The sequence below is a fragment of the Ambystoma mexicanum genome, chromosome 4q (assembly GCF_040938575.1).
Source record: "Ambystoma mexicanum isolate Mex_15411 chromosome 4q, UKY_AmexF1_1, whole genome shotgun sequence".
In the NCBI taxonomy this organism is placed as follows: Eukaryota; Metazoa; Chordata; class Amphibia; order Caudata; family Ambystomatidae; genus Ambystoma; species Ambystoma mexicanum.
This window is the reverse complement of record NC_090928.1, coordinates 498,693,959-498,766,047: the sequence shown is the minus strand read 5'-3', so window position 1 is coordinate 498,766,047 and position 72,089 is coordinate 498,693,959.

Below are 72,089 nucleotides of genomic sequence, written 5' to 3'. Positions count from 1 at the left end.
TGCACTGTAGTCTGCAGTTCTACAGTTGCACCAACCCTTTACATTGGAAATTTCTGGTGCTAGTTCTTATGACCTATTCAAACAGCAGGGTCCCACAGTCCCTTTTCAGTGTCAATTCTAACGTGGCATGCCACCTAGATATATCTTATATCTCCTTCAAATCAGTGTTTTCATTACTTCAAAATTACTTCAGGCATCTCACCTCTTAGTCTCTTGTCTTATGTTTCATACCTTTCAGCAATTGAATGTTTGGAAGCACTTGGAACTCCAGCATGCCACAGCATGTCACCCCTCTCGGGACTAGCTGATGTCAAATTTACTGTTTAAATGACTTTTAAGACATTAAACAAGTGAGTTAAAAGCCTGACAATCCTTTTGCGATGTTAATAAATCAAAAAAAAAAAAAATGAAAATTCTGACAGCTGCCTAGAACTTTCAACTTCATGCACTGTAGTCTGCAGTTCTACAGTTGCACCAACGCTTTACCTTGGAAATATCTGGTGCTAGTCTCTTGTTTTATGTTTCATACCTTTCAGCAATTGAATGTTTGGAAGCACTTGGAACTCCAGCATGCCACAGCATGTCACCCCTCTCGGGACTAGCTGATGTCAAGTTTACTGTTTAAATGACTTTTAAGACATTAAACAAGTGAGTTAAAAGCCTGACAATCCTTTTGCGATGTTAATAAATCAAAAAAAAAAAAAATGAAGATTCTGAGGGCTGCCTAGAACTTTCAACCTCATGCACTGTAGTCTGCAGTTGTACAGTTGCACCAACCCTTTACATTGGAAATTTCTGGTGCTAGTTCTTATGACCTATTCAAACAGCAGGGTCCCACAGTCCCTTTTCAGTGTCAATTCTAACGTGGCATGCCACCTAGATATATCTTATATCTCCTTCAAATCAGTGTTTTCATTACTTCAAAATTACTTCAGGCAACTCACCTCTTAGTCTCTTGTCTTATGTTTCATACCTTTCAGCAATTGAATGTTTGGAAGCACTTGGAACTCCAGCATGCCACAGCATGTCACCCCTCTCGGGACTAGCTGATGTCAAATTTACTGTTTAAATGACTTTTAAGACATTAAACAAGTGAGTTAAAAGCCTGACAATCCTTTTGCGATGTTAATAAATCAAAAAAAACAAAAATGAAGATTCTGACAGCTGCCTAGAACTTTCAACTTCATGCACTGTAGTCTGCAGTTCTACAGTTGCACCAACGCTTTACCTTGGAAATATCTGGTGCTAGTTCTTATGACCTATTCAAACAGCAGGGTCCCACAGTCCCTTTTTAGTGTCAATTCTAACATGGCATGCCACCTAGATATATCTTATATCTCCTTCAAATCAGTGTTTTCATTACTTCAAAATTACTTCAGGCATCTCACCTCTTAGTCTCTTGTCTTATGTTTCATATCTTTCAGCAATTGAATGTTTGGAAGCACTTGGAACGCCAGCATGCCACAGCATGTCACCCCTCTCGGGACTAGCTGATGTCAAATTTACTGTTTAAATGACTTTTAAAACATTAAACAAGTGAGTTAAAAGCCTGACAATCCTTTTGTGATGTTAATAAATCAAATTTAAAAAAAAAGAGGATAGGATTCTGACAGCTGCCTAGAACTTTCAACTTCATGCACTGTAGTCTGCAGTTCTACAGTTGCACCAACGCTTTACCTTGGAAATATCTGGTGCTAGTTCTTATGACCTATTCAAACAGCAGGGTCCCACAGTCCCTTTTTAGTGTCAATTCTAACATGGCATGCCACCTAGATATATCTTATATCTCCTTCAAATCAGTGTTTTCATTACTTCAAAATTACTTCAGGCATCTCACCTCTTAGTCTCTTGTCTTATGTTTCATATCTTTCAGCAATTGAATGTTTGGAAGCACTTGGAACGCCAGCATGCCACAGCATGTCACCCCTCTCGGGACTAGCTGATGTCAAATTTACTGTTTAAATGACTTTTAAAACATTAAACAAGTGAGTTAAAAGCCTGACAATCCTTTTGTGATGTTAATAAATCAAATTTAAAAAAAAAGAGGATAGGATTCTGACAGCTGCCTAGAACTTTCAACTTCATGCACTGTAGTCTGCAGTTCTACAGTTGCACCAACGCTTTACCTTGGAAATATCTGGTGCTAGTTCTTATGACCTATTCAAACAGCAGGGTCCCACAGTCCCTTTTTAGTGTCAATTCTAACATGGCATGCCACCTAGATATATCTTATATCTCCTTCAAATCAGTGTTTTCATTACTTCAAAATTACTTCAGGCATCTCACCTCTTAGTCTCTTGTCTTATGTTTCATATCTTTCAGCAATTGAATGTTTGGAAGCACTTGGAACGCCAGCATGCCACAGCATGTCACCCCTCTCGGGACTAGCTGATGTCAAATTTACTGTTTAAATGACTTTTAAAACATTAAACAAGTGAGTTAAAAGCCTGACAATCCTTTTGTGATGTTAATAAATCAAATTTAAAAAAAAAGAGGATAGGATTCTGACAGCTGCCTAGAACTTTCAACTTCATGCACTGTAGTCTGCAGTTCTACAGTTGCACCAACCCTTTACCTTGGAAATATCTGGTGCTAGTCCTTATGACCTATTCAAACAGCAGGGTCCCACAGTCCCTTTTTAGTGTCAATTCTAACATGGCATGCCACCTAGATATGCTTATATCTCCTTCAAATCAGTGTTTTCATTGCTTCAAAATTACTTCAGGCATCTCACCTCTTAGTCTCTTGTTTTATGTTTCATACCTTTCAGCAATTGAATGTTTGGAAGCACTTGGAACTCCAGCATGCCACAGCATGTCACCCCTCTCGGGACTAGCTGATGTCAAGTTTACTGTTTAAATGACTTTTAAGACATTAAACAAGTGAGTTAAAAGCCTGACAATCCTTTTGCGATGTTAATAAATCAAAAAAAAAAAAAATGAAGATTCTGAGGGCTGCCTAGAACTTTCAACCTCATGCACTGTAGTCTGCAGTTGTACAGTTGCACCAACCGTTTACATTGGAAATTTCTGGTGCTAGTTCTTATGACCTATTCAAACAGCAGGGTCCCACAGTCCCTTTTCAGTGTCAATTCTAACGTGGCATGCCACCTAGATATATCTTATATCTCCTTCAAATCAGTGTTTTCATTACTTCAAAATTACTTCAGGCATATCACCTCTTAGTCTCTTGTCTTATGTTTCATACCTTTCAGCAATTGAATGTTTGGAAGCACTTGGAACTCCAGCATGCCACAGCATGTCACCCCTCTCGGGACTAGCTGATGTCAAATTTACTGTTTAAATGACTTTTAAGACATTAAACAAGTGAGTTAAAAGCCTGACAATCCTTTTGCGATGTTAATAAATCAAAAAAAAAAAAAACTGAAGATTCTGACAGCTGCCTAGAACTTTCAACTTCATGCACTGTAGTCTGCAGTTCTACAGTTGCACCAACGCTTTACCTTGGAAATAACTGGTGCTAGTTCTTATGACCTATTCAAACAGCAGGGTCCCACAGTCCCTTTTTAGTGTCAATTCTAACATGGCATGCCACCTAGATATGCTTATATCTCCTTCAAATCAGTGTTTTCATTGCTTCAAAATTACTTCAGGCATCTCACCTCTTAGTCTCTTGTTTTATGTTTCATACCTTTCAGCAATTGAATGTTTGGAAGCACTTGGAACTCCAGCATGCCACAGCATGTCACCCCTCTCGGGACTAGCTGATGTCAAATTTACTGTTTAAATAACTTTTAAGACATTAAACAAGTGAGTTAAAAGCCTGACAATCCTTTTGTGATGTTAATAAATCAAATTAAAAAAAAAGAGGATAGGATTCTGACAGCTGCCTAGAACTTTCAACTTCATGCACTGTAGTCTGCAGTTCTACAGTTGCACCAATGCTTTACCTTGGAAATATCTGGTGCTAGTTCTTATGACCTATTCAAACAGCAGGGTCCCACAGTCCCTTTTTAGTGTCAATTCTAACGTGGCATGCCACCTAGATATGTCTTATATCTCCTTCAAATCAGTGTTTTCATTGCTTCAAAATTACTTCAGGCATCTCACCTCTTAGTCTCTTGTTTTATGTTTCATACCTTTCAGCAATTGAATGTTTGGAAGCACTTGGAACTCCAGCATGCCACAGCATGTCACCCCTCTCGGGACTAGCTGATGTCAAGTTTACTGTTTAAATGACTTTTAAGACATTAAACAAGTGAGTTAAAAGCCTGACAATCCTTTTGCGATGTTAATAAATCAAAAAAAAAAAAAAATGAAGATTCTGAGGGCTGCCTAGAACTTTCAACCTCATGCACTGTAGTCTGCAGTTGTACAGTTGCACCAACCCTTTACATTGGAAATTTCTGGTGCTAGTTCTTATGACCTATTCAAACAGCAGGGTCCCACAGTCCCTTTTCAGTGTCAATTCTAACGTGGCATGCCACCTAGATATATCTTATATCTCCTTCAAATCAGTGTTTTCATTACTTCAAAATTACTTCAGGCATCTCACCTCTTAGTCTCTTGTCTTATGTTTCATACCTTTCAGCAATTGAATGTTTGGAAGCACTTGGAACTCCAGCATGCCACAGCATGTCACCCCTCTCGGGACTAGCTGATGTCAAATTTACTGTTTAAATGACTTTTAAGACATTAAACAAGTGAGTTAAAAGCCTGACAATCCTTTTGCGATGTTAATAAATCAAAAAAAAAAAAAATGAAAATTCTGACAGCTGCCTAGAACTTTCAACTTCATGCACTGTAGTCTGCAGTTCTACAGTTGCACCAACGCTTTACCTTGGAAATATCTGGTGCTAGTCTCTTGTTTTATGTTTCATACCTTTCAGCAATTGAATGTTTGGAAGCACTTGGAACTCCAGCATGCCACAGCATGTCACCCCTCTCGGGACTAGCTGATGTCAAGTTTACTGTTTAAATGACTTTTAAGACATTAAACAAGTGAGTTAAAAGCCTGACAATCCTTTTGCGATGTTAATAAATCAAAAAAAAAAAAAAATGAAGATTCTGAGGGCTGCCTAGAACTTTCAACCTCATGCACTGTAGTCTGCAGTTGTACAGTTGCACCAACCCTTTACATTGGAAATTTCTGGTGCTAGTTCTCATGACCTATTCAAACAGCAGGGTCCCACAGTCCCTTTTCAGTGTCAATTCTAACGTGGCATGCCACCTAGATATATCTTATATCTCCTTCAAATCAGTGTTTTCATTACTTCAAAATTACTTCAGGCATCTCACCTCTTAGTCTCTTGTCTTATGTTTCATACCTTTCAGCAATTGAATGTTTGGAAGCACTTGGAACTCCAGCATGCCACAGCATGTCACCCCTCTCGGGACTAGCTGATGTCAAATTTACTGTTTAAATGACTTTTAAGACATTAAACAAGTGAGTTAAAAGCCTGACAATCCTTTTGCGATGTTAATAAATCAAAAAAAACAAAAATGAAGATTCTGACAGCTGCCTAGAACTTTCAACTTCATGCACTGTAGTCTGCAGTTCTACAGTTGCACCAACGCTTTACCTTGGAAATATCTGGTGCTTGTTCTTATGACCTATTCAAACAGCAGGGTCCCACAGTCCCTTTTTAGTGTCAATTCTAACTTGGCATGCCACCTAGATATGTCTTATATCTCCTTCAAATCAGTGTTTTCATTGCTTCAAAATTACTTCAGGCATCTCACCTCTTAGTCTCTTGTTTTATGTTTCATACCTTTCAGCAATTGAATGTTTGGAAGCACTTGGAACTCCAGCATGCCACAGCATGTCACCCCTCTCGGGACTAGCTGATGTCAAATTTACTGTTTAAATGACTTTTAAGACATTAAACAAGTGAGTTAAAAGCCTGACAATCCTTTTGCGATGTTAATAAATCAAAAAAAAAAAAAATGAAGATTCTGACAGCTGCCTAGAACTTTCAACTTCATGCACTGTAGTCTGCAGTTCTACAGTTGCACCAACGCTTTACCTTGGAAATGTCTGGTACCAGTCCTCATAACCTATTCAAACAGCAGGGTCCCACAGTCCCTTTTCAGTGTCAATTCTAACGTGGCATGCCACCTAGATATATCTTATATCTCCTTCAAATCAGTGTTTTCATTACTTCAAAATTACTTCAGGCATCTCACCTCTTAGTCTCTTGTTTTATGTTTCATACCTTTCAGCAATTGAATGTTTGGAAGCACTTGGAACTCCAGCATGCCACAGCATGTCACCCCTCTCGGGACTAGCTGATGTCAAATTTACTGTTTAAATAACTTTTAAGACATTAAACAAGTGAGTTAAAAGCCTGACAATCCTTTTGTGATGTTAATAAATCAAATTAAAAAAAAAGAGGATAGGATTCTGACAGCTGCCTAGAACTTTCAACTTCATGCACTGTAGTCTGCAGTTCTACAGTTGCACCAACGCTTTACCTTGGAAATTTCTGGTACCAGTCCTCATGACCTATTCAAACAGCAGGGTCCCACAGTCCCTTTTCAGTGTCAATTCTAACATGGCATGCCACCTAGATATATCTTATATCTCCTTCAAATCAGTGTTTTCATTACTTCAAAATTACTTCAGGCATCTCACCTCTTAGTCTCTTGTCTTATGTTTCATATCTTTCAGCAATTGAATGTTTGGAAGCACTTGGAACGCCAGCATGCCACAGCATGTCACCCCTCTCGGGACTAGCTGATGTCAAATTTACTGTTTAAATGACTTTTAAAACATTAAACAAGTGAGTTAAAAGCCTGACAATCCTTTTGTGATGTTAATAAATCAAATTTAAAAAAAAAGAGGATAGGATTCTGACAGCTGCCTAGAACTTTCAACTTCATGCACTGTAGTCTGCAGTTCTACAGTTGCACCAACGCTTTACCTTGGAAATATCTGGTGCTAGTCCTTATGACCTATTCAAACAGCAGGGTCCCACAGTCCCTTTTTAGTGTCAATTCTAACATGGCATGCCACCTAGATATGCTTATATCTCCTTCAAATCAGTGTTTTCATTGCTTCAAAATTACTTCAGGCATCTCACCTCTTAGTCTCTTGTTTTATGTTTCATACCTTTCAGCAATTGAATGTTTGGAAGCACTTGGAACTCCAGCATGCCACAGCATGTCACCCCTCTCGGGACTAGCTGATGTCAAGTTTACTGTTTAAATGACTTTTAAGACATTAAACAAGTGAGTTAAAAGCCTGACAATCCTTTTGCGATGTTAATAAATCAAAAAAAAAAAGAATGAAGATTCTGAGGGCTGCCTAGAACTTTCAACATCATGCACTGTAGTCTGCAGTTGTACAGTTGCACCAACCCTTTACATTGGAAATTTCTGGTGCTAGTTCTTATGACCTATTCAAACAGCAGGGTCCCACAGTCCCTTTTCAGTGTCAATTCTAACGTGGCATGCCACCTAGATATATCTTATATCTCCTTCAAATCAGTGTTTTCATTACTTCAAAATTACTTCAGGCATATCACCTCTTAGTCTCTTGTCTTATGTTTCATACCTTTCAGCAATTGAATGTTTGGAAGCACTTGGAACTCCAGCATGCCACAGCATGTCACCCCTCTCGGGACTAGCTGATGTCAAATTTACTGTTTAAATGACTTTTAAGACATTAAACAAGTGAGTTAAAAGCCTGACAATCCTTTTGCGATGTTAATAAATCAAAAAAAAAAAAAAATGAAGATTCTGACAGCTGCCTAGAACTTTCAACTTCATGCACTGTAGTCTGCAGTTCTACAGTTGCACCAACGCTGTACCTTGGAAATAACTGGTGCTAGTTCTTATGACCTATTCAAACAGCAGGGTCCCACAGTCCCTTTTTAGTGTCAATTCTAACATGGCATGCCACCTAGATATGCTTATATCTCCTTCAAATCAGTGTTTTCATTGCTTCAAAATTACTTCAGGCATCTCACCTCTTAGTCTCTTGTTTTATGTTTCATACCTTTCAGCAATTGAATGTTTGGAAGCACTTGGAACTCCAGCATGCCACAGCATGTCACCCCTCTCGGGACTAGCTGATGTCAAATTTACTGTTTAAATAACTTTTAAGACATTAAACAAGTGAGTTAAAAGCCTGACAATCCTTTTGTGATGTTAATAAATCAAATTAAAAAAAAGAGGATAGGATTCTGACAGCTGCCTAGAACTTTCAACTTCATGCACTGTAGTCTGCAGTTCTACAGTTGCACCAATGCTTTACCTTGGAAATATCTGGTGCTAGTTCTTATGACCTATTCAAACAGCAGGGTCCCACAGTCCCTTTTTAGTGTCAATTCTAACGTGGCATGCCACCTAGATATGTCTTATATCTCCTTCAAATCAGTGTTTTCATTGCTTCAAAATTACTTCAGGCATCTCACCTCTTAGTCTCTTGTTTTATGTTTCATACCTTTCAGCAATTGAATGTTTGGAAGCACTTGGAACTCCAGCATGCCACAGCATGTCACCCCTCTCGGGACTAGCTGATGTCAAGTTTACTGTTTAAATGACTTTTAAGACATTAAACAAGTGAGTTAAAAGCCTGACAATCCTTTTGCGATGTTAATAAATAAAATAAAAAAAAAATGAAGATTCTGAGGGCTGCCTAGAACTTTCAACCTCATGCACTGTAGTCTGCAGTTGTACAGTTGCACCAACCCTTTACATTGGAAATTTCTGGTGCTAGTTCTTATGACCTATTCAAACAGCAGGGTCCCACAGTCCCTTTTCAGTGTCAATTCTAACGTGGCATGCCACCTAGATATATCTTATATCTCCTTCAAATCAGTGTTTTCATTACTTCAAAATTACTTCAGGCATATCCCCTCTTAGTCTCTTGTCTTATGTTTCAAACCTTTCAGCAATTGAATGTTTGGAAGCACTTGGAACTCCAGCATGCCACAGCATGTCACCCCTCTCGGGACTAGCTGATGTCAAATTTACTGTTTAAATGACTTTTAAGACATTAAACAAGTGAGTTAAAAGCCTGACAATCCTTTTGCGATGTTAATAAATCAAAAAAAAAAAAAATGAAGATTCTGACAGCTGCCTAGAACTTTCAACTTCATGCACTGTAGTCTGCAGTTCTACAGTTGCACCAACACTTTACCTTGGAAATATCTGGTGCTAGTTCTTATGACCTATCCAAACAGCAGGGTCCCACAGTCCCTTTTTAGTGTCAATTCTAACGTGGCATGCCACCTAGATATGTCTTATATCTCCTTCAAATCAGTGTTTTCATTGCTTCAAAATTACTTCAGGCATCTCACCTCTTAGTCTCTTGTTTTATGTTTCATACCTTTCAGCAATTGAATGTTTGGAAGCACTTGGAACTCCAGCATGCCACAGCATGTCACCCCTCTCGGGACTAGCTGATGTCAAATTTACTGTTTAAATGACTTTTAAGACATTAAACAAGTGAGTTAAAAGCCTGACAATCCTTTTGCGATGTTAATAAATCAAAAAAAAAAAAAATGAAGATTCTGAGGGCTGCCTAGAACTTTCAACTTCATGCACTGTAGTCTGCAGTTCTACAGTTGCACCAACACTTTACCTTAGAAATTTCTGGTGCCAGTTCTCATGACCTATTCAAACAGCAGGGTCCCACAGTCCCTTTTTAGTGTCAATTCTAACGGGGCATGCCACCTAGATATGTCTTATATCTCCTTCAAATCAGTGTTTTCATTGCTTCAAAATTACTTCAGGCATCTCACCTCTTAGTCTCTTGTTTTATGTTTCATACCTTTCAGCAATTGAATGTTTGGAAGCACTTGGAACTCCAGCATGCCACAGCATGTCACCCCTCTCGGGACTAGCTGATGTCAAATTTACTGTTTAAATGACTTTTAAGACATTAAACAAGTGAGTTAAAAGCCTGACAATCCTTTTGCGATGTTAATAAATCAAAAAAAAAAAAAAATGAAGATTCTGAGGGCTGCCTAGAACTTTCAACTTCATGCATTGTAGTCTGCAGTTGTACAGTTTCACCAACACTTTACCTTGGAAATATATGGTGCTAGTTCTTATGACCTATTCAAATAGCAGGGTCCCACAGTCCCTTTTCCTTGGAAATATATGGTGCTAGTTCTTATGACCTATTCAAATAGCAGGGTCCCACAGTCCCTTTTCAGTGTCAATTCTAACGTGGCATGCCACCTAGATATGTCTTATATCTCCTTCAAATCAGTGTTTTCATTGCTTCAAAATTACTTCAGGCATCTCACCTCTTAGTCTCTTGTTTTATGTTTCATACCTTTCAGCAATTGAATGTTTGGAAGCACTTGGAACTCCAGCATGCCACAGCATGTCACCCCTCTCGGGACTAGCTGATGTCAAATTTACTGTTTAAATAACTTTTAAGACATTAAACAAGTGAGTTAAAAGCCTGACAATCCTTTTGTGATGTTAATAAATCAAATTAAAAAAAAAGAGGATAGGATTGTGACAGCTGCCTAAAACTTTCAACTTCATGCACTGTAGTCTGCAGTTCTACAGTTGCACAAACGCTTTACCTTGGAAATATCTGGTGCTAGTTCTTATGACCTATTCAAACAGCAGGGTCCCACAGTCCCTTTTTAGTGTCAATTCTAACGTGGCATGCCACCTAGATATGTCTTATATCTCCTTCAAATCAGTGTTTTCATTGCTTCAAAATTACTTCAGGCATCTCACCTCTTAGTCTCTTGTTTTATGTTTCATACCTTTCAGCAATTGAATGTTTGGAAGCACTTGGAACTCCAGCATGCCACAGCATGTCACCCCTCTCGGGACTAGCTGATGTCAAATTTACTGTTTAAATAACTTTTAAGACATTAAACAAGTGAGTTAAAAGCCTGACAATCCTTTTGTGATGTTAATAAATCAAATTAAAAAAAAAGAGGATAGGATTCTGACAGCTGCCTAGAACTTTCAACTTCATGCACTGTAGTCTGCAGTTCTACAGTTGCACCAACGCTTTCCCTTGGAAATATCTGGTGCTAGTTCCTATGACCTATTTAAACAGCAGGGTCCCACAGTCCCTTTTTAGTGTCAATTCTAACGTGGCATGCCACCTAGATATGTCTTATATCTCCTTCAAATCAGTGTTTTCATTGCTTCAAAATTACTTCAGGCATCTCACCTCTTAGTCTCTTGTTTTATGTTTCATACCTTTCAGCAATTGAATGTTTGGAAGCACTTGGAACTCCAGCATGCCACAGCATGTCACCCCTCTCGGGACTAGCTGATGTCAAATTTACTGTTTAAATGACTTTTAAGACATTAAACAAGTGAGTTAAAAGCCTGACAATCCTTTTGCGATGTTAATAAATCAAAAAAAAAAAAAATGAAGATTCTGAGGGCTGCCTAGAACTTTCAACTTCATGCACTGTAGTCTGCAGTTCTACAGTTGCACCAACACTTTACCTTAGAAATTTCTGGTGCCAGTTCTCATGACCTATTCAAACAGCAGGGTCCCACAGTCCCTTTTTAGTGTCAATTCTAACGTGGCATGCCACCTAGATATGTCTTATATCTCCTTCAAATCAGTGTTTTCATTGCGTCAAAATTACTTCAGGCATCTCACCTCTTAGTCTCTTGTTTTATGTTTCATACCTTTCAGCAATTGAATGTTTGGAAGCACTTGGAACTCCAGCATGCCACAGCATGTCACCCCTCTCGGGACTAGCTGATGTCAAATTTACTGTTTAAATGACTTTTAAGACATTAAACAAGTGAGTTAAAAGCCTGACAATCCTTTTGCGATGTTAATAAATCAAAAAAAAAAAAATGAAGATTCTGAGGGCTGCCTAGAACTTTCAACCTCATGCACTGTAGTCTGCGGTTCTACAGTTGCACCATAGCTTTACATTGGGAATATCTGGTGCTAGTTCTTATGACCTATTCAAACAGCAGGGTCCCATAGTCCCTTTTCAGTGTCAATTCTAATGTGGCATGCCACCTAGATATGTCTTATATCTCCTTCAAATCAGTGTTTTCATTGCTTCAAAATTACTTCAGGCATCTCACCTCTTAGTCTCTTGTTTTATGTTTCATACCTTTCAGCAATTGAATGTTTGGAAGCACTTGGAACTCCAGCATGCCACAGCATGTCACCCCTCTCGGGACTAGCTGATGTCAAATTTACTGTTTAAATGACTTTTAAGACATTAAACAAGTGAGTTAAAAGCCTGACAATCCTTTTGCGATGTTAATAAATCAAAAAAAAAAAATAAAGATTCTGACAGCTGCCTAGAACTTTCACCCTCATGCACTGTATTCTGCAGTTCTACAGTTGCACCAACGCTTTATACTTGAAATTTCTGGTACTAGGTCTTATGACCTATTCAAACAGCAGGGTCCCACAGTCCCTTTTCAGTGTCAATTCTAACGTGGCATGCCACCTAGATATATCTTATATCTCCTTCAAATCAGTGTTTTCATTACTTCAAAATTACTTCAGGCATCTCACCTCTTAGTCTCTTGTCTTATGTTTCATACCTTTCAGCAATTGAATGTTTGGAAGCACTTGGAACGCCAGCATGCCACAGCATGTCACCCCTCTCGGGACTAGCTGATGTCAAATTTACTGTTTAAATGACTTTTAAGACATTAAACAAGTGAGTTAAAAGCCTGACAATCCTTTTGCGATGTTAATAAATCAAAAAAAAAAAAAAATGAAGATTCTGAGGGCTGCCTAGAACTTTCAACCTCATGCACTGTAGTCTGCAGTCCTACAGTTGCACCAACGCTTTACATTGGAAATTTCTGGTGCTAGTCCTTACGACCTATTCAAACAGCAGGGTCCCACAGTCCCTTTTCAGTGTCAATTCTAACGTGGCATGCCACCTAGATATATCTTATATCTCCTTCAAATCAGTGTTTTCATTGCTTCAAAATTACTTCAGGCATCTCACCTCTTAGTCTCTTGTCTTATGTTTCATACCTTTCAGCAATTGAATGTTTGGAAGCACTTGAAACTCCAGCATGCCACAGCATGTCACCCCTCTCGGGACTAGCTGATGTCAAATTTACTGTTTAAATGACTTTTAAAACATTAAACAAGTGAGTTAAAAGCCTGACAATCCTTTTGTGATGTTAATAAATCAAATTAAAAAAAAGAGGATAGGATTCTGATAGCTGCCTAGAACTTTCAACTTCATGCACTGTAGTCTGCAGTTCTACAGTTGCACCAACGCTTTACCTTGGAAATATATGGTGCTAGTTCTCATGACCTATTCAAACAGCAGGGTCCCACAGTCCCTTTTTAGTGTCAATTCTAACGTGGCATGCCACCTAGATATGTCTTATATCTCCTTCAAATCAGTGTTTTCATTGCTTCAAAATTACTTCAGGCATCTCACCTCTTAGTCTCTTGTTTTATGTTTCATACCTTTCAGCAATTGAATGTTTGGAAGCACTTGGAACTCCAGCATGCCACAGCATGTCACCCCTCTCGGGACTAGCTGATGTCAAATTTACTGTTTAAATGACTTTTAAAACATTAAACAAGTGAGTTAAAAGCCTGACAATCCTTTTTCGATGTTAATAAATAAAAAAAAAAATAATGAAGATTCTGACAGCTGCCTAGAACTTTCAACCTCCTGCACTGTGGTCTGTAGTTCTACAGTTGCACCAACGCTCTATATTGAAAATTTCTCATACTAGTTCTTATGACCTATTCAAACAGTAGGGTCCCACAGTCCCTTTTCAGTGTCAATTCTAACGTGGCATGCCACCTAGATATATCTTATATCTCCTTCAAATCAGTGTTTTCATTGCTTCAAAATTACTTCAGGCATCTCACCTCTTAGTCTCTTGTTTTATGTTTCATACCTTTCAGCAATTGAATGTTTGGAAGCACTTGGAACTCCAGCATGCCACAGCATGTCACCCCTCTCGGGACTAGCTGATGTCAAATTTACTGTTTAAATGACTTTTAAGACATTAAACAAGTGAGTTAAAAGCCTGACAATCCTTTTGCGATGTTAATAAATCAAATTAAAAAAAATAAGGATTCTGACAGCTGTCTAGAACTTTCAACCACAAGCACTGTAGTCTGCAGTTCTACAGAGGCAGTTCTACAGAGGCAGTAATGCTTTACATTAGGAATATCTGGTGCTAGTTCTAATGACCTATTCAAACAGCAGGGTCCCATAGTCCCTTTTCAGTGTCAATTCTAACGTGGCATGCGACCTAGATATGTCTTATATCTCCTTCAAATCAGTGTTTTCATTGCTTCAAAATTACTTCAGGCATCTCACCTCTTAGTCTCTTGTTTTATGTTTCATACCTTTCAGCAATTGAATGTTTGGAAGCACTTGGAACTCCAGCATGCCACAGCATGTCACCCCTCTCGGGACTAGCTGATGTCAAATTTACTGTTTAAATGACTTTTAAGACATTAAACAAGTGAGTTAAAAGCCTGACAATCCTTTTGCGATGTTAATAAATCAAAAAAAAAAATGAAGATTCCGACAGCTGCCTAGAACTTTCACCCTCATGCACTGTATTCTGCAGTTTTACAGTTGCACCAACGCTTTAGACTGGAAATTCCTGGTACTAGTTCTTATGACCTATTCAAACAGCAGGGTCCCACAGTACCTTTTCAGTGTCAATTCTAACGTGGCATGCCACCTAGATATGTCTTATATCTCCTTCAAATCAGTGTTTTCATTACTTCAAAATTACTTCAGGCATCTCACCTCTTAGTCTCTTGTCTTATGTTTCATACCTTTCAGCAATTGAATGTTTGGAAGCACTTGGAACTCCAGCATGCCACAGCATGTCACCCCTCTCGGGACTAGCTGATGTCAAATTTACTGTTTAAATGACTTTTAAGACATTAAACAAGTGAGTTAAAAGCCTGACAATCCTTTTGCGATGTTAATAAATCAAAAAAAAAAAAATGAAGATTCTGACAGCTGCCTAGAACTTTCAACTTCATGCACTGTAGTCTGCAGTTCTACAGTTGCACCAACGCTTTACCCTGGAAATATCTGGTGCTAGTTCTTATGACCTATTCATACAGCAGGGTCCCACAGTCCCTTTTTAGTGTCAATTCTAACATGGCATGCCACCTAGATATGCTTATATCTCCTTCAAATCAGTGTTTTCATTGCTTCAAAATTACTTCAGGCATCTCACCTCTTAGTCTCTTGTTTTATGTTTCATACCTTTCAGCAATTGAATGTTTGGAAGCACTTGGAACTCCAGCATGCCACAGCATGTCACCCCTCTCGGGACTAGCTGATGTCAAATTTACTGTTTAAATAACTTTTAAGACATTAAACAAGTGAGTTAAAAGCCTGACAATCCTTTTGTGATGTTAATAAATCAAATTAAAAAAAAAGAGGATAGGATTCTGACAGCTGCCTAGAACTTTCAACTTCATGCACTGTAGTCTGCAGTTCTACAGTTGCACCAACCCTTTACATTGGAAATTTCTGGTGCTAGTTCTTATGACCTATCCAAACAGCAGGGTCCCCCAGTCCCTTTTCAGTGTCAATTCTAACGTGGCATGCCACCTAGATATATCTTATATCTCCTTCAAATCAGTGTTTTCATTACTTCAAAATTACTTCAGGCATATCACCTCTTAGTCTCTTGTCTTATGTTTCATACCTTTCAGCAATTGAATGTTTGGAAGCACTTGGAACTCCAGCATGCCACAGCATGTCACCCCTCTCGGGACTAGCTGATGTCAAATTTACTGTTTAAATGACTTTTAAGACATTAAACAAGTGAGTTAAAAGCCTGACAATCCTTTTGCAATGTTAATAAATCAAAAAAAAAAAAAATGAAGATTCTGACAGCTGCCTAGAACTTTCAACTTCATGCACTGTAGTCTGCAGTTCTACAGTTGCACCAATGCTTTACCTTGGAAATATCTGGTGCCAGTTCTTATGACCTATCCAAACAGCAGGGTCCCACAGTCCCTTTTTAGTGTCAATTCTAACGTGGCATGCCACCTAGATATGTCTTATATCTCCTTCAAATCAGTGTTTTCATTGCTTCAAAATTACTTCAGGCATCTCACCTCTTAGTCTCTTGTTTTATGTTTCATACCTTTCAGCAATTGAATGTTTGGAAGCACTTGGAACTCCAGCATGCCACAGCATGTCACCCCTCTCGGGACTAGCTGATGTCAAATTTACTGTTTAAATGACTTTTAAGACATTAAACAAGTGAGTTAAAAGCCTGACAATCCTTTTGCGATGTTAATAAATCAAAAAAAAAAAAAAGAGGATAGGATTCTGACAGCTGCCTAGAACTTTCAACTTCATGCACTGTAGTCTGCAGTTCTACAGTTGCACCAATGCTTTACCTTGGAAATATCTGGTGCTAGTTCTTATGACCTATTCAAACAGCAGGGTCCCACAGTCCCTTTTTAGTGTCAATTCTAACGTGGCATGCCACCTAGATATGTCTTATATCTCCTTCAAATCAGTGTTTTCATTGCTTCAAAATTACTTCAGGCATCTCACCTCTTAGTCTCTTGTTTTATGTTTCATACCTTTCAGCAATTGAATGTTTGGAAGCACTTGGAACTCCAGCATGCCACAGCATGTCACCCCTCTCGGGACTAGCTGATGTCAAATTTACTGTTTAAATGACTTTTAAGACATTAAACAAGTGAGTTAAAAGCCTGACAATCCTTTTGCGATGTTAATAAATCAAATTAAAAAAAATAAGGATTCTGACAGCTGTCTAGAACTTTCAACCACAAGCACTGTAGTCTGCAGTTCTACAGAGGCAGTTCTACAGAGGCAGCAACGCTTTACATTAGGAATATCTGGTGCTAGTTCTAATGACCTATTCAAACAGCAGGGTCCCATAGTCCCTTTTCAGTGTCAATTCTAACGTGGCATGCGACCTAGATATGTCTTATATCTCCTTCAAATCAGTGTTTTCATTGCTTCAAAATTACTTCAGGCATCTCACCTCTTAGTCTCTTGTTTTATGTTTCATACCTTTCAGCAATTGAATGTTTGGAAGCACTTGGAACTCCAGCATGCCACAGCATGTCACCCCTCTCGGGACTAGCTGATGTCAAATTTACTGTTTAAATGACTTTTAAGACATTAAACAAGTGAGTTAAAAGCCTGACAATCCTTTTGCGATGTTAATAAATCAAAAAAAAAAATGAAGATTCCGACAGCTGCCTAGAACTTTCACCCTCATGCACTGTATTCTGCAGTTTTACAGTTGCACCAACGCTTTATACTGGAAATTCCTGGTACTAGTTCTTATGACCTATTCAAACAGCAGGGTCCCACAGTACCTTTTCAGTGTCAATTCTAACGTGGCATGCCACCTAGATATGTCTTATATCTCCTTCAAATCAGTGTTTTCATTACTTCAAAATTACTTCAGGCATCTCACCTCTTAGTCTCTTGTCTTATGTTTCATACCTTTCAGCAATTGAATGTTTGGAAGCACTTGGAACGCCAGCATGCCACAGCATGTCACCCCTCTCGGGACTAGCTGATGTCAAATTTACTGTTTAAATGACTTTTAAGACATTAAACAAGTGAGTTAAAAGCCTGACAATCCTTTTGCGATGTTAATAAATCAAATAAAAAAAAATGAGGATTCTGACAGCTGCCTAGAAATTTCAACCTGATGCGCTGAGGTCTGCAGTTCTACAGTTGCACCAACGCTTTATGTTGTAAATTTCTGGTGCTAGTTCATATGACCTATTCAAACAGCAGGGCCCGACAGTCCCCTTTCAGTGTCAATTCTAACGTGGCATGCCACCTAGATATGTCTTATATCTCCTTCAAATCAGTGTTTTCATTGCTTCAAAATTACTTCAGGCATCTCACCTCTTAGTCTCTTGTTTTATGTTTCATACCTTTCAGCAATTGAATGTTTGGAAGCACTTGGAACTCCAGCATGCCACAGCATGTCACCCCTCTCGGGACTAGCTGATGTCAAATTTACTGTTTAAATGACTTTTAAGACATTAAACAAGTGAGTAAAAAGCCTCACAATCATTGGGAGATGTTACAAATGAAATTAAAATAAAAAAAATGAACTTGTAGTCTGAAGCTCTACCATTGCACAAATGCTTTAGATGGGAAATTTCTGGTGCTAGTTCTTATGACCTATTTAAACACCAGGGCCTGAAAGTTCCTTTTCAGTGTTAATTTTAAAGTGGCATGCCACCTAAATATTTCTTTATATCTGCTTCAAATCAGTTTTTTCATTGCTTCAAAATTACTTCAGGCATCTTACCTCTTAGCCTCTTGTGTTATATTTCATAACTTTCAGCCACTTGGAACTCCAGCATGCCACAGCATGTCATCAATCTCTGGACTAGCTGATGCAAACTGTACTGTTTAAATGACTTCAAAGACATTAAACAAGTGAAGAAATAGTCTCAAGACCATTGAGAGATGTTATAAATTAAATTTAATAATAAAAAGCCTGTACGTCACCTTGCGGCTACTAGCTGTCTGTCTCCTGTGCATTACACAATATGGCCTGGGTATAGGTAGAATCCTCTGACAGCGAGTAAAGCAGAGAAGGGCCTTCAAACATTCTGCAGGACCCCTCTCTGGGACAGCTGATGGACAAAGCAACATGGGCAGGCATAGGGCCGCTATCCCATAAGCTGGACTGTCTCCTGGGCTGGGTTGCCTTCTCGCAAGGGCCGACAGCTGTGAGGCCCAAAGCCTGCAAGAGACAATGGCAGGAGGAACATAAGGCCAGTGGCGAACCACTGTCCGAATCACGCAAAGGACACACAAAAGAGAGGCATGCTAAGGGAAAGGCGTGATGGAAGGGACAAGGTGACATACCCCTTAGCCCACAGGAAGACCAAGAGGGCACTGAATGGGATTCCAGCAGCACTGAGAGTTCTCACCTTTCTGTGAGCTTGGCCACTCCCCAGGAAGGAGAACCCTGCAAAAGGCACAATAAGAGCGTTTAGAAATGCAGAGATAGTTCCCTGGTCGACCCCTTTCATCCAGACCTGCTACTCCACCCCAGATCCTCGGAAGGGAAGCTCTCAGTTAAGGCCAATGGGTACTTGAGCAAGTGACTGCGCACGCCTTTAAATAAGGAGGTGAGAGGCTAATTGAAGGCACAATATTCCAGACCTTCTCTGCCGGATAAAGTAGCGGACACTCTGGAGGTGGACTCATTCATGGTGAAGCACACCAAGGACCTGAAAAGGGCATTGACCGCTCATGGATAGCATGCCAGGACACACTCCCAGATTCCATAGGTCCATTGGCCAAGATCATTAAAATGGTGGAAGAGAGACCAAAGAGGCCCTGCCTATGGATGTGCATATTCTGGCTAATTGGGCACAAAGAGCAGTTTGTTTAATAAGTAATACCAACTGTACAATAGCAGCGGAGTGCAGACGATCGATTGTAGTAAAGATCGACCTGAAACTCAGGGAGTTGGCATCCTCTGAGGCCACTGCAGCAGCTAAAGGGCTTTTGTTTAGAGAAGCATTTGTCAAAGACATGGCCAGATTTGTTAACACCTTTGCTGCTCTGGACAAAGGTCAGACATTGTTAAAAAAGAGTGTTTGTGCCCTGTGTATCTGCCAGGACCGCAGAAGCAGAGGCGTCTCCGCTAGCCACTGAGGAGGCCAGAGGCCCTATAGAGGAAACAATTAGTGACAGCAGGAAGACAGAAGGCTGAATCCTTCCTTCCCCTCCCGTGGAAGAGGCAGGGGTCGGGGTTGGCACTGCAGCAGCATGTGAAATGACAGTCGTATGCACACAGCACAGCAGCAAGCAATGATATGATATGATATGGCATTTGTGACGCGCCTATACACAAGTGTTTCAAGGCGCAATTCCTGCGATAGTTGGTAGGCTAGCGATGCACCTAAGCGCTTGGGAGGAGCTTACCGTGAACTCTTGGGTCGCAGAGACTGTGCAGGGGTGTTGTCTGTAATTTTTAAAGAGCACAAACTAAACTGCAGCACCCTTTCGCAATTTCAGAGTGTTAGGCAGAATCACATGCAGTACCCTTTGGGAACACTACATGCAATTAAGACTACAAGTGTCAGTACCATTTCACCTTTGGTACAAGCCTGTACTACACAGTTATGTGGTAGCATTGGCTGAGCAGCCAGACTTATCTCAAGAGTTGAAGTGAGCAGTAGAACAAGTTACACAAAGGGACCAACAAATACAGTGGTTCAACTCAGGGTTTCTTGGTAAAAGAATACATATTTATTTACACAGTCAATTAGAAAACATTACACTAGCAAAAGCAGCTTAATATCATACACTAATACACCACAATACACAACCAATAAGTTACTGAACAAGTTCAGCTCCCCTGAAGTGAGAGCAAAATGGCACTTCAGTTACTTTAAAATGGGGTAAAAAGACAAGGTTATAAGAAATACAGCCCAAATACATTCATAGGTAGGGCAAAGGGTTTCAGTTAACTACAACCAGCAATTAAATTCGATAGGCCTGGGTCAAAGTCAATGGTTCAGAGTCTTTGTATAGGATAGCACAGTTCTGGTAGATAACAGTTAAGTCTTTGCCACGGTTTTTAGAAGAATTCGGCCAGATGAAAAGTTAGACACATTTTTAGGGAAGGACCAGCCTTCAAAGAGGGGAAAGTTTCACAAACTTTCTCTGTGGTCGAAAAGATTTCCGGACCGGGTTTGCACAGTACCTTTAAAGTGAAGAAGAGCTGTAGCCGAGGCAGTTGTTCCTGGCAGTTCGAGCAGACCTCGCTGTTCCTGTGCTTCAGTCGTGGGGACAAGAAGGAGGACGTCGGGAGGTTCCTGCACTGCCCAGAGACGAGGCCACAAGCTTGGCTAAACGTCGGTTTAAGGTATGAGTGCCTTAAAGAACACAAACTGGTATCCTTCCCACTGGCTATCCGGTTTTCCACAGCACTCTGTAGAAAATTCGACCAGGAGGGGACGGTTTCCAGGCGGCTTGTGAGTTGGTTGGTTCCACCAAATTCGAGTGAAGAAGTTAACCTTGAAGGGCTTCTCTGTCAATGGAGTTTCGGGCAATTCGGACCTGCAGCAGGGCTTCACCGGTCGTCCAGGAGTTGCAGCAGTTCTCTTCCTTCAGCTCGTCTTCGGTTCTTTCGTTCCAGTGGTCGACTCTGCTTTCCAAGTCCCAGAGACCTGCTTTTAAACAGTTTTCCCCCATTCATTCCAGCCTGGCTGTCACTCACACAGCAGGGTGGCTGTCGTTGCCGGACAGCCAGCCAGCCAATCACGCCAGAGTGCATTCAGGTCTCCTAGGAGACTAAGCACACGGAGTTTCGGGCACCTCCCTCACATCCTGTCCACCCCAGACACTGAGGCGCAAGAGGAGGGCTTCAGCACTGAAACCCGCCAAAGGACAATGAACAAAGGGACCAAACCTGGTTAAACACAAGAAGGACCTTTCCTAAAAGAAACGGCGAAAAAAGTCGACCGGAGTCTGTTTTTACAGATACTTCTTGGGCGCCATCTTGAAAAACATGACTGACCTGATTTTTTGCTACCATTGTTCGCGGTCTGGTAAAATCATGGTAGTTTGATCTAAACCACTGCCACCAGCCATGGTAGGAAAGGGTAACATTTCACTGTTACATGAGTGTTTTGACTCAGGGGATGCTAGGCAACCCCTCCAGTACTCTATAGGAAGATAGTGTGTGCTGGATCAGTAAATATAAAGAGACTAGTAAAGTCAATTTAACTTTACATGCTCTGGAGACAATAGTCAGTCCCAGAGAAAGTGTTTAAACCTTGGGGAGTCTGAAAGACACCCCTTTGCCACTACACTGAAGGGGTTGTGTGACACAAAGAAAAAGATGATGCCTATGGAGTTGTTTTAAAACACCATAACCAAAGAACACAAAAGTAAAACACACATCAAAATACATGGAAGAGTGGGAAAAAAAGGCTCACACTCTTCCCAGGTAGAAAAATCAAATCCTAGAAATCCAGCAAAGTTGCTGGGGGTCTCAAAAGGTAAGGGAAATTAGCACATTTTGAGAATTCTCCCTAAACACAGAGGAGGAACAAAGCCTCATGGACAAGGAAGTAGGAGAGTTTCTAAAGAAAATGGCGATAAGGCCAGCGGAGCAGGTGGCGCAACGCTTCCTAAGCAATGTCTTACTGGTGAAACAGAAGCAAAAGGTCAGGCCGGTGATAATCTCACACAATTTAACGCCTTTCTCGTGTACCGACACTGCAAGATGGAGGAAATCCATCTCTTCAGGGACATTTTGCAGAAACGGCACTGGCTAACCTGCATAGATTTGAGGGATGCCTATCTAGCAGTACCCATTCCTGAGATGCACCAGCAATTTTTAGAATTCCTCTGGTGATGGCAAAGGTGAGAGTTTATGTGTCTCCCTTTTCGGACTAACTTCAGCACATTGGTGCTTCACAAAGCTACTCAGGAGTCAGACTGATTTTATACATCGAGGATATTTGTCTCATGGCACAGGATCCGATGCGGCTACCAGAGCAAATGGTCCCAATGACGAGTCTCCTAGAGAAACTGGGGTTTCTCATCAATTGGGAGAAATCCGAGACCAGGCCACAGCAGAGAATGGAGTTCCTGCGGTTTATCACAGACTCAAAGCTGGGGCACTGTCTCTGTCCCTGTAGAAAATGAACAACCCTTTGAAACATCACAGTATTGACTTTCCATTAAAGACTAAACTTTACTTGACAGTCTTATGTTTGCTCAATCACCTCTTCTGTTTAAAAGTTCTTTTAACTAACTGATCAATTTCCCATCAATCATATGTCATAACAAGTTGCATTTGTCAGTAATTTTACAGTCACTTATCTAAGAAGGAATCTGCTGAACCTCCAAGGGAACCTGACAGCAGGTGCGGACACTAAACAGGCAGACAACACACGGTGGATCCCTGCTGGAGTTGGAGGCGGTTCATTACAGGTTTTGTTCTTCGCTATACCCTGTTCGAGATGGAGTCATTCATTAGGAAGCTACAGCGAGACAGTGAAAGAAAGAGGAATTGGGCATGAGGAATTGTGAGGTGATAGGACCATAACTCTGTGATTCATGGACTAGGACAAGTGTCATGTCTGAGGGCAATAGAGTTTCAAACTGCAAAGACTACATTGACACATAAAATGTGTTTTTCTTTGATTTTTGTTTAATGTTTTTTTTCTTTTTAAGATTGCTGCTTGAGTTTTAATAAAGAAGAGTATGCATAATACGAGCCTCTGTGTCTTTAATAGAATCATGACTTTCCTGAAAGAAAGTATTGACAATCTGGACTCTACCACAGTACCAACTGCCTCAATGGAGTTTACCATCAGACAGCATTTCAGGCTAGTCCCTTTTTTCTGGCAATGTATTCCATATCGTGTCATGGAGTGCCCCCTACATTATTATAATTTTTTTTTTTATTTGTATTGGATAATAAAATCATCCTTTCAAATTTTTACATCATCGTAATTTCATTACTATACACATTTATGACATCATACATGTCAAAATTCATACTATTCAAAACATAATTCATACTATTCATAATTCATACAAGTATAAGTCATAATTCATAATTCATGCAAGGAAAACACCAAATAAAATTTCAACAGCACAAAGCAATCCCCCTCTAAAATCAAGGATCAATCAAAATGATATTATATCCGGAAAAATGGTCAATAAAAAATGAATGATTGCAATACGAACCGTTAGCTTTCCATTATTAAATAAAAGGTGCCACACTGCCTCTGGTTCCATGTTACTACATGAACTTACAAATTATTTACTAAGTGTCTACTCCTCAGCTCTAGGTTAGGGCACTTAGTTAAAACATGTTCTAAATTTTCCTTGCTGAATTTGTTACTACAGAAGCGACAATATTCCAAATCTCTGGAAATCATCCTTCTTCTCACCAGGATTTCACGTGTTGGCCACAGATTCAGCGTGAACCTTTGGTATAGGTTACGCATTTGAGGGTTAGGGAATTTGGAGAGATAGTCTGCCATACTTTGAAAATGCTTATGTACAAATGGATTGGACTTAAAGTCAATATATCGAAAACATAATTCTAAACATATATCGAAAACTATAATTCCGATTTACAATCCAATCATTTTGATATATTTTGGCTTTTGCTCGATCAGGATTCTCAAGCAATAAATCCAATGTTATTGATGCATCAGCCAACGCGTGCAATACATATTCACACCATTCTTTGGTAAAAACCTGATCACGAGCAAGCAGATGTTTTGCCATAATTCCCAAAAGATTCAAGGTTTTTAGACCTAAAATGCTCTTTCTCAGTGTGGCAGCCATTTTCCACTTCACTTGTACTTCGAGGGATAATAAGCCCAATTCATGCCTAATCAATGGCAGCGGGACGGATTTTGGTAACATCAGTAGCTCTTTCCAAAACCGTGATTCACATTTTTGCCAGCTTATGCTTGCCACAATTAGACACCCAGTTCCATATAACGTAGGGATTATCTTTTGTTGGTAAAAAGTCATTATATGACTTATAGTAAATTTCCCAAATTTCCCTTTTAACATTTTCGCTTGTTGCATTAGCGTCTGAAGTTTATTATATCTCTCAAGTTCATTAATTTTATTTGACACTGGGACTGCAAAAATTAGACCCAAGTATCGATACTGCTCTACCTTAGAAAGACTTCTGTTTTGTAGCTGCCACTTGCAATTTTTGACTTTAGTCTTAGGATGTGGACGACAAACCATAATCTGTGTTTTAGGTAAATTAATGATTAGATTGTTTTTCATCACAAAGTCATTCAACTTATCAAACAACCGCTGCAACCCTGCTGGAGTTTGGGATAAGAGAATAAGATCATCCGCATACAATAAGGGCGAGATTTTTTCTGTCCCTAATTTTGGTTGGTCACATTTCAGAGATCTTATCTCCGTGCCTAATTCTAACAAGAAAAAGTTAAAGACTGATGAGGCCAATATACAACCTTGTTTTACCCCCGGAATGTTTTCAATTTGTCAGACAGTTTTCCATCCAAGGTTAATCTTACTTGTACTGTGGTGTTATTGTGAAAGCGCATAATCAGCAACCGTAAAGACTGAGGGGAATTGTGTTGTACTAGTTTTTGATACAAGATGTTCCTATCAATCGAATCAAAAGCAGATTGAAAGTCTATGTACGCTATATACAGCACTTGGTTCTTTTTAGCATATTTATTTTTTAGCATATTTAGTGCCATAAGATTTGGGATTGTACCCGACCCAGCTGCAAAGCCCGTTTGAAAGGGGTCATGTAGCTCATTCTTCAATGTCCATTCTCTGAAGTCTCTCAACACCAATCTTGTAAAAATCTTGCCAGGCGCATCAAGTAACGCAATGGGTCTATAACTTGACGGGCTCGAGCGGTCACCTTTTTTATATATAGGGACCAACAAAGTATGCGTCCAGGAGGCAGGCAAGGATTGATTCATATTGATTAACTTGAATATTTCAAAGAGTATCCTGGCCCATAGCTCAGGATGCTTTTTGAAGGTCCTATTTGATAACCCATCAGGTCCACAGGCACCTGAGTTACTGATTTTATTTAAGACGAATTTAATATCTTCCAGATCATACTTTTGGAAAAAAGGACCCAGATCCTGCGGAATAGACATTATCGAGTTGGAAGGGGCTGCATAATACTCCAATATATGGGCACACCACACCTGCTCGGTAACATTATTTGCTTGCATGATGTTTTGTGAGTAATGCGTTGACTTACTCAATAAGGCCCAGATTTGTGCTAGGGTTTTCGACTGTATTTTCGCCAGCATATTTTCACCATCCTGCTGCAGTCTAAGTCCTCTAGTAGCTCTGAGCCAATTTGTATATGTTGTTTTAATATGGGTCAACGCAAGTCCTCTTTCCTTCAAGGTCAAACAATTAACTGCCCTTATTTGACGCCGATACTCAGCCTTCCTTGCTCTGGTGGCAGCATCATACACATGTATCTGGGGACGATCTAGGTGATCCCTACACCCTCCTTTGCCTCTTCCGTCGGCTTGAAGGTATTGTAACATGTCAGCATAACACGACTGCAAATTATTCCCTCCTGTACACATTTGACTTTCAAGTTGATCTTTGAGCCATTTTAACGATCTTTCCGACCATCATAGCCTATTACCATTATTATTTACAACAAGATTTACTCTCATTAGATTTTTTTGTCCGGTCGTTGGTTCGCCACTGACTGTCCATTGCATCACAAGTTGGTTGTGATCACTCTGTGTATTTTCCACAATGCAAAACTTATTGATCCCCTCAAACATATTCATATTCACATAAATAAAGTCAATTATGGAAACACTACCACCACGATGCCAAGTTGGATGAGGGGGAATATCGGAAGGAAAAGCACCATTCAACAGTATCAAATTATTTGATGAGACAATTCAGCCCATTTATTCAGTCTTGGATTATACTTTAAGGGCTGGTCATTGGTGCAATCCAAATTAAAATCTCCAGCAATTATAATTCGTGAAATTGATGAGTCCATTGCAATAAGACTACAAATGATTTGATAAAGGACCCGTCCGATATTCCCACTGGATTCCAGTAGACATTTATCAGGCCATACGATTCATTGTTGACTTTTACTTTAACCAGTTGGAGAAATTCATTTGGCGTTTCCCATGCCTACGCGCAGATCCCCCCTTTAGATTTAATGGCTATGAGTAGGCCAGACGTCGGTCTTCCGTGCAAAGCCTGTGATGCAGGATTTAAAAAAAGATCAAAGCCATCCCACACAGGTACCGACATTAGCCATGTTTCCTGTAACATAATTATGCCGAATTGCACTAGATCATTGTTGTCATTATTTAACAGATGGACAAAGCCCCTTGTATTCCAACTAATTAATGCCAGATTTTTATTTGCGGCTGATCGTACTAGTTAGGCTCGATCTTTTCTTTGATTACAATTACAATTACACACTTCACCCTGTTTAGTATTTCTTTTCCGTGAGGCAAGGTTAGAACCATTGAGATTGTAATTCAGCAGTACCTCATTTTTGATTTCGACATTTGCAGTTGTTTCAGTGAATACTGTAAATCCCAACAATGTCAAATCAGTTTTAGCAAGCCAGATTGTATTTTGCACCAACCTCGAATTCATCCATATTCTTACACATTGGCGATTCCCTTTGTCCGGGAATTCCTCAGCTCCAAGTCTGTGGAACAAATGTCCTCAAGACTTGGTATATCCGAGAATATGGCTAAAATAGCTCTTCTATTCAGTTCATATTGCACTGCCGGAGAGGCGTTACAAGACAGCGTCAATGAATAATTTGCCAGCGATTTTCTCTTAATGGTTGCGGGTTTAGTCGCCGACCCAACTTTTGTAAACGCTGCCATTGAGGGCATGGAACTTCTTTGTCTGCCACCGGTACTCAAAGCATTTTGTATAATGTTTAAAAATTCTGGTGTAACCTGTGAGATCAAGGAATTCTGAGGTATTACAGGACTTATGTACTCTTTGGCCTTTTGGCAGATTTCTGTATTTACCATATGGTTCTCTCCCAGTCCCAAAGGCGAATTATTTAACTCTATTGTTGTAGGTATGTTTATGGGTGGGACAAAATTTGTTTCCACCCTTTGTTCTTTAAAACTAACACTTTTAATCTTTTTACATGAGGGCATAGGCTCCGGCTTAACCATGTTAAACACCAAATTGCTACTCATGTAGGCATCTACCGCCTTTCTTATCTCCTGGCGATGGAAATCTCTTATATTGAGGCCCGGCACAGTGGTTCTCACTTCCCCAGAATTAGAGGATTTCTCAACTGGAGCTTTATCCCTCTTGGACCCAGTCCGGAGATTCTGATCTGTTACCTCATCAACCAGAGCATCAAGGGGGGCATGTGCTAGTACTGGTTGCAATTAACCACTTCCCGTTCGATCAACCTTTGAGTAAGTACGCATGTGATATTTTTTTGCAATAGCTTGAGCAGTTGTGATTGTATTGTTAGTTGGAATGCTTAACTTTTTGATAAATGTTCGTATTTTAGCCCCCTTCTTATTTGCTGGCATTGGTTGATTCTTTGGTAGCTTTTTACTCATATGGTTACTCTGCTTTGTACCACTTTTTGCCTGTTTGGTGAAGACTGTATAGGCAACTTTGTCTTCCTTCATCACAGTGTCACTAGCGAATCGCCTCCCTACAACTTCATTCTCTGTACACTTACCCTCCTGCGTAGCTATTTTGTCAGGCACATTACATTTCAACACCTCACCTATAATACAATCCATTTATGGGATAAGTTTGTATCCCGCCCCAACACCCATGTTCCCTGCTATTGAACATGTAGTTAGATCAGGGCGCGTTATACTTGGATTATCACTTTTCAATTTCAATTTGTGCATAGCTTTCTTTTGCCATAAAAGCAAATGCTCAATTTGAAGGGCTTGCTTACGGACCTGTTCAGCCTAGGTATCATATAATTTAAACAGCACAGCAAATGAAAATTGAGTAGCTTTTAGCACAATTTCCATGAGTACAACACTATTTGGGACCTGGTTGCCTATTTCTATTTTCTGCAATGGTTCCACATCATTGGGTACTGTTGGTTCCTGCCCTACCTCCCCACAGCTTGGTGCCTCCTCATCTACACACACATATGGAGTAACACATTTCCTCGGAGTTGGAGCACAATATGACATATTTACACTCGAATAACCAGAACCAATAGTAGAAAACATATCAGGTGTTTTCGATAAATTATCTGTGAGCAATTGTGCAGAAAACCCAGAATTAAGCAAGTTCTAATCAATTATGGCATCATCTTTTTCACCACCATCCACTACCACTTTAGAGGCATTATCAACGGCTGTACATTGCACCGAATTCAGCAAACTAGTGTCCGTTATTGAAATATTCAGATTTGCCATTATGGTCCTCGGGACTGTGCCCAATGTGATGTTTTTTTTACTTACATTTGTTTCCTGCTGTTGTGGTTTACCATGATTACCATTTCTCCTAGACAAGGCATCAATCACATTTACATTGGAGTCATTAATAGTAATTGGCTGAGTACCTACACCCGCCCCCCCCGGCCAAGGGCGGTTGGATCCTTGGCGGTAATGGATCTTTGCAGAATTTTCTAATATCCGTCCCATGACTTAAGACGGTTTTCACCTTATTTGCCTTTCGCAAAACCTTTGGCGTGGATGTATTACTTAAATGACAGTTTATGACATTATTACTCGTCTGACTTGCCACACACGGTGCGCTAAGCGGACATATGCCCTTTGGCATGCCTGCCGTCAAAGACATGACCATGAAACCACATGCACCCTCACCCGCGCAAGTCAAGAAAAATTAAAGGATGGACGAAATACACCTCTCCCACCTCTCCGCTCCACTCTGCTCCGAGGCAAAGAGGGAACGATGGGCCTGACGGAACTTGCTCGGAGCGTTCCAATCTATTACAGAAATCCCAAATCAATAATCACATAGGCTTGGGGATAGGCACCTCGCACCGAGAACCGCAAACAGCCAACAGTACTTAGCTTGTACTTTGTGGTGCGCGGCGCGGGTGCGCCAAGGTGCCGGTATTTATTGGAGGAGGCGGATCGTTGCACAAAACCAAGGGCGGGGCCAACCTCCCAAACACACACCCTAGGAAATAAATAAATAAATAAATAAATAAATAAGGGGTTTTAGATATATGACTTCAAAAAAATAAGAAAATTAATTCTCAGTTTTAACCCATCCTAAGGCTATACAGATTTCAATGGGCTCCAAGTATGGATATGATTGCGGGCACACAGTTTTCAAATGGGCTCCTAATATAAATGGCAATGCGGCCACACAGTTTTCAATGGACTCCACTATGAGCCCTACGTGCAAGTACAAAAGTCACCTCCTACTTCCTGAATGGAGTGTCTCCAGCAAAGATGTCCTCCAGGGCTGAAATAAACAGCACGCCACGAGTGCCGATCCGGATTCAATACATCTGAAATGCGTAGGCAATCAGAAACGTTAGTCCAGGATAGTGTCACGAACAGCCAACAGTACTTAGCTTGTACTTTGCGGTGCCTGTCAACAGAGCTGCCAAGTGTCCCTAAAATCGTGGGAGTCTCCAGCAAAAGGAGGCGGACACCTGCACTCTCGTATTTGAGCAGGATTTTCTTTCTACATCTGCAAAGATCTTCAGCTGTGCCTCAGACAGTCCCTTTGTTTGTGGCAACACTGAGTTGAAGTAAGTAACACACTGCTGAACACAGCACTCAACAGCACATGCTGGTCTGACTGGGGCTAAGCTGTGTCCTGTACACCTCGACTGCTGAATTTCCAGCTGATCTCAGTGGCAACTTTGGATAAAGAGGGATAAATGGTATAGATAAGATGATCATGTGTGTAAATTCAGCACAGGTGGTGTGCGAGAGGCTACACAGCCCATGTGATGGTCTGACATGCATATTCTGGCACACAAACATGACTGTAGTGTCTGACAGGACATATTCTTGCTTTGCTTCTAAATATGATTAGAAACCACATCCTGCAGTCTCATATGAAGCACAGTTTAGGGTTTCTAAGCCAGTACTTTCGTTTTTTAATGTTACATAAGTAAAGGAGAGGACCTTGCAATTCGCTTATTGATTTCATGTGCAAGTTCATCACTACCAGGTCGGTGCTGCGGGCCCCGGTCAATGTCAAGAGATAGGCTTCATGGAGGGACTACTTCACCTTAATGTCTACTTTCCTTAAGCCTCAGCCTGAGGAAAATCCAGACACTTCCCAACAGACTGGTCCCTCTGAATGTCGCTGTGGCTCATATGTCTCACACTCTACACGACCTCTATTGTCCTTCAAAGGCATGCATGAAATAGACAACTGCCCTCAGGGCCACAGCTTTATGGAAGAAATGGCAGCAATTATATGGCTTTTCCCCTAGTCCATGTTGGCAAGAGAGTAACAATATTCTTATACTGCAGGCCCATGTGAAATATAGCTTTCTCTTAAAATCTATGTATCATATGTTTGTCCTTCTGTAGGTCATAGATGTGTGTGATGTGTTGCATTTTGATAAGTTGTTCATTTTGTGAGGCCCATTGCTTCCAAGTCACATTTTACATGTTACTATGTGGGATCTCAGCAGTGGGACAAAGAATAGAAGAAAAGCATGACAGGGTTTAGTTAAAAACAATATTTCCAGAGACACATGGGCTAGATGGAGCCTGGGGTCCCTGGTATATTAAACAGGCCAGGCATTTCAGGAGCCACATAAGGAAAGAAGGAAGGCCCTTTACCCTGGAATAGGGGGTGCAGAGAGTGGGGGCTCCCAAAGCATTGATACGAACAGAAATGCGACATTCACAAATAGAGTGTGAGGTGTTCCTTGGTCTGTTGTGGTGTCGTCATGTCCACCTTTACATTTTTCATCATCCTAACATGATCGTGATGGACCCAAAACCCCTACTGCCAATTTTCCAAGGGTCATTTCTTCGCACACCACTCCCATTAGAGCACTTGATTGCAACTGTCAGATTACATGGTAACTGTCCATTTCGATGCAGTGGCTGGCAACCCCATGGACTACCTGCTGGGTTATCCAGGTCTTCGGGCGTCGACATCGGAGGCAGTGGAAGTTGAGGCAAAAGCTCTGGTTAGCATGGTCAGATCGATGACTCCTCTAAAATATTTATCACTTTGATTGTCCTGCTGCTTTTTCAATTCGTTTTCAGGTGTGTGCCCATCTTGATTGTCCTGCTCCTGTTTACATTTGTTTTTAGCTGTGTGCATAACCTGCTTTTCATGAGAATGTGTTAACAAATCCACCCCTCTGTACTCTGTCTAGTCTGCTACCGGTTCCCTCACCCTTCCTCAGTCCCATTGTCCCTCTGTGCTGTTATTCCCCTCAGCCATACACCCACTACGTCCCCTTCCTCTGCGTGTTCACTGTTTTTCTGTGCATATTACCTCCCCCAGCTCCCATTGTTTTTCTCCCAGTCTTGTTCCCTGCCTCCCCCCCTCTACCTTCTGCTCTCGCTGGGCCTCTGTGGCCTCAGCCTGGTTAAGTGTACCTCACTCTCTGCAGTTTGCTACGGCGCTATCTATCTCTCCTATCTTCTCAAACTGCTTCTCTATCTCTTATCCTTCACCCCTTACTAAGTCTGTCAGGAAGAACCTCAAGAAAGACATACTGAGCTCTAACCCAGGCCTTCCAATTACAGGCACCTATGTCATTTCCTCTGCCAGAGAGACTCTCATAGACATACTCTGTTGTTCCCTCACCCGTCCTATGGACTCTCCATATGATTGCTCTTCTCTCTCCTTTCTCTTCTTTGCCCATCAATGGTGGCACCCGCTGCAAGGTCATTCTTGCCCTCTCCACCTCCAGGGACATCATCATGTCTACTGCAATGGTACCATCATGGTCCAGGGTCCTCAAACCAATCTTCTACTCTTTCATAGGCTCCTCCCTCGCCTTATCAACCTCCCTCCACCTTTTGCACCAGCTCCTTTAGCTGCCCTGGCTCCCATGCCAGCTGTGCCCACCTTGGCTCCCTTGCCACCTCCTAACCACCATTCTACCCTCGCCATGGCTTTCTTGCCACCACCCCACACATTGACAATCCCATCTGCCTTCTCCTCTTGGGTGAACCAGTCACCCACTAACACTGTATCTGGGGCTCCCTTGCCCCCTGTGGTGCCTCCCGCACCGGCTCCCTCCTCACCCATTATGGTCCCGTCTCCCTTACCGGCCTTGGCTCCTCTGCCCCCTTCTACCTCTGTCCCTCAGGTACTATCGTTACTTAGGAGGGCCCACTGTCCCCTGCTCCCCCCATAAGTCTTTCACTGATTGCAAGCTGCTCCACATTGCCATGGTAAGCACTCGCTCAGCTGTCAAACACTCCTCTGACATCTGCAACCTCCTTGAACTCCTGGATTGTGATGTTCTTGCCATCACTGAAACCTGGTTCAAGGATTGCTCTGTCACAAGCTTTGACACACTTCTCCCAGAAGGCTACACAATACTCTCTCTTCCTAGACCAAACAGACCAGGTGGGGGAGTAGCATTGATCTTCCCTGAGTGTATCCCTGTGTCTGTCATTCCCACTCAGGCCTACTCATCCTTTGAGTGCCTGTTCTGCAGGCTGTCCCTCTCTCCAAGCTCTTCACTGCTGCTGTCCACCTTCTATCAGCCACCTGGTCAGCCCTCCCTCTTCCTTTCGTAATGGGCTGACCTGGCCTCCTCTCTCCTTTCCTCCTCTTCTCATCTCCTCCTACTGGGTGATCCCAACATCCATCTCGACTCACCTGATTCCTTAAGACCTTTATGCAACCTTTGCGACTCTCCCTTTCTTTCCATCTTACCGTCTGGCCCAACGCACAGCGCTGGCCACACCCTGGATGCTCTCTTCTCAACTGACATTCCGCTATCTATCCCTCTCACTACTTCTCTCTCCTGGACTGATCATTTTCTCCTCTCTTCTCACTTGAAGCTCTCTTCTCCCATTGCATAGGTAAGCCCGGCACTGCCTCCCGTCTACAAGGTCATCTGACCCATGAAAAGAGTCTCAGTAGCTGCCTGTCCTTCCACAAACATGACTGATGCCAATACATAGATGGCACATAGTATAGCCATGCCAGAATTGTCAACTTGCCTCAGATGGAAGTTGAATACTCCTGACCATGAGCCATGTACAATGCATGTCAGATGACATTTCATGGAATTCACTATTAGAAAACACACATGTGTCACAGGGTGCAACAGCGCTAGGGTGTTGTAATACAGTGAGGGCAGGCATACGGATTCAGTAATGCTAGGTCACATTGACTTCACGCAAGTGAATAGGCATATTGAAGGGGGCAACAGGGTTTAGAAGTGTGTGGGTGCAGTGCAGTAAATGGGTATGAATAAAAACAACTATGAATAAAAGCACAGATCCAGTAATGCAATGTTGTGGCCTGATGGCAGTGTAAGGGTAAGTGCCGTCATAATGTGTAAAGTGTTGGTAGTGGGTTGTAGGGATACAGTAAACCCCACCCCCAAGGGCGGGGGTGGCTGGGAGGCAGTGCATGGGTTAAAATGGTTGCTCAGAGTACCGTGTCGTAGCAGACAGTGTGGGCAGGTGGCAAGTGCATTCTCTCAGTCACCTGGGACTACAACAGGGGAGAGGAGGACAGAAAGCACAACACATGAGGAAGCATCAGAAGTGCCTGCAGACCCGGAGAAGCTACACCTCCAGTTACATAGAGGCAGGGAGGCTGTACCAGAGGGAGGCCCCAGCTCAACACAGATGTGAACCACAAACTAATTTCCATGCGGAGCAACTGACCCTGAGGGAGTAAGAAAGGGATGATCAAAGACCATGAGAAGGAAGTAAATACTGGAGGTGGAGTTGAAGGAATTGCTGGCCCAGGACCCATAGGGACTTGCTAAGAATGCACAGGGTTCAGGAATGAACAGTCATAGCCACTGTGAGCCTGTGCCATCATCACAGTCCTAGGGAGATACCTTGCACCAAGCCTAAAGGACTTTTCACACAGTCCAGGACTGCCAGAGTTGCAGAGGGAAGAGTGTAGAATCATAGAAATCCTGGTAAAGCCTGTCGCAGTAGTCCATCATAGGAATTACCATTCCTCTGGAGACAGTGAGCTGCTGGGGGATGGAGAGGAAAGGAAGAATGCCTGTGAGGATGAGCAACTTGCAGGGTGACCTCACAGAGACGTCAGTCATGTGATGATAGAAGGCGACTGTTGAGTGGAAGATCATCACAGGCTATCCGCGACCACAGGTTGGAGCAAGAATAGGGCCAAGAAAGGCTGGACAGAGAGTGTCATGGAAGGAGGGAGCAGGTGTGGTGATGAGGATTGCCTCTGTGTGCAGCATATGGTTTGTATGCAGTCTGCATGATAACAAGCACGTATCAGTCCAACATCACATGGGTCACACATGGCAGTCATTACAATGTAGCCTGAACTGGCAGACATAACACATCACCCAAGCAACATACACATGGCCTGTACACACACGCATCACCACTCACCGGACATTCCCTCATACATTGGCAGGTCTCCCACGCCTTGGATCTGCTCCACTCCAATGAAATCACTAGTGATCTCCTCATGTCCAGTGAGTTCATCGTCCTCTGGTGGTGACCCACTGTCAGTCACCAGAGTAGAGGCAAACTTTGAAGCCAGCTTGTCTTTTGCTCGGTGTTGGAAGTCATTCCAATGCTTCACAACATCACCAGCTGTGCGCCTCTCATAGCCCAAGACGCTAATACAGTCAGCGAGGCACTGCCAGGGGGTCATACGCTGAGCAGGTGTATGTGTGCTCCCTGCCTGCACCAGCATGTCACGGCCATGTTCCAACATGTAGTCCACGAGTATCTTCAGTTCCTCATCACAGAAACTCCTCATTCTCGATGTGTGGGACTCCTGTGCTGTGTCTGGGGTCTTAGCCTGTACTGCTGGAGCATGCTTCTGCTTCTTGTGAGGTGGTGCCGACCCTGAGTGGCATGTACTGCTCTGGTCAGTAGGGGCTGGAGTACAGGTGGACTGGCCTATGGAATCAGCTACCAATGTAACTGCAGAAGGTCAGCTTGCAGGTATCAGTAGCTGGGTGCTGTTGCCAGGACTCACGCCACACGTGCTTGGCCTTAGTGACAAGGGACTTGGCCCCTGAGTCACACTGGGCCAGGACCAATCCTGGCTGGGTGACCCTGAGACAGGGTGCCGGTTGCTACAGCTGCCCTTGCAGCTTCAAGACCCTGGCCGGTGTGAACAGCAGATGACACCGCTGCTCCAGATCCCCGGGTGCCAGTGCCTGGAACTTGCACCGCACGTGTCTTGGCCTTCGGGACATGGAAATCGGCCATTGAGTCACCCTGTCCCTGTGCCGGGACCACTACCGTCCGGGCTGGCTGACCCTGAGCCTGGGTAGTGATAGCAGCAGCTGCCCCTGCAGCTTCCACACTCTGGACAGCAGATGGCACTGCTTGTCCAGGACCACGGGTGCTGGGTATGTCAGCAGCTGCTGCATCTCCCTGGCCCGGTTGGGTGTGGGGCATAGTTCTCCCTGCATGGTCCTGCACACCTTGCCCACGTGGACCACCTTGGCCACCTTGGCCACCCTGGCCACGTCACCCACCTTGGCCACCTCTGGCAAGTCGCCACATTTGCCTCCCTTCCCACTTGTTGCCCTCCCAGTCATGGCACTGATGGACTAGCGCAATGGGAGGTGCAGCCAACAAATGACCTGGGAAATTGGAGTGAGGGGCCAGGGTATGTGATGGAAAACGTACCACTATGCTCCAGAAAAGCTCTATGTGACCCCTGGTGAAAAAATAACAGGTTGCGCAATGCTCAGGCACCCGAAAAACAAAAATCAACGTGTACGTGACCCCTCGGTAGCCCACCTTGAGTAAAAAACAGCCTGCAGTACACTGTGTCACCCAGCAACACAAAAAATGTGTACGCGAGGAACACATAGGCTACTATGACCTCGAAAATGGTGTACGCGTCCCACAGGGACAACCACAGTGGGAAAAATGTGTGCACGACTCACTGTCTGTCTCGTAGAATGAAAAAAATCACACGTGTGTCTGTGCGTAGGCAACTCCTGCGCCAAAACAAGAAGTATGCACTGCCACAGTAGTGAACTATTTGCGTGTGAACCCACAAAAATATGAAGTTTACGCATCCGCCCCACGAAAAGCATATACAGTGCGCTGATGTCCTACCCAGACCTTTAACCCGATACTGAATGACAACGCTCAACGTCCAGCGCATGTCACGTAACTTACGAGCTTAGGGCCTTTCCTCTGATTACACACTAACGTGCTGTTTACGCATGTGCGGAGTCACTCTGTTTCCGGCTGGCCACGCAAAAGAATATGGAAAACCCACGCTCCTGCCTACAAGGCCATTTACCTGCCTCCAACTGCCCAAGCTGCCTCCTACGAGACATCTGCTGATGCCAGCCCACTCTGTGTGCCTGCTGCCCACATGCCCTGCATTTTGGTGCCTGCTCATCAGCCATTGCCAGTGATCCTGTCATTGTGACCACCTCTGCTGATCCTGAAGACTCCTGACTGCCATTCCATCGCTCCACAGCCCAGCCCCAGGACCACCTTGCCCACCCACACCTGCCTCAGGGGTTGCCTTGTCTGACACCACACCATCTGAGGCAAGTGGCAACCCCCTGGCAGAGAGCCAGAGGGCTGTCAGCTTCTCACCCAGGGAAGTTGGCATCCTGGTAGAGCAAGTCCTGGGGCATCATGATGCCCTCTTCCACGGCCCATCACAAGTTGGCAATGAAGGACGGAAGAAGATCTAGGGGGACATAGTGGGTGCCATCAATGTAGAGGGGCTGGCACCCCGCCACTACCATCATGTCCACAAGTGCTGGGAAGACTTCAAGTCCAGGACCCACAACAAGGCCCGGTGCCTCATTAAGGCTGATGATGATCGAGTGAGGTGCCGGGGCCGGTTGACCACCGACGAGATGTGGGTCCTGGGGCCTACCCAGTGCTGTACCCCCAGGTCTTGGAGTTGGTGCTCCTTCTGGAGTCGAATGGTTCATGTGTTCTTGTCCACCATTGAGCATGTGCATGTTGACATGTGGCTGGAGTGTGCACCTTGGCCTTATGTCTGGCATGCCTCCTGTACAGATGTCTGTGTGCATGTCCCTGACAGTGCTGCATGAGAGTCCATTCAAGCGTGTCCCACATCACTGGTGTCTGTGTTGCGCACCGGCATGTAACGATGCGCACATGTTTGCATACCTGTGTCTGGTCTGGGGCATGTGAGAGGTGTGACGCATAGGTGCTTATGTCATCATCATGGACATGCATGGTGTACATGTGCGTGTGTCTGAGTAGTGAGTGTGTAACTGCCCAACACTCCGCACGTATGTTACTTGAGTTCTTGATTTGTGATTGCCTCACGCTGCCAATTTTCCCTTGAGTGCACTGTGACGTGATAGCTCCATGGCCTGCCTCATGACTGTCAGGTGATGTGTGTGAATGAGATGTGTATGTCCCATGATGTGTGTGAGCTGAATACAGAATTATGATCTTGTGTCAGTGCCTTGTCCATGGATGTGAATGTCTGTTGTGAATGATAGAAATGTTTGTGAATGTGTCTGAATGGCACTTCCCTGTGTGTAGTGGAGGGTTATGATGGTTGTGACCTTTGACAGTACCACTGATGTACATTTGCATTGTGACAAACACACATACACACATATGTTCAGTAGCCTGATGTTTGTGTTCTATGTTTCCCTATCCACAGTGACGATGGAAGAAGAGGGCGGAGAAGGCGCTGTGGAGCACCGCAGCAGAGATGCCTCCACCAGGCACAGACGCAGGGCCCAGTCCTCCTCCCAGGTACCGTCATCTTCCGGGAGCGAGGAGACTGGTGCCGCGTCCATGACAATGGCCTCAGCTGCTGAGGGGAGGCCCAAGAGGGTGAAGTTGGTCGTGTGCACCTCAGCAGTGGGAGGGACAGATGAACCCACACAGGGGCAATCCTATGCAGAAGACAGTGGGGAGTCATCCAGGTTGGTGGTGGTGGAGGAGGAGGAGGAGGCCATATCAGCCCAGCACATGGGGCCCAGCAGGGGTGATGAGGTAGGTGTGAGTGGTGCAGTCCAGGATCAGGGGCCGGAGGCAGTGCAGGTCACCGTGTAGGGGCATGTGACTGATCTTGTCCCTGGAACTGCGACTGCCCCAGTATGCACCTGCGGGCATGCCTCAGGCCGGACCCCTCCGCAGGTGGCGGATGTATCCACGCAAACAGATCCTCCACTACCTGTGGATGAATCAATTTGTTACAGGGTGGAACCGTTGCTAGCCGTTGCTAGCCGGTATTGCGAGGCGTACAGGCACCATTTGTGATGATGTGCAGGCTTCCAATCGGGGGGTTGCACATCATCACGATGAGGTCTATCGCCTCATTAACTGGCTAGCTCAGTTCCTGGTCACAAATCTGGTACATGTGCTGGCCACTGCTGCAAACCCCTCTTCCTTTTCCTCCTCTGTGCGCCAGTCCTCCTCACTGCCGTCTTTCGGCCCAGATACCACCAGGGCCCCCTATGTACCTGTCCCAACCCCGGCGGCCTGTCTGGTGGAGATCACATCCCTGCCACAGTCGGGAGTCGAAGGAGGATCAGCAGAGGTTGTCAATGCAGCTACAGGAGCTATGGCAAGGGAGGAAGTGCAGGCACCAAGAAGGAGGGCACGTGCATGACAGCCCCGGGTTGTATCATCATCCCGGAGGCTGTCCTTGTGGCGCAGGCACCAGGCATTTTGGCAGCAGCAGTCTCAGGAAAGGAGGCAACAGGACTCGGGGCGTTCATCATCAGAGGGGCAGGTATCGGCCATCGGGCAGGAGACAAACGTGGACCTTACGACAAGGATGTCTTCCGTGTTGGAGCGTTTGGACTGCCGAAAAGGGTAAGAGCGGCAGCGGGCACAGGAGAAGCAACTCACCATGGCCAGGGCGGGGAATTCACTGCGTCGGGCAGAGAGGCGGGTGGAGGTCCTCGAGGAGACTCGCAGGGAGTTTGAGAGGAGCATGAAGGAGTCCCTGCAATCCCTCGAGGGCGAAGCCGAGGCCCGCCTACTGGAAGTGGACGCAGTGTTCGATGACGCCCTGGTGGAGACTATGAGAGAGCATGGTGAGGAGATGGACTAGCCTGCTGCCTTTGTATATAGTTCTTTGGGAGTAGGTTTCATTTGTTTTTTTCTTTTTATTTGGAGTTCCTGGACTTTGCTCTGCATCTTGTATATAGTTATTTTTGTATTGTATTTTTAGGATTTTTCTACATGTTTTGGGACCATGGACCCTGGATCGTTGTAAATATTTGGATTTTAATTTGGAATGGTTTTCACATGATATGTGATTTCATTTGCACATACATTAATGGACAAGGACCACATTTTTGACTCTTTCATTTTTTACATCACATTGATTTTGGTTTTCACTTTATTTTGATTTTTCATTTGGTTCATGCATGTTTAATTTGTTGTTTTTACTGTGGGTGACTTAGATACATGTTTTTTTAATATAATTTTTTGACATTGAAATCGAAGTGGTATCTGGTCTCAATGGTTTAGTGCATGTTTCACTCCTCCTTGACGCATTTGCGTGTCCCTGCTGTTCACCAATGTTGTTCATGTGTGTGCACATGCATGCATGTGTGATGTTAAGATTCACATAACATAGGGACTTTGACTAATGGATGGGTGTTGAGGTGCACCAGGGGGATGCAGCGTGTGGTGGCATTTTAGTTTGCATGTGCTGCAAGGTTGTATGTATGTTGGTCCAATGTGTTTTGGGGTGGGGGGCGGGGACATGTGGCAGGGCCTGCCTGCAGGTTGCCGTCACTGGTGGGGGGTGGGGACATGAGGCGGGGCCTGCCTGCAGGTTGCTGTCACTGGTGGGGACATGTGGCGGAGCCTGCCTGCAGGTTGCCGTCTCTGTTGGGGGGTGGGAACATGAGGCGGGGCCTGCCTGTCGGTTGCCGTCACTGGTGGGGGATGGGGACATGAGGCGGGGCCTGCCTGCAGGTTGCCATCACAGGTGGGGGCATGAGGCGGGGCCTGCCTGCAGGGTATGGTCACGGGTGAAGGGGTGCCTGTGTGGTGTGGGCTGCCTGCGGGGTATGTTCATGGGTGATGGTGCTGTCCCATGTGGTGTGGGCTACCTGCGGAGTATGTTCACTAGTGATGGTGTGGGTTCCATGTAGTGTGGACTGCCTGCGGGGTATGGTCATGGGTGATGGTGGGGGTCCCATGTGGTGTGGGCTGTCTGCAGGGTGCGGTGATGGGGGAGCCCATGTGGTGTGGGCTGCCTGCGGTGTATGTTCACAGGTGATGGTGGGGGTCCCATGTGGTGAGGGCTGCCTGCGGGGTATGGTCGTGGGTGATGGTGGGGGTTCCATGTGGTGTGGGCTGCCTGCAGGGTGTGGTCACAGGTGATGGGTTGGCCATGTGGTGTGGGCTGCCTGCAGGGTATGTTCACGGGTGATGGTGGAGATCCCATTTGGTGTAGGCTGCCTGCGGGGTGTGGTCACGGGTGATGGGGGGCCATGTGGTATGGGCTGCCTGCGGGGTATGGTCCACTGCTGGGGTCTGGCTGTCCCGTGAGGAGGCGTCTGCTTCCAGGGGAGTTGTGCATGTATCACAGGGTACACGCAGGCCTTTCCACGTGATTTGGCAGGTGCGAGCGGGGTACGCAATTTCGCTGGGGCGCAGACAGGGTACACGCGGGCCTTCCCATGTGATTTAGCGAGTGGGGTACATGATTTTGCTGGGGTGTGGATGGGGTACGTGCGGGCCTTCCCACACGATTTGGCTGGTGCTAGCGGGGTACGCGATTTTTCTGGGGTGCGGACGGGGTACGCATGGGCCTTTTCACGCGATTTGGCTGGTGCAAGCGGGTTACGCTCTGATTTTTCATGCAATTACAATGGGGGGATGTGTGCTGGGTCACGGATGGTGCGGGGCGTTGCGCTGTATTGGGCATTTCACTGTCTTTTCCCTACGCATGGGGATGTGTTGGGGCGTTGCTGGCGCTACTTGATGTTCATTGCGCCACGGTTACTGATGCCTCAGAAAATCCATGAATACGCGTGCCGTGCAAATGCTGGTTTGTGCCACAGCTGGTGCACGCATGGCACATGCTCCTTCTCGGCGTGCAGCGCTTGTGCTGCTTCTGCGCTGGATTCTATGAATTGGGCCCTAAATCTGAAGATTTAGCAACATTTGTAAATTATGTTTTCATGATCGTGTATATACTCTGATATATAAGTTATACATATTATCAGTAGGATATGGTTGTACTGTATCACAGTTTGTACAGCCAAGTGTGAAACGCATGAATTAATGTACAAACACACACACTTTAATATTGCGAGCATACTGTTTTGGAAAACATGTACACAATACATGATTGACATTTAAAGCATTACACAGTAACAGGTTTTGGATTGAACTGTTTTTTACATTTAGTATTATGCAAGAAAAGCACAAGATGCAAAAACTTTCAGTAAATTGTTTCTATCCTACAAACTTTCAGAATTGTACATGCAGTTTGTTTTAAGATGTAACTTAAAATATGAAAATGAGCAGCTTTGAACCATGTAGGACTTCACATTAGAGGTAGAATTTGAACTTCAATATCGTGAGACATAATGTTGCAGTGGTTAATGGAGCTGTGCACTATAATAGGAGGTCATGAGTTCGAATATTTCTTAGAGCCTTATAATTTTATTTTTTTTAAAAGGGAATAAAATTGGCGTTTCGTATTTTTATTTTTAAAAAAGGAGGATTATAATTTGAAAAACGAAGAGACAGATTTACCGTGACACGTGAAACCTTTTTTTGGGTCATGGCATGTGACACCTGCTAGTGGCACGTGTCACTTGTAGTGGTGACATGCAGTGGCACGTGTCACTGGCATATGACACATGCCATATTCGGTTCCAACCCCTACTGTCAGCGTGGGCTTGGAGCAATAAGCTCCATTTGAGGCGGGCTGGTATTTGTGGGAACCAGTTAAGGATGTGAGGGGGTCCTGGTGCAGGTGGCAGCACGTTCAAGGGGAGGACTTGTCCCCGGGGCCCTTCTGGGGCTCTTAAGCGCACTTGTTCACTGAGGGGTTCCCAGTTCACCTCGGTGCCTTATTTGACTAAGGAGAGAAATGTCACCATAAACGCTTACCACCAGAACCACAACAACTTCTCTCCTTGATTTAGCAGCTGCTTTCTGTCGGGTTTTTTTAATGTGTTATTATTATTTTAATTATGGGAGAGACCGTGCTGAGTGTCCTGACAATTCGCAGATAGTTGGAATCCGTTACGGAGAGAAGGGGCGCCACGGTGGCAGGCCCACGCTTTGGGTTCTGTGGTTCGGGCAACCCGTGGCCTTCCCGAGCAGCGCGCCACATCTGCGTCATGGGGGCAGCGGCCACAGTAGCCGATGGCTGGCGTGTGGCCCGGGCACCGCGCGGATACCTTTTCTAATGCAAATAGCCCGGCGTGCGGTGGGGCCATACACAGCTCTGTGGCAAGCGGCGTGTGCAGTGCACGGGGCTCCGGTTACCCACATTCAAAGCGTCCTGCGCAGCTCAGCCGGGGCCAACCACGTGGCGCCCTATTCCCACTAGCAGAGGCGCCGCACCTCACTGCTGGCGACGCGGACATACACACGGGCGAACCCACACATGTGCAGAGCATGTCAATGAAAGCAAGGACTGGGCAGCCGCAGACAGCGGCCGCTGTAAGAATGCTGCCTTATTAGTATTTTCAGCGAAAGTGTCGCGGTCTTTATTTAAAACCTTATTGCTAAACCTATCCTTAGAGATGGTATCGCTATATATCATGTTAAACCCGTATTATTCAACGTATGATGACGATGATGACAACGATTAAAGAAGTTCACGTCTTTGTTTACGTGGCTGTTTTTCATTTAAAGCGCCCAAATGTCTGACGCATTAGTTCAAAGGTCAATGAAGATTGCCGTTCCCGATATATAATGTAACTCGAAATGGACGCGTTTGCAGCGGTTCACTTCACACCGAAAACCCTTGAAAGTGGCGGCCACGTCAGCATTGCCACTCTGCGAAGCTCCGAGGAGCCGTGGCCACCTGCTTGCCCGCCTGCCCTCGTGGCCTGTTCAAGGGGGAAAGCCACGAGCGAGGAGAGGCAGGAGAGGGGCATTTGGAAGCCACTGTCCGCGCATACGCCGTGTCTGCGCGTATCTCGCTGTGAGGTATGAACGCGGTACACCGCGTTGCAACTGCGCGACCGCCCGGCGAGACGTTTTGGCAGTCAAGGGGGGAGTCCTTCTGAAATGTCTGCCGCAGATGGCAGACGCCTAATTGCGTATTTTTACTGGTCAAAATAATTGTTGAAATGTGAGCAGCGGAAAACAAAACTCTAATTACCACCTTTAAGACAGGTAGAAGCTCTCGGGCAGGTAAGTCGTCAGTCAGCCTGGCCCTCAAACGCCGTAGGTCTTCAGGAAATCAGGCCGGGTTCCTAATTGTTCTTAGGTGCAATCAGAAAAAAGAAACGTCACTGGACATGTGTGATGCATAGAACACGAGCGCTATCATCACATGCGTGCAAGATTAATGTATGTTTTATGAGATTTACTTAGAATCTGTTTTTTGTAACATCCAAAACGTGCAAATACGTGTAGATATTTTTGATGACGTACTTAGGCAAAACAAAGGTGCATTTATATACATGCAGAGCTTCTATGAAAATGGTTTTAAACTGATGGATGCTTATGAACAAACATGTGAATTGCGTTCGTATATCTAGAAGAATTAATATATTTCCCAAGGGATGTATGCCTAATGGTAGCTCGGCGGGTCAATGTCACGGGTGAAAATGTTTATTGTGAGATAGCTCAGCGAGCTAATCAATCGCGTGTCTCGGAGATGTGTGAGCAACCTGCAATCAATGCTCAAGTCCAGCAGGGAGTACTCAGTCCTTCGTCCTTCCGAGGTCCAATTATTCAGCATATTTGAGCCGGGCATGATCACGTGACCATATTAGAAATGTATGCTGTTTTGTTTTTTAAGAGGCGGCACTATGTCCGTTGAAATATGAATCGCAGACATAACACGTTTCTGCTGATGTATGAATTGCATTATTTAGGATGCTGCTGTGCCTGATTTACAAAAACGTTTTACAGTGGCACACCCCCACTGCAAAACGCCTTGCACACCAGGCCCACGTGTTACAAAGGCGCTGTCAGGAGGCGTTATCGGAGTGCGTCCTCACAAGGAATAACGCTAAACACCCTCTTACGAAATGTCAAGAAGGCTCTGGTTTACTTTAAGGTTCCTGCAGACAAATGTCAACAGCAGGACATGTTGCTTCCCTTTCCTGAAACAGTCGTGTTTACTTTCTGAAAGCGCGCGCTACGCGTTCCCTGGTCTTTACTCGACGTATTTGCGGCATTTCATGTTGCCATTTCACGTCATGGAAAACGTCACGTCCCGTTCAGCAGAACCCCTTTGCTTCGGTCATATTTGATATTTATAATATATGTTTAACAAACAGTTTTTGCTATTATACAATGTCTACATAGTACGTCAAACAAATGCAAACGCATACACAAAAACAAGCGTCTGCGAGAAATGTCCTGTGCGTAGTTGATGGTAAATGACATCACGTTACTGATTTCCTCATTAAATCCCACCTGATCCAATATTATGCCGGCGCCCTATGAAACCCCTCATTATTCTATGGCCTTCAATACCAGATCCTGTGTGTTGTTTTTTGTCCTCCTTGTGTCGTGACTTCACAAAATCAACGGAATCGCTCATACACACAGAAATCTACGACCTGCCTGGACACGGCCAATTGGGAATTTTGCTTGACACCGCCCTCGAACTCTTTCCCTTTGGTTATTTGACTGATCTCAATTCTGAGTGCAATAAAGGTGGCCAGGTGGGAGTGGACAGGCTACCCGATGCCTCCATCTTCCCGCCGTTAGGATTTCCCAGGCATGTCACTGGTGAGCTGGGGGGGGGAAGAGAGAAAGGCGCTGGGAAAGCAACTGCAGACCTCTGTGGCACCTATGTGTGAGATGCCAGGGGCAGGGAGAAGGCAGCGCTGGAAGGGGGTCATAAAAAGGTGCCGGCATGGCAAATTACACTTCCGGATTTGGAACTGAAAGGGCTTCCCTGTCCCCACACGCAGGCTCACAGAAAACACAACTCACGCACACACCACAGAGATCATACGCAGGCCCGCTGATACTCTGCTAGAAACCACAGCACATTGCGCATCCGCCGAACTCACCACGCCCAAAGATAGCACAACCAGTCATGCATTAAACATGCACACCACGCATACTCTCACCCATCTCTCCACTGCACACGCTCATACCACGCACTCACCCGTCAGACACATCGCACGCCGCTGACACGCATCGTTCTAAACAGCCCGCGTGTCTCTGACGCCGAGTCGCACACATGCCCACCCAGAATCTGTGTGGACTGAGTGCAGGGCTCGTCGTCTGTTGGGAGTGCAGGTGCTGCTGCAGGAGATGCTGCCGGCGGTGGAAGGCCAGTGTGCGCAGCGTGTTTACAATGAGGGTGGCCTCGGAACATCACTTAAACAATCAATGGCGGCTCGGGTTACACAGCCCGGCTCCCTAAATGAGGCTGATAAGGGCAGGTTAGACACCTGAGATAAACTCCGATGCGGCCCAGATAGCCGCGCCGCGCTGCCTTATCTTCCGCCGGATTTAATTGCCTCGCCGCGGCTATTGTGCAGGAGAAAGGAGCGCGACCAAGAGGACGGGGCTTAGCGGCCTCAGATCCAATGCGGAAAAGTGCGGGGCTGACTAGAGGCAGAGGCGGGGGTGATGGCATCACGGGGGAGGCGTGCGGAGTCGCGCCCGCTTTAATATTTATAATGTTTGCGCGACCGTGTCTCGGAAGGGCGTTTGTCTCTGGAAGAGTCCGCGAATTTCTGGCTCATACCCTGTCAGCTCCGAAGGGATGCATGTAGGAGGCCGCCTGTCCGTATATGCGGGGGATATTCCCTGTTGCCCTCCTGTACAGTTCCATACCTTTTACGACTGCCCACACAATGCCCATGCCTGCCCTCGTGCACGAAGGCGCTAAGCCTGTCGAGAAGGAATACGAGTATTCCTTAGTGACCCCGCAGCCCAGCTCTCTTGACCCGATAGAAGAGGCAAACACATCTGTGACCGAGGGAGCGCGGGAGAGGGCGGTCGTTCATGTTCATAATATATTCACGGCTGTAGGTACACAGCACATAGGTTTTATTTATTTTTTAGTGAAGAAAGCAGTCATTAAACAGTAGTAATGGCGCCATACCCAACACCTTACACACAGAGAAAGTGCTCTTCTTGAGTGCAGGAGTGGGGGAGGCCTTCAATGCGTTCATATATATCTCAGGTCGCATGTATCGGTCCTTAACACTTCGGGGGCTACTACGCACGTTTAAAACAAGAGATACTGGTCTAACTGTAATAAACACAAAGGGGGTTCGTGCATTTTAAACCTAGCTCTTTAGAAAAGAAACCGTGTCAGTTGTTCAAAGGGACACTTAGGCCCCTACCCACCTGCACAGCCGCCAGGGCAGTTAATCCGCCAGCTGTAAACCCGCAACTGCCCCACTGACTGCTTACCCATTCCCGCTGAGGGTATTATGGGATGCCCATGTCTCCCGTGCTGGTTGGGCCTGTTCAGGACAAGTCTCCTCGCAGGTTGGGCGTGCACCTTGTGCTACCTGCATTTATGACTGAGGCAGAGACCACATATGAGCCATTTGCGGAGGGAGGGCTCAATTCAGAGGTCCATGTCAAATTAGAAAAGTGTTGTTCTGTGCAGGGACAAAACACTTTTCATAAAACAGCCACATTCTGTAAAAGAAAAGAAAAGAATGCGGAGTTCTACTGACATCAAAGGTTCACTTCTTGCATGACCCTAATTCATGGCCGGAGAAAGGGCCTTAGTGACTCGCATTAATGCAGTTTGCACACTGCACGGTCATTCTCCTTGCAGAGCCCTAATTTTGCATTTGAAAAAACAAGAGTCGAAATACGGCAACAGTGACTGTGGGGTGTTTTTGACGTACACTGCAAATGTTTTTCTTGAATAAGTTAGCCGTTTCCCGGATAGCAGTACCAATGATCTGATACGCTGAAAGTTCAGCGCCATTTTGGTAACTCGCCAACATGGCAGACTTTTAGAAACGCTCGCAGTGACCCTCGAGCCCGCGCTGCACCCGCAATGATAGAGCTGAGCAGCTGGAAAGCGCAACAGTCCACCTCCAATCTTCTGAATGCTGGTGCCGGGAACTGGAGGCGAGAAGCTCGGCTTTCCACACATATCTCCAACCGAGCCCAGAGCCAGCCCCTGAGTCTGTAGCTAGCAGGTCTCCCCAATCTTGGCATTGCACAGTGATCAGTTGTTTACACGTGTGCCATGTGAGGGGTTACATATTGGCCGTGTGCAGGCAGGGCCAGGAGCCCGGTTATGGCCTTCCACCCGGCCGTGCTCTCACCTCTGTTAATCAGAGTCCTTCAGGTGAGGTCAGTCAGAGTTTAGGAGCAGCCTCCCAGCGCGTCGCCCTCCAAAGCAAACACTGCAAGTTACTGCCTGGAAGAGCCAGGGATTAATGCTGTTTTCCAAACATTTGGGCTGCATTTTGCCAAGGCAAAAGGCCAAGCAACTTGAGATTTTGATCCAAACGATCACCCAGTGTGATTTTTCTTCACAAAGCTGCTTCGGGACATTACACTTTGCATACTTTGTTGGTTTTGCAAATAGTGATGCCACTGATGATGCCATTTGATGATGTCATGTGTTACGTCATGAGCATGCATTGAGCTGGGGGATTGGTTAAAGATGTATACCCAACCTTAACTGGTGAATTTCTATGGTTTTGATGTTTTGCATTGTAACAAGAAGCTTCAGCTAATGGCATTTCAGAGAATTTTTAAGGTGTGTCATAGAGCCGAGGCATTCTGATGGGCGCTGGCCGGGCACCCTTAATTTCGTAACTGTTTGACCATTAATTTGATGCGTTATTCTGATGAATCAACTTCCGAGGCACCAGTGGTCCAGGGATGAAAATCGGTTTCTAAGCCATCAATCGGCCCCACACCTCTAGTATACTAGAAGGGATCTGAAGAGATTGGAAACACAAGTCAATTATAAACCTCCTTGTCCAATTTTGGTAACGTGGACGGAATCGGAGGCTTATCTCTGCAAGGTAGTGGATCGTTGGTTAGTTCCAACACAACGAAAATCCAATTACAATAGTTCAAGGATACTTGTTTTCAAAACAAAAGGGAGCAATGGGTCATAAAATGTCACTATGGGCCTTCGGAGAAGGACCAGGGGAACACAACCACAATGTACCTTGTGTTTGTAGGTGTTCTTGGTGCTCGACAGGGTCCAGTCGGTTTCAGGGCACTTTGCAGCTTCTGCGACAGAGTTCAAGATGGAAGACAGCTCTGGGTTTCAGGCGGCAGGCAGTTCGGCAAGCGAGGCTGGACGGACGTCTGCAGGCTGGCCTATACGGCAGCGCGGGGTCAGGAATCGTCTCGGTGCTTGTTAAGATGGATTTCTGAACTCTGTCCTGGAGGGGCAGAGGTTCAGAAGGCCAGCCTAGTTTCTTGGAACAGGGTAACCTCTGGACAAGCCAGACCAATCAGGGTAGCGATGGCGGCAGTTAAGACTAGGTCTCAAGAGGAGTGAGGGTGACTGAAAGCCCGCAATGAGCACACAAAGCAAGGACGCTTACAAATTACTCCAGACAGGTGTTATATTAAAATATAGACACATTTATTACAAGGCCTTTGTAACATCGACTATAGTAAAGAATCACGGTAAAACTCCAATAAACCAAAATATCACAAGCAATACAATATATATACAAGACCAAGGGGTCTAAAGAGTTAGAAGCACGAAATATGCAGACCACCTAGATGGGGAGGAAAACAGGCAGCTCAAGTAATCGTTAGACCCAGTTTGACATCAGAGGGAGGCCACCTAACTAGAAAGAAGTCTGAGCCCTATGAAGAGTGGAGCCTTGTGCTCAAAAGTACCTACACACGCGGGTGCCAACGAGCAAAGGAGAGTCTCTTCAGGGAGATCAGGCAGTTAAGAGAGGTGAACAAAACGATGATGAACAGTTCCCCCGCTACTCAAACGTTGCCTCCACTGGGGGGCAGAAGCAGAGCGCGAGTGCGGAAAAGGGTTGCTGTTTACGACAGCGGTGGAGAGCCACAGGCTCCTGCGGAAGGGCGACCGGTTAGGGTATTGACTACTCACCGGTCCCCGATGCAGGCAGACCCAGGCTTCTCCGGTTTCGTTCCGGTACTGGCAGGTTCAGATGCGATCAGCAGGATGTGTCGACGCCGTGTAGATTCCGCGACAGCAGGAGTCGGGGTCGAGGGTGTCCCAAAATGCAGCAAACACGCACAGGTTTGTTACCACAGCAGGGCAACTCGCAACCGTAGGTATTCCGGTCCCAAAGCACACGTCTCACTTCAGACCTGGGAATGCCAAGTGTACGAATCGTGTGAGAGTGCCGAGGACACGAGATTAGCAGTAAGCCAGACGGCGGTGACAGAGCAAGGTTCCTGTTTAGGCTGGTCAGTCCACTGGATGGCCTAGGGATGCTTCCGAAGGCTTACATACAGGATTTGGTGAAGATGGCGAGAATAGTTGTTCCCACTATTCTAAAGGGTCGAAGAGCCAGTACAGGCCTTCTCGTTCGATCAGAGGCAGAGGGGTCTCGTAGGACGACAGCAGTGCAGGGTGCCAAACCTTCAGAGGGTCACCAGCGATTCCTCGACTCAGCTTCTTAGTTGCAGGATACTTGGCTCCTTATCCTTTGTTCGTGAGAACTCAGGAGATCGACATGGTAGTGGTGTTTCCAGCCTCCTCTTATCCAGAGTTCCCTTCGTGCCAAAACGGAGAGGACCCAATGGGAGATCTGCTCACAAAACACTCACACCATACGTGGACCTATCACAGACCACGGTGGTCCCAGGCATTCAGGACACTCTAGACTCTCTGGCACCCAGGATGTTTATTGGGAACAGACCTCCCAGCCCACATCCTGGAGGCACACACAAGGCATGCAGAAGCCCGCGAAAGCGTTGTGTTTCGCGGGAAAGTGCGTGACCAAATAAGGACTGCCCTGGGTCGGCTCGACCTGGGGGAAGGTGAAGGGGCAAGACGGTCAGCGGACAGGACAAAAAACCTTGTGGCATGGCCATTTTGGAGGCCAGGCCACCCATTTGGGCCAAACGCGGGAAGCACGGTTAACATGGCAAAAATGGGTTCAAAACAGAAAGAAACGATAGCTGCCACCAGTCCTGTCCGTGACACATTGCACATTTCATGATAAGTCCAGCGAGAGTTTCTAGGGCCATTGGAATGACTAGAGACCCAAGAGCGCGGTAATGTAAGTTACGGTGCACTCTTGTTTCATGTTGCTCAAAAGCTGCAACATGAGGAAAGGACTAAGGGAAACAAAGTCTCCCGGTACTGACTGTCTTAAGGGCTGTCAGTTTCCCCATAAGAATGGAGGGAAAGCCCAGAGGAGTGCGGCGGAAGGCTGCGCTTCTCCGGAAAAGTCTAGATCAGGGTGTAAAACAACAGCAAAAAGTTTGAGGGTTGCCACATGGAAGGAAAATTACCTACAATTATGAAATCTTTCCTAACACTCGCCCCTCCCAGACGGACAGGGGGAACTAATCCACCCCTGGATGAGTTTCTTGTTCAGGTCGGTTAAACATTCTGGACAACCCATCAGCATTGCTATGTTGGACACCGGGCCTATGCTCAATAGTGAAGTCAAAGCCTTGCAGACTTATGGACCACCTAAGCAACTTTGGATTCTCTCCCTTCATGTTCATTAGCCACTTTAAGGGCTTATGGTCAGTTTGCACAGTGAAGTGGGTCCCATAGAGGTAGGGCCTCAGCGTCCGTAGGGCCCGCACAACACGCAACATTCTTTCTCTACTGTGGACCATCTGAGCTCTCTGTCCTTAAGCTGGCGACTAATGAAACCAATAGGGTGTTCCTTACCCTTCTCATCTACTTGCGATAGTACAGCTCCTATCCCAGTGTCAGAGGCATCTGTCTGCACAATAAAATGTCTTTGGTAATCAGGGGCCCTGAGAACAGGGGCCTGGCACAAGGAGTCTTTTAAGCCGTTGAAGGCCTTCTCACACTCGTCGGTCCAAGTTACCTTCTTGGGTTTCTTCGGAGTGGTGAGAGCAGTCAGAGGGTCAGCTATGGTACCATAGTCTGCCAGGAAGTTGCGGTAATACCCCGTGAGTCCTAAGAAAGCTCTCACTTGGGTCTGTGTAGTGGGGGTAGGCAAGTCTTGTACTGCTTATACTTTACTGGATAGAGGCTGTATCCTCCCTCCACCTACTTCATGTCCAAGGTAAACCACAGAGCCTTGTCCAAACTGGCATTTACCAGCCTTTATGGTCAAGTGTGCTTTCTGAAGAGCCTGTAGCACAATTCCGAGGTGTTTCACATGGTCTTCCCAGGGGCGCTGAAAACTTCTATATCATCCAGATATGCAAGACAGAATTCATCCAACCCGTTTAACACATGATTCACAAGCCTCTGAAAAGTGGCAGGTGCATTCTTGAACCCAAACGGCATTACCCTGAACTGGTGAAGACCGTCTGGAGTTGAGAACGCTGTCTTCTCCTTGGCACGTTCTGCTAGGGCTATTTGCCAATAGCCTGCAGTGAGGTCAAACGTGCTGAGATACTTGGAGGCACCCACGGTATCCACCAGCTCATCTGTTCGAGGCAAGGGGTGGGCATCTGTCTTGGTGACAGCATTCAGAGCCCTGTAATCCACGCAGAACCTCAATTCAGAAGTACCTGCCTTTGGAACCAAAACCACAGGGCTGGACCAAGGACTACTAGAGGATTCAATCACCTCAAGAAATAACATTTTGTTGACCTCTGTCTTAATGTAAGACCGTACTTTGTCTGACATTCTGTATCCTCTACTTTTGGTAGGTATGCTGTCTCCTGTGTCTATGTTATGTTTGCACCAAGGTGTCAAACCAGGGGACTGCGAAAACAGGGGGGGAAATTGCCTAAGCAAACTTTTCTCCTCAGCCTGCTGATCAGAAGTCAGGTGAGGGGCCACTCGGACACCCTCAAAGGAGCTATCTGAAGGACCACTTTGGAACAGGTCGGGGAGAAGTTCAGACTCCTCTTCCTCAACATCTGAAGCCAGTAGCAGTGCTGCGATTTCGACTCTTGGGATGAAAGCCATAAGCCTATTTACATGGAACACTTTTGGAGCCTGTCCAGGCCTTCCAAGGTCCACTAAATAGTTGAACTCACCCAGGGGCTCCACCACTGTGTAAGGGCCTGACCATTTATCCTGTAAAGCTCGAGGCCTTATAGGATTCATGATCAGGACTTGCTGACCAGGTATGAAGTTGATGAGGGAAGCTTTCTGGTCATACCAATGTTTCACCAGGGCTTGCCTGCCTTCAACTTGTCACTAGCCAGACCCATCGGGAGTACCATCCGTTTCTGAGCCCTAACACATAGTCTACTATGTTGGTAGTAATAGGGAGAGTGGGCATCTCCCATCCCTCCTTGACTATGGCTAAGGGTCCCCGCACAGGGTGACCAAACAGAAGTTCGAAGGGGATGAAGCCAACACCCTCCTGTGGTACCTCTCGGTAGGCAAACAGTAAGCATGGTAAAAGAAGATCCCATTTTCTTCTTTGGGGTTCTTCCAGAGCCCCAATCATACTCTGTAACATTCTGTTGAACCGTTCCACCAGACCATTGGTCTGGGGGTGGTATGCGGAAGAGAACTTGTAGGTGACCCCACATTCTTTCCACATAGCCTGCATATACTTCAAAATAAAGTTGCTGCCTCGATCAGACACAACTTCTTTAGGGAAGCCAACCCTAGTAAAGATGCCAAGTAACGCTTTTACAACTGACTTGGCAGTTACAGTTTTTAATGGGATGGCCTCAGGATATCTGGTAGCATGGTCGAACAGCACCAGGATAAACCTATTGTCCGAGGATGTTTGTGGGTCAAGGGGACCAACAATGTCAATCCCTACCCTTTTGAATGGTATTCCCACAACTGGGAATGGTACCAATGGAGCTTGGATTGTTGAGCCACTCTTACCAGATAACTGGCAGGAGGCACAACTCCTGCAGTGACATTCTACTTGCACCCCCATCTTGGGCCAGTACACATGCGTGGATAACCTTTGCTTGGTCCTCTTAATACCAAGGTGACCAGCAAGGTGCCAGCTGCAGGAGGAAGGGTCTTACAGCAAGGGGAACCACCAACCTCCTATGGTCTCCTTCTGTAGACTCTCTGGGCTCACTATATAGGAGTCCACCTTCCCAATAAATCTGATGCTTCCCAGGAGGTTCACCCTCAAGCTGGGAGCAGGCCTGTCTCCTTAGGCCTTCCAGAGATGGGCACTCACGTTGGCCTTTACTGAATTCTTCCCGGTCAGGACCACCTTCTACTAACAAGTCGTTTAGTTCAGGATGGTCATTAGGGTCAAATACTTCAGGTATCGCCGCCTCCTCGTAAGGTCCGGGCAATTGACCAACTTCCTCCACCGCAGTGGTAGGTGAGTTTGGGGGGATATTTTCTTTCCCTCATTTTGGTTTTCTGACTCCTTTAGCCTTGGGTTTCCCCTTTGGCTGGGGCAGCTCACTGATCTTGGTCAGTGCTGCCCTGGTTTGAGACCTTGTGCAGGGTCTGTCAGCAGTGTCCCCCACAAGCCCTAATGCTCGGAGATCGTTGCCCAACAAGGCCTTTCCTGGGACGCTTCTCTGAATGCTCACTGGAATCCTGACTGCTGTACCATTGATAGTACGATTTACAGGTATTACTGGGACATGAGAGGTGGGCCGTCAGCCAACTTAGTGGGCATCAGAGTAGCTCTGGAAACTTCCTCTGAGTCTACCAAGGTAGAATCCACTACAGTTCGACTGCACCCACTATCCCTAAGAGCTGGAGTATCTACTCCATTGATCAGCACACTGTCTTTAAAGTAGTGCTTGGTGTTATCTGGAATCCTAGCTTAAGCCTCTGCGACTTTAGGCTGCCAGGAACCCAGGGAAACTAAAACTACCTCAGCTTCTATCCCACTGGAGAAGGAGTCTGAGGAGAAGGATGCTCCTGTAATCTCTTCTTCCTCGTAGGAGGAGAAGGCCAGATTAGCGGAGTGGACACCCGAAGGTTTAACCTTACACCGGGGATCCCCCTTCACGTGGTCAGTTGCTCCACATGCAAAACACAATCCATTGTGTCTGTTTACATAGGGAGGCTTATTGTAACCAGAGTTCTGTTTCGGAGGCTGACCTCCACTACCCTGTGAGTTCTCTTGTGTCTTACCCTTATTTTTTTTTTGTGGCCCTTTTGAGAATAAGATTTATCAGTTTCTCCACCCTCCTTATCTTTGGACTTTTTCCCTTCTTCCTGCTTACCAGGATGAGTCTTGTCCTTATGGGACACTCGATGTGACACCCACAAATCTGCTGCAATGGCAAGCTTCTTTGGATCTATCTCCTTAGAATCTGCCAAATGCTGCTTAAGCTCAGGGGAAGAAGATGCAAAAATATGTTCCAGCATGACAAGACTTATCATACCTTCAAAGGTAGAAACCTTATAACCTTCAACCCAGCCAGTCAAGTTTTTTAAGGATTCGGTTACATAAGACACCCAAGTACCACCTTCTTTTTTCTTATACTCTCAGAATCGTTTTAAATATTGGGCAGGAGTCTTTCCAAACTTTAAAATGAGAGTTTGCTTCAGCATTGCAAAATCTGCTCGCTCAGCCTTCAACATTTCCATAATGGCACTGCAGCCAGAATGGGGCAGTCTGCTGAGTAATCAGGCAATTTTATCAGCATTGTCAACTTGTTGAACTTCACATGCATCCTTAAATGTATTCAGCCAGTCCATAATGTCATTCTTTTCCTCATACACACTGAGGAAATCTTTTGGAAACCGTGGATGTCCAAACCACGACCCATGTCCAAGAACCTTGGATCCATTGGCAACTTGAAGCTTGGCCAGTTCCAACTGGTGATCCCTGTCTTTCTGTTTTTCTGCCTGTTCGCTTTTTAGTTTGGCCATATTGAAACCAAGCTCCTTCTGCCTAAACAGCAGTTCTTGCTTCTTGAATTCAAGTATGGCCTCCCCATCAGCACTGGCAGAGGAAACATTGGACATTTCATCCTCCCTGTCCTCATGGTCGCGGTGGACCAGTGCAGCGGCAGAACTGTCAGTTCTACCAGTGGGAGCAGCCCCACCCCCTTCTGCAGTGTCCTCGGAAGCTATAGCGTCAAGCTGAGCTTCTTGCCACTCCATGATTCTTTGGATCATTTCCATTTTTGTGCCTTGCGAGGAGACATCTCTTTCAGCACACATCTTTTTCAATGTTTCGGATTTAGAAGCATTTAAAGTTAACAAGGTACCTTTTTCCATACTGTTTGATAGAACTATGGCCTTTAAAGAGTTATGCTACGACAATTCACTACATGTCCTGTTAGGAATAACTTGAAATGCCTTCGCTCGTGCGCAACACTGGATACCTTCAGTCGTATCCCACCGCTGTACACCAATTTGTTAAGATGGATTTCTGAACTCTGTCCTGGGGGGGCAGAGGTTCAGAAGGCCAGCCTAGTTTCTTGGAACAGGGTAACCTCTGGACAAGCCAGACCAATCAGGGTAGCGATTGCGGCGGTCAAGACTAGGGGCCTCATTACACGGTAGGCGGTGAGCCATGGCGCTATTAGCGCCATGGCTCATGCCGGTAAAATACCGGCACCGCCTTGGCGGAAAGGGGATTTACCTCCCCATCCCAAGGTTGGAGGGGCGGTAAATCCCCCTTCCGCCATTGCCCTTCCCCATTCCCATTTCTGCCCCATAGGGCTCTATGGGAATGGGGAAGGTGCTAATTACGGCACCGCAATTTTGCGGTGCCGTAATTAGCTCTGAGGTCCCTTAGCGGGTTGGTTTTTAACGCCTGCAAAAAGCAGGCGTTAAAGCTCCAACCCGCTAAGGGACCTCATAGTAAGGCGGCAGGGATTTACTGGTACCGGTATTTTACCGGTACCGGTAAATCCCTACCGCCTACCGTGTAATGAGGCCCTAGGTCTCAAGAGGGTGAGGGTGACTGAAAGCCCGCAATGAGCACACAAAGCAAGGACGCTTACAAATTACTCCAGACAGGTGTTATATTAAAAATATAGACACATTTATTACAAGGCCTTTGTAACATCGACCATACTAAAGAATCACGGTAAAACTCCAATAAACCAACACATCACAAGCAATACAATATATATACAAGACCAAGGGGTCTAAAGAGTTAGAAGCATGAAATATGCAGACCACCTAGATGGGGAGGAAAACAGGCAGTTCAAGTAATCGTTAGACCCAGTTTGACATCAGAGGCCACCTAACTAGAAGGAAGTCCAAGCCCTATGAAGAGTGGAGCCTTGTGCCCAAAATACCTGCAAAGGAGTGTCTCTTCAGGGAGATCAGGCAGTTCAGAGAGGTGATCAAAACGATGATGAACACTTCCCTGCTACACAAGCGCGGCCTCCACTGGGGGGCAGAAGCAGGGTGCGAGTGCGGAAAAGGGTTGCTGTTTATGACAGCGGTGGAGAGCCACAGGCTCCTGCGGGAGGGCGACCGGTTAGGGTATTGACTACTCACCGGTCCCCGATGCAGGCAGACCCAGGCTTCTCCGGTTTTGTTCCGGTACTGGCAGGTTCAGATGCGATCAGCAGGATGTCTCGACGCAGTGTAGATTCCGCGACAGCAGGAGTCAGGGTCGAGGGTATCCCAAAATGTAGCAAACACGCACAGGTTTGTTACCACAGCAGGGCAACTCGGCAACCGCAGGTATTCCGGTCCCAAAGCACACGTCTCACTTCAGACCTGGGAATGGCAAGTGTACGAATCGTGTGAGAGTGCCGAGGATACAGGATTAGCAGTAAGCCAGACGGCGGTGACAGAGCAAGGTTCCTGTGTAGGCTGGTCAGTCCACTGGATGGCCCAGGGATCGCTTCCGAAGGCTTACGTACAGGATTTGGTGAAGATGCAGAGAATAGTTGTTCCCACTATTCTAAAGTGTCGCAGCGCCAGTAGAGGCCTTCTCGTTCGATCAGAGGCAGAGGGGTCTCACAGGACGACAGTAGTGCAGGGTGCCAAACCTTCAGCGGGTCACCAGCGATTCCTCGACTCAGCTTCTTAGTTGCAGTATACTTGGCTCCTTATCCTTTGTTCGTGAGAATTCAGGAGATCGACATGGTAGTGGTGTTTCCAGCCTCCTCTTATCCAGAGTTGCCTTCGCGCCAAAACGGAGTTGACCCAATGGCAGATCTGCTCACAAAACACTCACACCATACGTGGACCTATCACGGACCACGGTGGTCCCAGGCATTCAGGACACTCTAGACTCTCTGGCACACAGGATGTTTATTGGGAACAGACATTCCAGCCCATATCCTGGAGGTACACACAAGGCATGCAGAAGCCTGCGAAAGCGTTGTGTTTCGCGGGAAAGTGCATGACCAAATAAGGACTGCCCCGGATCGGCTCGACCTGGGGGAAGGTGAAGGGGCAAGACGGTCAGCGGACAGGACAAAGAACCTCGTGGCATGGCCATTTTGGAGGCCAGGCCACCCATTTGGGCCAAACGCGGGAAGCGCGGTTAACATGGCAAAAATGGGTTCAAAACACAAAGAAACGATAGCTGCCACCAGTCCCGTCCGTGACAGACTTGCACATTTCATGATAAGTCCAGCGAGAGTTTCTAGGGCCATTGGAATGACTAGAGACCCAAGAGCGCGGTAATGTAGGTTACGGTGCACTCTTGTTTCATGTTGCTCAAAAGCTGCAACATGAGGAAAGGACTAAGGGAAACAAAGTCTCCCGGTACTGACTTTCTTAAGGGCATGTCAGTTTCCCCATAAGAATGGAGCGAAATCCCAGAGGAGTGCGGCGGAAGGCTGCGCTTCTCCGGCAAAGTCTAGATCAGGGTGTAAAACAACAGCAAAAAGTTTGGGGTTTTCCACATGGAAGGAAAATTACCTACAATTATGAAATCTTTCCTAACAGTGCTGGTCGGCAGTTCTGACGCACTGGTCGAGGCATCTCTGATTATGTTAGTGACTGCAGCATAACAACAGTCAGTGATGCAGTCGGTTGCAGCTCAAGGGGTTCGACTGGATCGAAAATGTCCTTTTAAGGCAGATGTCGGTAGATGATTGACGATGTACTCTATGGCACTCCTCTCCTAGAAAGCTTGCTGCAGAGCCTATCAGTGCATGCTGTCAGCTGTCTGGGAACCTGATCTGGAGCTGCTTGGTGGGTTCTCTGGATTCAGTATCTCCCTGTGTTCCCTGGGAGATGTTCAGGGGAGGGATCTTGCTTACCTCTTGGAGGTCCTGACCTTCCTTCACTGGCGGAAGATGTAAGGCAGACTGTGCCTTCAGCCCATGTCTAATGCTGAGCTCTTCTAGCTACTCCTTGGGAAGTCTTCAATAGATCTGTCCAAAAGAAGGCCTACCTTAATGAATCAATCCTGGGTCCCCACCAACAATCTACTGTATGCACAGGGTCATAACCAGAATGCTTTGCAGCAGAAAAGGTAAATGGGTGAAAACATGTAATACTAAGTCCCACCCTTCTTCCTGTCTGTTGTGGATCAAAGGGTCTCTCTGATCAATGGAGCTCTATGCGGTTACTGATTAAAGTGGCTGGTCTCCCTTGAAGCTGCAGCAGGACCAGACTTCCTGGCACTGTCAATCCACATACTCTGACCTTCTGAAAGGGGTCCACCTGTGGGGATGACTACTGTAATAAAAGCAGTCCCAGACATGACATTTCACTGTCCATTGATACTAACGGCGGGAGCTGGCTTCAGATTGACACAGCGCATATCAAAGGATGTTGGGGTTTTCTGTCGCCTTTGTTAACCTCTGCAGCCAGGCCCCATGTGAGCCTGTGTGAAGTGCACTCTATTTGTATGTTAATTATGTTAATTGCTGCCACCATCTGCAGGGCTCACAAAAGGACAGAGTGAATGCATGGTGCATTTTTTGGTTAATTAGTCTGGCCATGGCAGGAGGAAGGTTTGTCCCGCCCCCTTCTGACATACATCGTGTACTCCACCTGTCCGATCCCAACTAAATATTACAGGGGTGACTGTGCCTGTAGGCTGTGTCCACTCAGAGTACACAGCTCCGTGTGTATGTTGTGCAGTGAGCATAGGAAAATGTGTGCCTATTAGCCCTGCACATTTTCAGGAGGTTTATTTGCCATCATTCAATTTCATATAAAATGTCAAAAAAGCTGAGGTGAGCGCACACCTACCGTGTGGATGGTCATATTCCTCACAGTTATGTAATGACACATTTATACACCGGAAACACATACAACAGCCAAAGGTCCACGATCATATGAGTTGTCTAATAAGTACATCCACTCCAGTGGTGATAGTGCTGGGTATAAATATCCTTTAACGTTAACAGTAACATACATTGAACAGCCAGAGCCCATCAGCTCTGAGAAGTCTACTAGTGCACTTTACAAGGCCCATATATAAAGGCTCCACATTAACACATTTAGCCATAACGTGCCCTCATGCTGACAACGTATGCCAAGTTTTGCCAGCATATGCCCAAGTAGTTGCATTCATATTTCTTTATGGAGCACTTTTCACAAAGTGTGGTACACAGGAAAATGGTACAATAATGGAGAAGGCAAAATTAAAACGACAAAACTATCCCTAGGCTGGAGAATCTAACGAATGAGCATTCAGATGTGTGCGGTAATGAACAAAGGGGGTGAGTGAAACAAATAAGAAGGGGTAATGGGTGCCAATATTTGGGGGAAAGCAAAGGGAAAGAACGAAAACAAGATTGGGTACAGGGAATTTTAGGTACGACAAGAAGGAATTGGGACTGAGAACGTGGAGAGTAACAATCAACTAAGGAAGAAAGATAAAGAGGTGCAAAGATATAAACGCAATTGAAAATAGTAGTGAAGAAATGAAAAAGAAGACAGGAGTCAAAAGAAAGCCAGGAAAGGGAGCGGAGTAGGGAAGAAATAGAGGAACAGGAGAAAGGCAGAAGAGAGTACACATTGCTGAGTCTAAGGGCCTCATTACACGGTAGGCGGTAGGGATTTACCGGTACCGGTAAAATACTGGTACCGGTAAATCCCTGCCGCCTTACTACGAGGTCCCTTAGCGGGTTGGAGTTTTAACGCCTGCTTTTTGCAGGCGTTAAATACCAACCCGCTAAGGGACCTCGGAGCTAATTACGGCACCGCTAAATTGCGGTGCCGTAATTAGCGCCTTCCCCATTCCCATTGAGCCCCATGGGGCAGAAATGGGAATGGGGAAGGGCAATGGCGGAAGGGGGATTTACCGCCCCTCCAACCTTGGGATGGGGCGGTAAATCCCCTTTCCGCCAAGGCGGTGCCGGTATCTTACCGGCATGAGCCATGGCGCTAATAGCGCCATGGCTCACCGCCTACCGTGTAATGAGGCCCTAAGACTTAGCATAGAGGAGCAAGCCGGTGGGCAGGGAAGCCTTCCAGCAGTGCAGAAGAGTATCTTAGACGAGAAAGGATGAGAGTCAAATTAATACTTTCATCATCTAAGCAAGGAGGACATTCATTTACTCACATATGGCCAAGTTATGGTCATAAATGCTCATTATTTGAACATGTTCGGACAGCATATGCCTAGGTCTGTAATATATATTTATGGGGCAACAATTAATGCATGGAGTTCACCCCCACAATCAAGAGCTTCCCCTCAATTAAGCAATGACTTAGATTCTTGACTAACTCTGCCTTTTATTCATATAACACCACTATCATTCTTCCCCCTTCTACAATATAGAAACCAAGAACCAGGCCGGTGTACAGAAAGAATATAAATGTATTGCTCCTTTAATGAATAGATGCAATCCAAATATTACACAATGATTATCAAGTGGCACATCACCGTACTCCGCCGCACAAAACCATTCCTTTTTCACACTATTTCTTATTGCAAACAAGCTAAAATCACAAATATGTTTTTAAAGTCACAGAACACAGAGCAGGTAAGACCCCACAACATGTTCAGTTTTCAGTTCTGATCTCTGGTCCCCCCATGTCACTTGTAAAGAGAAACACAGGTCTAGAGAACACTTCAGATGAATAAGATAACCCCTGATCTATGGATAATCAATGCATCCCCCTAGAACATGACTTGACAAATTTATGTGACAGTGCAATAGGTGGCTAAAATTAAATACATGTACCGCTTTTCTGTTGGTGAAAAGTAATAAACAGGCCCAGCGCTCTTTATTTCTTTTTTTTGTTTAAAAGGTTTTTATTAAAATCAACTCATACAAGCTATATAAGAATCGTAACATGTCTTATAAGCAGCATGAATGTAAAGGAATAACAATAATACTTAGCTACTGAAGTAAATGGAGGCATTTCATGGTTACAAACTCTGTAATCATATACGGTTAGAGTTTTGGGTAAGTAGGTTACATTTAAGAACAGGAATGAGAACAGGACAGGGACAGACATATACAGAAGGAGAGGATGGGTTATGAGGGGACAATCAAAAAAAGTATGCCATTTGTTTTTAATAAATAACAGTTAAACCAAAGTTACAGATGTTAAAAATTCTATGAAAGGTTTCCTTTTCAGTGCATGTTTTAATAACAAGGACGGAGTAGATGCATTGCACCGCTCTAGTCTATGAGTGTTAGAGATTGAGTTCCATTACATCTTATAATGAACTTTGTCTACATTTTTTCAGTTGGATGAAATGGTTCCAATGGAAAGCATAATAAAGAAGTCGAGCAAGAAGCACTTATTATTTTACCAATAGCATCTTCTAAGAAAGCACTACCAGAAAAACGAACTTGAGGACAAAAGTCAATTGATATGTTAAAAATATTTTTGATGGTTTTCCATATGTTGAGCCAAAAGGGTTTAACAAATCTACAGTCAAGGCCCATATGCTTCAAAGACCCTGATGGTTGAAGGCAGCTCCAGCACTTGTCATTTTGCATATGACCACATCTAAAAAGAAATTAACAGGTAGTAGCAATTCTATGATGAAAAAAGTATGTAGTCTGCAGTAAGTTTGCTAAAGTGATGACCTTAGAAATATGATTTCAAACTTGAGGCCACTCTCATTGACTATACCATAGAGCACAATCATGCTGCCAGGACAAATGGCAATCTTTCATAAACTGCGTAGAGGAGTTTTGTAGAAGAGTTTTGTAATACATCAAAGCAGTCACATTTGATTTGTGAAGCGATAGTAACCTATCAACATTAGGAGCAGTGTTATTACATACGAGGGAGTCATACATTTCCATAATAGCATCAATAATAGACAGGATTTGTTGCAAGAATGAGAAAGGGGCGTTGAAATTTCCAACAAGTTCATTAAAGTTGACTGGAGTTCCTTGTACAACTGATCAAGGAATTTGATATCCAGAGAGAGCCATGGTCTCCAGAAAACTGATTTTTTATTAATCTTACTTAGTGGGTTAAACCAAATGTAAGATGAGAGGTAATGGGAGGGCTTTGGAAGTAGAGGCAACACATAACTTCTAAAGTAGTGGGCTGATAAAATAATACTTGTACTCTTAACAAATCTATTGTTCATCTTGATGAAATAACTATTAGCAAGAGTTAGAGGGTACACCATAGCTCTCTCTAGACATAACCACTGGGGTACATCATTTGAATGTTCATGAGTGAACCATAACTGTACTTGCTTTAAGACAAAAGCCATATGATATTTTCTAAAGCCAGGAAACCCTACCCCTCCAGCAACACATAGGGCCTCATTACAAGTCCGGCGGTAACCGCGGCAATAAAACCACCTGGTTACTGCCGGACTTGTATTACCATTCCACCTCCGTGATTCCCAGAGTTACCGGGGCATTACAACTCCGGTTTTCCGGGAATCACGGAGGCGGAATGGTGTTAATCCCCATTCCCATTGAGTCCTATGGGACTCGATGGGAATGGGGATCATGGAAACACCGGCAGCATCTCGTAATGCTGCCGGTGTTTCCTCGTCTGCCTGCAGGCGGGCGGTGTTAAACCCGCCAGGTCAGACCTGGCGGGAACATCACCTCCCGCCTGCAGGAGTCGAGATCAGGCGGTCCGGAAACAATGGTGGCGGCGGATTTACCGCCACCGTTATTTCCGGACCGCCTGACCTGTAATGAGGCCCATAGTTTCTTAAGTTTATATAGAGATATGTGCTTCTTTTTAGCGCAAAGAAATGTAGCCAGGCATGTGTCTACGGATGTAAAAAAGAAGAGGGAGAACAATTGGCAGGGTATATATAGGAGATACAGAATCATTGGAGAAATCATCATTTTAATAGATTCTAGTCTTCCCCACCATGACAGATGAAGGGGACCAGGAATTGGTGAGTTCACTTATCCTAGAGAGTAGGGAGCTAGTATTAAGTTTAATGATATCTTTGACAGAGGAGGAGATGTGTATACCAAGCTATTTGATGCCATTAGGACACCACTTCATACCTGAAGTTAGTGTTTGATGTTTGGTACAGTGTAGATTAAGAGTGAGAATTTCTGATTTGTCTGCCTTCAGTTTATATCCTGAAGCTACAGAGAATTGCAAAATAAAGTCTAGTATGTGTGGCAAGGAGGTTTCAGGATTTTTTAGTAGTTATAGAACATCAACATATGCCTCCAATTTAATGTGCAGATCCCTACAACAAATGCCTTTTATATTATTGTTCTGTCTTATTCCTTCCATAAAGGGTTCTAGTGCTAGAAAAAAAAAGTAGGGAGAGAGGACAGCCTTGGCTGTGCCTCTGAATAAGGGGAAGTATGAGGATATTTGTCCATTAATAAAGATGGATGTTTTAGGATTAGAATAGAGCACTTTAATCATTGCAAGAAATGGGGACTCAATACCATGCCATTTAAGGTCTTCAAACATGTAGTACCATTCAACCTGACCAAACACATTTTCAGTGTCTAGAGCAATTGCTGCATATGAATCTTTAGAGCCATTAATTGAGTCGGAAATGTTCAAAACCAGTCTTATGTTGGAGGAAGATAGTCTGCCTTTTATATAACCTACTTGATCTTGTTTTATTATATTAGGTAGCACAGGGAGAAGTCTATTAGCGAGGATTTTTTAAAAAATGTTACAATTTGTGCTACTAAGGGAAATGGGTCTATAACTCTGAGGTAATTCGGGATCTTTACCAGGTTTGTGAAAAACTATGAGCACAGCTTCTAGAAAGGTTCCCTGCGCATGACCGTCCAGCATGAATTGAGAGAGAAGTTTAAGGTCTTTAAAATGTGCATACAAATCATTGGAGAAGCCACCTGGTCCAGGTACTTTCCCTTTTTTAAGGTCTTTGATGGCTTTTTGGATTTCGCCTGGGGAAATGGGGGCATTGAGTGACTGTTGATTAACCGATGGGAATATAGAGTGGAGTATGTTTTGGAGAAATTTCTAAATGTGTGTGTTATTGGGAGAGGCTTCAGAGGAGTATCACTTCTGATAAAAATTAGAGAAAACCTTAATAATTTACTTGTCTGAGAATGTTCTATTGCCCATGTAATCTTTCAGTTGTGGCTTTATCTTTTTTAATCTTTAGGTATGAAGCTAGGGATTTACTCGATCTATTAGAAAGTTGGTATATTTTCGCTTTGTATTTTAACAGGTTATCACAAGAATATTGAGTCACAATCTTATTGTATTGAATTCTGAGCTTAATAACGTTATTCAGGATAGTATCAGAATTACTGCGTAAGTATTGAGATTCTAGGGTTTTAAGTTGCTTCAGGATATTCTCAGATTCTTGTTTAAGCAGGTTTTTTCTTTTTCACTGCAAAGGATATAATGTACCCCCTAAGTACTGCTTTGTAGCAGTGCTAGGTGTTAGTAACGGAGGTGTCTTGACTTATGTTTTCTGAAAAGTGGTTGTTGTGTTGTTGGGGTATTAAGGATGCAAATGATTCATCTTTGAGGAGGCCTGGATTAAGTCTACATCTATTGGATTTGCAGACGTTTTGTGGAAAGGAGAGTTGAATATGAATTGGTGCATGATTGGATAATACTATGCAGTCAATTTTGGCATCTAGGAGGCAACTAGTTAGTGATTTAGATATGAATATATAGTCTATTCTTGAAAGAGTTTTATGAGGGTTGGAAAAGAACGTGAAGGCTAAATCGGAAGGGTGAGTCATACACCAGTTGTCAATGAGGCCCATTTTAAGATGCATTTATTGAATTGGGTAATGGATTTGGTGTGTTTAAAGCGTATAGTGGATTTCCTATCTAAGAACGGAGCCATAATCTCATTGTAATCACTGCAGACAATGAAGTTGTTGGGATTAGAGAGGAAAATATGATTTTTTAGTTGTGTCCAAAAGGATGGGTCCAATGATGTAGGACCATAAATGTTTAGAAACGTGTATTCAATAGAAGCAACTAATAGTTTAACCAATACCCGTCTGCCTATGTCATTGGATACATTAGCCAACACTTGACCCTTAAATTTCTTGTTATTTAGAGTCATGGCACCATTCCTCTTCCCATTACTAGCAGTTGAGAAGACTTGGCCTACCCAATGGCATTTAAGTTTGACCACCTCTGAATTTGAAAGATGGGATTCCTGGATGCAAGCTATGTGTGGTTTGGTTCTATTCAGATGTGATAATATTTTCTGTCTTTTAATAGGGTTATGTAAACCTTTAACGTTCCACAAGGTTTCATTGAAAGAAATGAATTACATTAATAATAGGTACTGCAAGAGAGGTCATAGGAATAACGTTAACCCTGAAATTGGGCAACCGTTTAGTATAGGTGGTTAGGTTCATAAGCGAAGTTGGCAAGGATCCACTGGGTAGGACACATAAGGAAAGCGGGAGGACAAACAAAATCAACATGGATGATATATATCTAAGAAGAAAAACATCAAAAATAAATGTGGCTAACAGGAAATGTCCACACCTATCCATGTTGAGCAGAAAATAAAAATGGAGGTAGGAGAGTCTCGGAGGAAACAGGTACCCTAGCACCCCAATCCGGTGAGGGGAAAAAAAAAAGAAAGTGCAGTGATGTTTGGTAATATTTAATGAAGCATAAGTAATGAAGTTCAAGTAGGTGGTCTTGACGTGTCCATGTCTTCTCTCCTTTGGATGAAGTGTTTTAAATCTGTTTGATCTTGTGGGATGTTTTAACCCACTAGGCTCTGCCCTGCAACATCTCTGTGTGCTGATGGTGAAAGAATCATCAAAAATGGGTGCAAAAGCCCCATGCGTGACAAACCTATAAAAAATTGCGCTTTGAAACCGGAAAAGATGGCTGCCAAATCTACTTTGCCTCTAGTCAGTGGTGGAAGGAGCCCTCACTGCTGAAACTTGTCACTGGGCTGCCTACCGAGTAAAAATGGAACACTGCAGGAAAGGCAGTGCTTTATTGCAAGAAACACAGAAATTGCTATTAAAACCCCTTTTTCTTGGTAGCTTAAAATACAGAATGCCAGTCCAAAACATTAGAAAACACCCAATATCTTTGCTGGGTGTTACCCGCCACTTCATTTAAGGAATCAATATGAACACACAATGTCAGGAAAAGCGGAATCTATCATGAAAATAGCCACAGTAAAAAGTGTGCTTGCCTGTGAAAATCTGTCAAAATATGGGTGCAGTACCAGCGGTCGCCTGTGACTGTTTCAAAAGCCTGCATTTAAACTGCAAAGTTGCACCATTAAAATCTAATGTCTTAGATCTAAGTGACCTGTCATTAAGAGGAACATAGGTTGTAACTATTTAATCTCCATGGTTTAGAGACTGGAATCAGAGTTCTAGCTGCTTGATTAAAAATTGCAAGTTTTATTTTAAATTAAGAAAATGTTATAATTTGACAGTGAATTTAGCTGGAACTCAGAGTCATCAAACCAGTTCCCCCCAGCTTTCCCCAACAAAAGGAATCTCTCCTGCATCTCACCAAAGGCCAGGAACTCACATTCAGGTGTTTAAGAGGGGTGGAGATTTGGGTTGCTGGTCCTGGAAGAGACAATGAACCTTCCTTGGCTGAAAGAATATGCAGATTGTAAGTGTCAAGACTGGCCTCTGCCAGAGGAAGAAGGTGGGGATTGCTCTTGAGCTACAAGAGACCTTTGGAGGCGGGGATAGACATTTTTGTTGATTCTCAATGGACAGAAAGCATATTTTTGGAAAAGACTGCCAAAGGTCTGTGCGCATTTGTAAAATTTTTAAAATTACAGTATTGTTGATGTGATATTTTTTGTGCACATTTTAAAAGGACCCAGAACTCTGTGCGATGTTCTGAGAAGGAGTAGTGAAAATTCCGGTTTTGTAGCAATTGTATTTATGTCAGATGCATGAAACCTCATACGATTATGCCCAGATATCATGCGCACATATGTACAAAATTGTGGAGAAATCAGATGTGTCCCGGATAAAAAGTGTGAAAAATTGTAAAATCTAGACCCAATACCTCACAGCTATGGGGTTTGGAAGAATATGTGCTCCAACAAATATGTGATCTATGTATGCCATTGGTATAAAGATTGTACACATGTAAAGATGTATTATATCAAAAATAGATTTTATGTGCAAAAGGCAAAGGGGAGGTATTCCCTGCCTCATAAACTGCATCATCATGATGATGCTCTGTTTCCCCTCCAATCAAGGGAGAGAGCAGACTTTAGCCGATGGACTACCTAGGGGGTGTGCCTAGGATAATTCAGCTTACACACCCCTTTATGAAACACATAAATAGAGACAGCTGAGAATCTAGAAATACAGACTGATCCACCCACAATCCCAATTTCAGCGAATCACCTTGAAGGAGATCCATCCATACTCCTTATTCCAGACTCCAAAAACTTTGAAAGCAGAAAGGATCAGAGCATAGCTGAACCACTTTCAGCTGGGCCTAACTTCCAGAAGCCATCCCTCAAGTTAAAGGGGAAACCAAAGAGCAGCCAGGCTGTGCTGTAACTGCAGTCTGTCCCAGAAACCTTTCACCAGAATCCCTTACAGTTCCATTCAAAACATTGGTAGTGAGTATCCATAGTATAGGATTGTCACTAGCCTATGTACTGTCCATAGTCATCCCTATCCAAATCAAATCTAATTATATCCAGAACTGTATTGCTAGAAATCCTTTTTGTCTTGCCAGAACTCTCTCTCTTATCCTATAGTCCTCTGTAATAATATTGTTAAAGTTATCTTTGCGCTGATATATTTTATCTGAAGAAAGGCAAGCATCTCGGCGGGCAAAAAACCTGATCGGTGATGTCCTGATCTGGTGGCTGTGCTGTCGTGTAGCTTGTATCTTCCTAGTCCATTCCTAATGTAAAGAAACCTTGTTTGTATTTTAAAAAGCACATTCTTGTTTTATATTTTTCCTCTTTCTGAAAAAAAGGACCTCCACGAAAACGTTTATAACCTCTTCATACTTTATGCTAGAAACGAAATTGAAGTGTCTTCATGATGCTAACATCCTAAGCTTTCTAAAGAACCCCAAACCACATCTCAACTCCTTATAGGTTCACTGAAATCACGCTTACCGCATGCAGAAAAGTTTGCCACAAATTTTCGTTTGGCTTAAATCTATAACATGTGAAATAGCTTTTCATTGCACTCGACATCAAAATGAGGTTTTCAACTTGCTTATCACTCTTAAATCATTGCTAGTGTTTGTCTGATACCATACAAAGTGGCTCCCATTAGTATTTTAACAATTTCAGTGAATTCAACCCATTTTCAGTGTTTTCCCCATTTCATTCAAAACCAACTGTAAAACCATTTTTGACAAGTTTGCAATCATTCCTGTTTCTCTCTCTGTGTTTGCTGGGGGAAATTAGGATTATTTTGTTGAATTCTGCATTCCTGAAACCTGTTCTCTCTCATTCTACCTCTTTATATTGCATATTGGGGGGATTGAGGGGTGTGCAGGGGAAATAGTAATCACATTGCCATTTGATTGAACCCTCAAAAGTATTATTTCTGTGCTGCATTATTTTTTCCCATCATTGCTCCTTGTGATTAAAAAGATTCTTAGTGTGACATCACCCCATTGGTGATCATTGTATAACCATTAAAAATAGTGTGATATATATTGTGAAATCCATAAATAAATATTTTTAACTTTGCAAACCAGCCTGATTCCTGGTTCAGTGTGAGCGGGGGGTTAAATGAGAGGGGCGTGATATAAGTGGTACATCGTTCAGAAATAAAAGAACTTATAGACACAAATAATGAATTAAGGGTTTCAGCTGTGCATCACACACTAGGCATTGACTTAGGTGAAGTGCCTGGTTGAAATCACTTAAAAGATTGGGGGCTCGATGCCAGGATTTCTGAATTAGACATACCACTTGTGACAGCTTAATACAGCGTGCTAACTAACGGGGGTACATAAACCCTGTTGGGCTACCACACTGTGCTACACTGTGAAAAGCACCCTTCAATAGGAATGCTCTAAGGAATTTGGTCTGTTTTTCAAAAATAAAATAAACTCCTGTAAGTCAGAAAAGAAATTAATATTTCCGGAATGGCGACCTTGGTAGAAATCAATATGGCAAAAGAACACCTACTGCACACATTATTTGTCAGGATTGAATGGACGGAGCAGGATCAGAATGTGTGGTTGCAGGAAATCAAGGAACAGGCCATGCAACAGGATTAAATATATGGCAAGATCAGGGTCCATTACATATGGGACTGAGTGAACTGTATATGGCCCCTAAGGTAAAAAAAGAGCAAAGTAAGATTGCCAAAATAGCGGCATATCTGTATTTCCGCATTGGAGCAATACAGGACCAATATGCCGAAAACCTAGATCTGGCAAACAAGCAACTACAATCACTAGAAAATGCCCAAACTGATCTGGACTCTGTAGAGCAAAGGCCACAAAAGAGCCATGAATCAGAAAATGAAACTAGGCAGTACCTGATAAAAATAAAAGAAGATATGGATATCCTGCAGCAGGAGAAGGTAGAGCAGGATACCAAAGTACTGGCCCAGCAGAAGGAGTGCCAAGAAAGATTGGACTCTCTACTACAGGGCCAGAAAAAGCTGGAACAGCAAATACATTTTAATAGAGCATGCACAGAGCAGGTAGCCACCCTGCAAAACCTCCTAAACCAAGAAAAAGAAGAGAATAATAAATTAATCCTGAAAGACCTTGACACCCAGACAGAATTTGATGGAGAGCACCAGAAAGCAAGTGCGCTCCAAAGACAGAGGGACGACCTGGCTGCACAGAGGCATACTCTTATTCAGTAAAAGGGCACCTTAAACCAGGAGTCAGTTATTTAAAAGATAAGATGGAAGAAAATCCCCTGGCCCTCCAGGGACTGGGTGAGCTCCAAAAAGATTACACAAAACTGTTAGAGCACACCAGGAGGATGATAGATGCTCTGGAAAAGAGTGGCCACGACAAAAAGGACAGGACTCAGGAGGTAACCCTCCTGCAGCAATAATTGGCCCAGTACTCTAAAATGACACAGGAAGCACAGAGAGACAATGAGGCTCCCTGTGAGAAGAATGACAGTCTCCACAGACAGGTAGCTATGCAAGAACAACTGATAGGGACTAGCAAGGTCTTGATAGAGGAACAAAAAGGTCAGGTTCTTGCATGGCAACAGGGAGCAGGGGCCGAGAGAGATGAGGTCCGCTGGGAAAGGGAAACACCTGAGCATAACCTCAGGAACCCTAGTACCAGAGGCTTTCATCTCTTCAACCCCATGGACTCTGCCACCCCCATGTCCACTGGCGCACATGAGTCAAGGGCCACGGGGATGGCAGACTTCAATCCAATGAGGAATATGAGGCTCATAGATCAGCACCTCCCAGGAATGGATGGATGGGCATCTGGGTATGGGTTCCCAAGTACTAGGCCCATGTTCTCTGATCAAGGAGACTCCAATGAGGGGAGGGTCAGAGAAATGGATCCTCAAAAATACCATTTAACTAGAGACCAGATGGTAAAGTTTAGTGGGGAACTGCATGAGAGTAGGCCCACTAAGGGCATCCTGAAAACCTCTGCCCAGCTAGGACAGTGGGGGGGGGGATACTCAGCAAATCCTGGGAGCAAGGAGGAATCAGAAGACTCCTCTGAGCGTCACAGGAGTAAAGAAACTAGGCCCCCACATTCTGCCAGCCATTCCCAAGCACACAGAATCCGGGAGAGCCTAGAAGACCAGACAGGCACCTCTGGTAGCAGTGCCTCTGAGTCAGAGGAGGAGTGGACCAGGGTCACCCGAACCAAGAAAGCCAACAAGGTCAAAAGGGCCTTGCTCAAGGATCCCCTAAAACAAATAAAGGTCATTAGGAGCGTCATCACGCCCTATCATAAGAATGTGAAATATTCAGTTTAGGAGCACCTTCAGCTCTTTGACCAAATGATGGAGATTTTCCATTTGAAGGACAGCCAAAGCTGTATTCAATATGTAAAGTGGAATTTCTCTCCCGAGTACTCCAGCTTTTTTGCGGGGCTGGAAGATCAGAATCATTCCAGATGGTCCACCTATAAGGGCGGCCATCTTGAAACATTTTTCTGTGCTCAGGAATCCTCA